This window comes from Salvia miltiorrhiza, chromosome 1 (assembly GCF_028751815.1).
Source record: "Salvia miltiorrhiza cultivar Shanhuang (shh) chromosome 1, IMPLAD_Smil_shh, whole genome shotgun sequence".
Classification (NCBI taxonomy): domain Eukaryota; kingdom Viridiplantae; phylum Streptophyta; class Magnoliopsida; order Lamiales; family Lamiaceae; genus Salvia; species Salvia miltiorrhiza.
In genome coordinates this window covers 58,969,904-59,041,381 of record NC_080387.1, presented here as the reverse complement: position 1 = coordinate 59,041,381, position 71,478 = coordinate 58,969,904, and the positions used below count along the sequence as shown (strand labels likewise).

Below are 71,478 nucleotides of genomic sequence, written 5' to 3'. Positions count from 1 at the left end.
CCAGTACACATTGTGTACTGTTTAAAATAGGATATCCAATGACTTGTTTATCTTATGAGTATTTCTTACTTTTTTGAATTTTTACCGAAAAAATTCGATTTTAGCTCTAAACTAATTTTCTGCGTCAGCCTCCGTAGACACCATGAGCATACTAGCTACATGCTATCTGCCGGAATACTTGAAAGTAGAAGTTAATTCTCATCGTAAATTCCGACATGGATTGAGACATGTTGTGCCGTCAATTAGATCGCAAACCAAAGGGAAAACGAAACTTTAGCTGAACTTATCTATATCCACAACTTATCATCGACATAGTTAAAAAATAAATAAAAACACAGCTGAGATGAGCATATATAACTCCAAAATGTTCCGACCAATGGAGTTCATACCAATGAAAACTCAATCCATATATAAATATATAGCATCCACTTCTCCACCACCAGTATATTATATCCAATCACAATTGTGCAAGAGAGAGAATGGCATCAATGAAGCTGAAGATGACGATTGTGGTGATAATGGGAGTGTTGTTGGGTGCAGAGAGTAGCCCAAACACTAATATAAATGAATGGCGCTGCAACGCCGATTCCTATTCGGAAACCGATGCTTACGCCGACAACGTGGCCTACGTTGTTACAGATTTGGTGAACCAGACCCCCTCCACGTCGGTCTATTATTACTTGACCCAGTCGCCCTCCAACACCGCTATCTGCTACGGCCAAGCCATCTGCAACGTCGCGCTCTCCAACAACGACTGCTTCAACTGCCTCCTCGCCGCCGCCACCAACATCATGACCATCTGCAAAGACAAAATCGGCGGCATGCTGGAGATGGTGGACTGCACCATCAGATATGAGAACTACCCTTTCTGATCCACTTTTTGCATGCCGCGTCTTAGTTTTTCTTTTTCTTTCACGTGTTCAAGAAGTTGGTGGTTCTAATCTGTTGTTAAAATGTTGGGAGTTTAATTAGTCACACCTTCATGGTTTTAAAAGATGTTTTAATAAATGGTTGGGAGATAGTATATAACTGTATACACATAATACACTGAAAAAATTAGGACCTATTAAAGTTGATTTATTAGGGAATTAATTATAAATGATTATATATATATATATATATATATATATATATATATATAGGGAAAGACTAAAATAAGAGCATTTCTTAAGATATAAAATAAGAATCATTTTCAGCTCTTAGATCATCAAGATTTACGGTTGATTCGTAATCCTGTTGGATGGATTTATGGTCCTGAGTTCGAATCTCAAAGGTAGCAAAAATTTATTTTTCACAATTCATTACTTTATACCGCGAATTCATACGTGTTCTACATAAAATTCATACATTAAAAATTGCTCTTATTTCTTATTTTAAGATGTGCTCTCACGGTAGCCCACCCCTATATATTTATATATATTATATTTTGTAAATATATATTGAGTATTAATAAGATTGAAAAATAAAAATATGTATATATATTAAAATACTTATGAACGAACTAAAATGATAAAAAGATCATAGTTTAGTACGGATAGATCTACAAAAGGCAAAAAACATACATGCTATTGCTATATTACATACAAACTTATCTTCTTACAACAAATTCAACAAATTAGTAAAGACTACTGGCAAGTACCAATTTAAAAAACAAAACAAAAAAACGAAAAAAGGCATATTTACTAAAAGAAACGAGCGAAAAAATTAGAGAGATACAAAATTAATAGCCTATTTTTTTTTAAAGAAAAAACGCGCTCATGGTAATGATTCAGCTTCTACGGGTATGCGGCGGAGACGAGAAACAGCAGATCTAGAGGCCGCGGAGATGGTAGCAGCGTACCCCTCGTCACAGTGCAAGATCGTTTTGACAAAATTTTGGGGGAGGAGACGCAGAATACAAATTCTTCCTATATACTTTATGAGTCATATATAGGCAAGATAAATAAAGACTAACTTGTAACTTCACCTCTTACAAATTGAATATATTTGGATTCTTATTAAATTTTCTAGCCTCGGAAGAAAAAGATTTCATTGACGACTAAAGAATTAGGATAGCTTTTAATTTTCATTTTTAATCAAAACTAATTTGTACCGGCCCCTTCTACCCGATTTATATACTATAAGAGAAACTGCAGTTTTGAATGTAGAGTAAAGCAGCAATAGTGATAGAAGAAGAAGCAGTAGGATTTAGAGAGAGTGATTTCATGGATTCAAAAACTGAATTACAAAGTAAAGCTCGAGGCTTTTTATACAAGAAAGAAACTTATAGTTGCAGCCACCTAACTTTGACTATTTGACTAACAACCTAGAGCTGACTCATCAGCTGATTAACCGAATAACTAACTTGCTAACAGACTCATTTGTTTAATAAGCTTAACATACACCAAAAAAAGTTTTGCTTCAGTCATTGTCGCGAGTGTAGAGATTCAGTTTATCCCCGAGAAAACAGAATCGTGGAGCAGCGAGTGGCTTTGTAAAAATATCCGCAATTTGGTCATTGGCAGTGACATAACCAACATCAAGGTAGTGAGCTTGCACTACAAGAAATTAAGTTTTTACCCACACATAATTACCCACACATAATAATGTGTGGTAGTTTAGCCACACATAATTTCAATATGTGTAGGTAAATCACCCAAATAAAATTCATTAGTTAATGACATTTAAAATGTGTAGCAAAAACATTTTCGTGACATTTATTATTTTAAGGTTATTTTTAAGTTTTATTTATGTATAATAAAATTTATTTTTAAATATTGTGTGCCAACGTGGCAAACTAATAAAAGTTATTAACCACACATCATTCTAAATTATTTATGTGTGGCTAATGAATTTTTTTCATTATTAATTCTTGACATGTAATAAACGTGGGAGAATATATTTAGCCATATTTATATTTTGGTTTTAATTAATTATTTATGCAAATCTTAATTGATATTTTACCACACATAATCACCGACACATATTTTGAACAATGTGTAGGTAAATCACACATTGTTTGAACAATGTGTAGGTAAATCAATTAGAAACTTTGAATTAGTTATTGACATTTAAAATGTGTAGCAAACCAAATTTAGTACTAACACTTATTATATGGCGGAAGTTTTTTTAGTTTAATTAATTATTTAATGAAATTTATTTTTATATTTGGTGTGCACACATGGCAATCTAATAAATTAAAGTAAATTCAATTTATTTTTCATTTTTAAACACAAATTCAATTTATAACTTGTATATGTGGCATATTCTGTATTAATCGTCTATTAATTCAGTAGCAAATTTCCGTAATTTAAAAAATCAAATTGCAAAAACAAGGAATTGAACCATGTGTCAATAGAGTTGGATAACTTCAACTTATCCACTACACCAACAATCTTATTTGTATTCTTATACAACATATTAACATTTTACAATATTGGTAATTAAAAAAATAAAGGCAAGATCGAGCAAGCTATTAAGGAGTTTTTGAAAAAACCAGATTTGGAATACCAGATTAATTTTTTAAAACTCGAGCAGGTAATTAAAATTTTTTAGCACAATTATTTTAAATACTATTCTAATTAATTTACCGCCATTTTCCAAAACTCCCACTAAATCTAATTAATTCTCCCACTACACCACTTCACGTCTTCACATCCCCACCAAAATTCCCTCACTAGGGATGGCAACGGGCCGGATCTGGACCGGATCTCATCAATACCAGATCCAGATCCGTTTTTATCTATGAGATCCAGATCCGGATCCAGATTCGTGGATCTGAAAATTTTGGATCCAGATCCAGATCCGCCAGATCCGTGGATCCGCGGGTCCAGATCCATGGATCTGCTGTTTTTAAATTCCCATAATCCAATATGCCAAAATGGCTGCCAAATCAAAAATCAATTTGTCAACATGATAAATACATGGCTGCCAAAACCAATCTGTCAACATGATAAATCAAAATGGCTGCCAAATCCAATTCAAAAACCATAAAATTTCGATAAATCCAATCTGAAATGGCTGAATCTAACGAACTCAATCAAAAACCATAATCTAATCTAACAAAATGGCTGCCAAATCAATGGCCGAAATCAACAAATTTAATGGCTGAAATGACTGAATCTAACAAACTCAATCTCTCAAAAATGGCTGAAATCAACAATTTATCTAACAAAATCAAAATGGTGCGGGCGCAGCGGCGACCGGTGCGTGCGTGCGTCGAGAGAGCTGTAAAAGAGAGAGTGTGAAAGAGAGTTGGGCAGAGAGTAAAAGAGAGAGTGTGAAAGAGGGAGTCGCCGACCTGTAACTCCGCCTTCGCCGGTGAACTGAGAGGGAGGCTGGCAGGGTGAGGCCGACCGCAGACGAATTGGAGTGCTCCGAGAAGGTGGCCGGTGAGCTGGAGCTGGAGTGGTCCGAGAACGGAAAGAGGGGCGGCGAGCGAACTGGAGGAGGAAGGGCGTGTGCGGTGTGCCGCGTCTGCTGCAGCTGCTGTCCTCGCCTTCGCCGGCAGCGGGCGGGCGAACTGGTGGGGCGGCGGGCGGCGGCTGGGCGAGGGAGTGAGAGAGAGTGACTGAGGCGGCAGGAGAGTGAGGGAGATTTGGAGATGAACGAGAGATGATAGGTTAGAGAGAATTAGAAATCTAGGGTTTCAATTTTGATAGTTATTCTATTTTTTCTATTATTTTTTATTTTTAATATATCTAATACTATTAATAAAATAAATAAATAAAATAAATAATATATTTTAAATAAAATCGGATCCACGGGTCGGATCTGGGTCGGATCCGGATCTCAAATTTTAAGATCCAGATCCAGATCCGTTTTAGAAAATGAGATCCAGATCCGGATCCAGATTCGCGGATCCAAAAAATTGAGATCCAAATCTGTAAAATCGGATCTGGATCCACGGATCTGGACCGGGTCCAGGATCCACTGCCATCTCTATCCCTCACTTTCACTAATCACTACTAACCTAATTGTAATTCACGCCAAATTAAGAGGATCTCATCTCCACTTTCACCTTTTGCAGCTAGGGATCGAAACCCTGGAAGCCGCCCGCCACTGAGCACCCTAGCGTCGCCCGCTGCTCTGCACCCTAGCGGCGCTGCCCACCGCTCTTCTCCATCAGTCGCGACACGCCGCTCTGCACACCCTAGCGCCGCCGCTCGCCGCTTGCTCCATATGCCGCCGCTCGCCGCTCTGCTCCATCAGCCGCTGCACGCCTCCGCCAAAATCGTATCATTTTCCTTCCAACCCCTCTGTTCCAGGTACAGTTGAATTAATTTATTGGTAATCAGATTTATTTTTCAATTTACTGCATTTTCTCCCTCTGTTCATTTTTTGGCGGTCGTCGAGCCCCTTTTCTCCGTTTTGCTGTTTTCTCCTCGACTCCCTTTGTAAACGTTATTTTTGGGTTGCATGCAGACCCGCTACAGGGCGATTTTCCAGAAGTAATAGAGGAGTATTTGGAGTATATCAGTAATGGCGAGTGAAGGATGCCCGGGTTGAACCTTCTCGCGAACAAAATGAACATCAACCTCGATGTGTTTAGTACGTGCGTGAAACACAGGTTGGATGATAACGCCACAGCACTGGAGTTATCACACCATAGTTTGTGTGGTGGAGAGATTTGAATCCCAAGCTCGTGGCACAATGCATCAAGCCATGTGATTTCAGAGGCAGCATTAGCTAAGGATTGTTAGTCAAAGGGCTAGTGCATAGCTCTACCAAGCATTTAATGCTTTTACAATTTTTTCCTTCAATCTTTGCGGCAATACTGTATTTTAACATTTGTTGCAACAATACTATTCATATGGAGGCTAACACTATTCCAGTTTTTGGCTATAAATTGAAGGGCTTTGCAGCAGCTTGAGACACACACCAACACATCACCAAAGCAGAAATATTTCTTTCTGTTAGATAGAGAGAAAAATCTTGTGAAAGAAAACTTCAGTATTGAAGTTATACACGAGTGATAAAAGTGAATTGAGACATAGCCTATATGTAGATTCTAGCTTGTATGTGAATGAGTCGTGGAATAATTTCATCATAACTTTTCTGATATGTATATATAGGCATGCATAAAATTGGATTTAGTTAAATGTTGAGACATTTATGAAAAAGTTGATACAATGGACACAAAAAATGATGTTTACTCATATATTTTAGATATTAATTTGTAATATATTGTTTTTTGTTGTTTCATATAAAGTATTTATTATCTCGAAAATGTTTGTAGAATGCAAACTACTAAACACCAATGAGCAAATCCCTCAAAAAAAAAAAAAACTCACCAATGAGGAAAAGAAAATTAATTAACCCTTTAAAAAAAATTAATTGCACGTTGTACAACCACTCCTTTTAATCGTGGATTGTTAGATTCCTCATTATTAATTTTATTATTTTAATACTAATATTTATTTTAAAATAAAATTCTTAATATACATATATATAATGAATCTTAATAAACATTTATTCAAAATAAAATAAAAAAGTTAAATATTTAAATTTTAAAATAATAAACCAAAGTAATCATTTTTTACCAATAAATAAATTAAATATAGAAATATAATTATAAACACAAAATAGGATTAATGAATCTTAGTTAATAACTGTAAAATAAACTAAATCACAATATATACTGGAATTCCAATTGTTTTTATTGCGTCATAGAATACAATAATATGTTATATGATCGATATCCAGTAGCAGTACACATTGGGGGTGTTTACTTTGGTGGATATAAGCCTTGATTAATAAAAAAATAGTAAGGCTAATCCTTATTTACTTTCTTGGATTACAATTTTGGGATATCCCAAGGCCCTTGATTATTTTTATCCTCCAAACTAGTTTTGCTTGATTTATCAAAAGGGTGGGATTGGAATAATCCTACTTTTGAGGATAAAAAATACTCCCTCCGTCCCAATAAAAGTGACCACTTTTTTTTGGGCACGGAGATTAAGAAGGGGATTGTTATGTTTTAATTGAGTGTGACCCACCAAAATTAGTAAGTAATTTTTAGAAAGTGGCCTACAATTGTTGACCAAATTAGTGAGTAATTGTTGACTTAATTAAAGTAAACTTTTGCCATTTTTAGAAAGTAGCCACTTTTAATGGGACACCCAAAAAGGAAATGTGGTCACTTTTATTGGGACGGAGGGAGTACTCAATCACCCATTTTATCAATCATGCAAAGTAAACGCTCTCATTGGGTACTGTTTAAAATAGGATATCCAATGACTTTTTTTAATCTTATACTCCCTCCGTCTCGGCTTTTAGTATCCATTTGAAAGTGGAACGAATTTTAATAAAGTGATTGAGTGTGTTGTGAGTGGAATAAGGGTGCCACCTTTTATGTGAGTGTTAAAATAATTAAAGTGGAGTAAGGGTCCCACCTGTTTTTACTTAAAATATAAATGGATACTAAAATGTGGGACGACCAAAAAAGAAAAGTTGGATACTAAAAGCTGGGACGGAGGGAGTATTTCTTACTTTTTTGAGTTTAATTTTATAATTTTAGCATCCCTTGTCACGGCAAAAATTCAATTTTAGCTCTCTCTAAACTAATTTTCTGCGTCAATCTCCGTAGTCGACACAATGAGCACACTACATGCTATATATATATCTGCCAGAAATGCTTGAAAGTAGAAGTTAACTTAATTACTTTTCTCATCGCAAATTCCGACATGGATTGAGACATGTTGTGCCGTCAATTAGACTACAAACAAAAGAGAAAACGAAAAAATAGTTGAACTTGTGTATCCACAACTTATCATCGACATAGTTAAAAAAATAAATAAAAACACAGAGATAGCATATATAACTCCAAAATGTTCCAACCAGTGGAGTTCATACCAATGAAAACTCAATCCGTAGCTATATATATATATATATATATATATATATATATAGCATGCATCACCAATTATATCCAATTACAATTGTGCAATGGCGTCAATGAAGCTGAAAATGACGATTGTGGTGATAATGGGTGTGTTGTTGGGTGCAGCAGAGAGCACCCCAAACATTAATATAAATGAATGGCGGTGCAACGCCGATTCCTATTCGGAAACCGATGCTTACGCCGGCAACGTGGACTACGTTCTTACAGATTTGATGTACCAGACACCCAACGCGCCGGCCTATTATTACTTCACCCAGTCGCCCTCCAACACCGCCATCTGCTACGGCCAAGCCATCTGCAACATCGCGATCTCCAACAACGACTGCAACGACTGCCTCATCGCCGCCGACTCCAACATCAAGATCATCTGCAACGACAAAATCGGCGCCATGCTGGAGATGGTGGACTGCACCATCAGATATGAGAACTACCCTTTCTGACCCACAAACAATTTTTATCACTCCAGACCAGCTTTTGCATGCCGCGTTTTTTTTTTTTTTTTGTACGTGTTCAAGAAGTTGGTGGTTCTACTAATCTGTTGTTTAAATGTTGGGAGTTTAATTAGTTACGCCTTCATGGTTTTAAAATGTTTTAATAAATGGTTGGGAGATATATAACTGTATACACATAATACACTGAAAAAATTAGGACCCATTAAAGTTGATTTATTAAGGAATTAATTATAAATGATTATATGTTATTTTGTAAATATATATTGACTATTAATAACATTGAAAATATATATAAGAATATGTATATCAAAATACTAAAACATTACACTTATTATTAACGAACTGAAATGATAAAAAGACCATAGTCCAGTGGGGGAAGACGATGTTAAGCACCTATTCCATCGGGGGAAGACGTACGAACCATGGCGGTTGCAGTAGGCCACTACTCATCGGAGTCGATTAAAGGCGGCTGCCTTGTTCCAGAGAAGCGGCGACTCGGTGGCGTCGAACCAGATCCAGAGAAGGAGGTGGTCGGAAACGGTTGTCTGCCCGTCACGTTTCGGAAGAGGGTCGTCAGAGCTATTCGTGGCGGAAACCGCGATAACAAGGAGAGGGGGTTCTCTAGTTTGTAATCGGAGTTTCTGATTTGGCGAGAGAAGAGTAGAGAGAGCAGAGCCGACGGGTCAGGCATGCCTCGACGAAGATTCCAGAGGCTAGGGCTTGGACTCGATTTGCTGTTTTGCCAAAATTGAGGAAGGTGAATCAAGAGAGTGGAATAGATTGAGAGAGGATATCGGACAGGGAGCGGCTCCTCGGCTAGGCACGGCCTCCCGGGAGAAGGAGCCACCACGGCGGCGGCGATAGAATCAGACGGAAGAGATAGTTGATGTGTCGTGTTTGATTTTGAGAGAGAGAGAGATGAGCAAGTTTTTCTTCCACTGGGGCCACCATAATTAAAAATATATTTTTTTTTATTTCAAACGGTGTTAAGCACCGTTAAATGACGAGGGTATATTTGACCCCGTTTTTCCACGTTGAGGTAGTAAATAGTGCTGACCCTGAGTATAAGATGCTAAAGGTGATAGAAGTGTCAATGTCGGAGAGAGGGGAGAGGGGGATACTTAACCCTTAATTAAATGCATGTTGGCAACCACTCCTTCTCATCGTGGATTGTTAGATCTTGTTTCTCATCTCTAGCTATATGTCCAGTCACCTATTCCTCATTTGTTAATTTTATTATTTGAAAATCAAATTATTATTGTATATATAATGAATCTTAATAAACATTTATTCAAAATAAAAAAATAAAATTTTAAAATAATAAACCAAAATAATCATTTCTTTACTAAAAATTAAATTAAATATAAAAATATAATATAAACTCAAATAGGATTAATGAATCTTTGTTAATAGTAATTGTAAAATAAACTAAATCACAATATATATTGGAATTCCAACTGTTTTTATTGTGTCATAGAATACAATAATATGATCGATATCCAGTACACATTGTGTACTGTTTAAAACAGGATATCCAATGAATCTTTTTTTTTTTTTTTTAATCTTATGGAGTATTTCTTACTTTAAATTTTGAGTTCTTATAATTTTAGCATCCCTCGTCACCGGAAAAATTCGATTTTAGCTGTGTCTAAACTAATTTTCTGCGGCAACCTCTGTCGACACCATGCACACTATACATATATCTGCCGGAAGCCTTGAAAGTAGAATTTAATTAATTACTTTTCTCATCGTAAATTCCGACATGGATTGAGACATGTTGTGCCGTCAATTGGATTGCAAACCAAAAATTAGTTGATCTTGTGTATCCACAACTTATCATCGACATAGTTAAAAATAAATAAAAACACAGCTGAGATGAGCATATATAACTCCAAAATATTCCGACCAATGGAGTTCATACCAATGAAAACTCAATCCCTATATAAATAGCATCCACTTCTTCACCAATATATTATATCCAATCACAATTGTGCAAGAGAGAGAATGGCGTCAATGAAGCTGAAGATGACGATTGTGATGATAATGGGTGTGTTGTTGGGTGCAGCAGAGAGCACCCCAAACACTAATATAAATGAATGGCGTTGCAACGTGAATTACTATTCGGAAAACGATGCTTACGCCGACAACGTCAACTACGTTCTGAAAGATTTGGTGGAGCAGACACCCAACGCGGCGGCCTACGATTACTTCACCCAGTCGCTCTCCAACACCGCCATCTGCTACGGCCAAGCCATCTGCAACACCGCGCTCTCCTACGACGACTGCAACGACTGCCTCATCGCCGCCCGCTCCAACATTTACATCATCTGCAGAGACAGAATCGGCGGCATCGTGGAGATGGTGGACTGCACCATCAGATATGAGAACTACCCTATCTGATACACAAACAATTTATCACTCCAGATCAGCTTTTGCATGCCGCCTGTTAGTTTTTTTTTTTTTTTTTTTTCACGTGTTCAAGAAGTTGGTGGTTCTAATCTGTGTTAAAATGTTGGGGGGTTTAATTAGTCACGCCTTCATGGTTTTAAAATGTTTTAATAAATGGTTGGGATCAGATTTATAGTGCATATAATGCACTGAAAAAATTAGGACCCATTAAAATTGATTTATTAGGCAATTAATTATAAATGATTAATATGTATTAACTATTAAGTATTAATGAGATTGAAAATATAAGAATATATATATCAAAATACTAAACATTACACTTATTATGAACGAACTAAAATGATAAAAAGATCATAGTTCAGTATGGATAGATCTGCAAAAGGCAAAAAAAAATACATGCTATTGCTATATTACAGACAAACTTATCTTCTTACAACAGCTTCAACAAATGAGTAAAGACTACTAGCAAGTACCAATTAAAAAAAAAACCGAAAAAAGGGCATATTGACTAAAAGAAACGAGCGAAAAAATCAGAGAGACAAAATTAATTGTCGATTTTTTTTAAAGAAAAAACGAGCTCATGGTAATGATTCAGCTTCTACGGTATGCGGCGGAGACGAGCAGATCTAGAGGCCTCGGAGATGGTAGCAGCGTACCCCTCGTCACAGTGCAAGATCGTTTTGACAAAATTTTGGGGGAGGAGACACAGAATACAAATTCTTCCTACTTTATGAGTCATAGGCAAGATAAAAAAAAATAAAGACTAACTAATTCACCTCTTAATTACAAATTGAATATATTTGAATTCTTATTAAATTTCCAAGCTTCGGAAGAATAAGATTTCATTGGCGACTAAGGAGTTAGGAGAGCTTTTATTTTTCATTTTTAATCAAAACTACTTTGTACCGGCCCTTCTACCCGATTTATAAGGGAAAGAGTAATGCATATATCATATAGATTGACAACTTTCTTTTTAATAGTATAACAATAGATTTTTTTTACTAGGGGCGGATGAAATTCTATATCCCACAATTTATTGTGCCCCACTTTCTTGATTAGCATCAGCATGCCGTTTATTAATTTAAAGAAAAGGAAAATAAACGTACATAAGACATGTATTAGTAAAATGACGTTAACAAGTACTAATACTAAAATGCTTAATCTATACTAATATAAAAAGTGCCTTGGGCCACATGTGAATTGCCTATTCTACCCTTATTACATGTTTTATTTTAAGATTATTTTATATATTATATATTTGTAAGAACATATTAATTCATTAAATATTACACTAGATCTATGTGATATATATCTATAGCTATTGATAAGGCTTAAAAATAAATATATCTATCCAATAAATTAATTATATTTAGTAGAAGTAATGAACTATTAGATTTTCTAAAAAATGTTGTAAGAGATAATAGAATTAAATAGACCAAATTGTTAATTGAAAAATTAAATATAATAAATATTATATTTTTATTTTTATTTTATCAAATTAAATAACATTAATTATGCGTACAACGTGTGCTCTTTCTGCTAGTAAAGCTAAACGTACAAAGGTTGGCAACACGTATTAGTGAAATTACGTTAACAATTAAGCACATCGACTCATGTCTTGCAGGAAGAAATATGACATATATAGGGATGACAATGGCCAATGGGTTGGTTATGTACCGAATCTAGCTAGATATGAATTTATATTTGTATGTTTTTAAGATGTTCAATTTGAATAATATGATTCCAAGTGTCTTTATTGTGTCATATAAATATAATACAAGTACACATAATTATGTGTTTGTTTAAAATAGGATAACCCCGCATTATGAAATCTCAAAAACCTTAATCGACACCCCCCTTATACCAATGATTTTTTATTTCTATTTTTTATTTATCTTATTTCTTATTATTTAATTATTTTTTTTATTTTCTAATTTTAAGCATCCCTCGTTACCGAAAAAATTCGATTTTAGCTCATTCCAACCGATTTTGTGCAGCCGCCATGAGCACACTAGCTTGTACATGCTATCTGCCGAAGCCTTGAAAGTAGAATTAAGTTAATTACTTTTCTTATCGTAAATTCCGACATGGATTGAGACATGTTGTGCCGTCAATTAGATTGCAAACCAAAGAGAAAACGAAAATTTAGTTGAAGTTGCCTATCCATAACTTATCATCATCAACATAGTTAAAAAAAAAATAACATACGGATAGCATAACTCCAAAATGTTCCAACCAATGGAGTTCATACCAATGAAAACTCAATTCATATATAAATATATAGCATCCACTTCTCCACCACCAATATATTACTCATATCCAATCACGTACAATTGTGCAAGAGAGAGAATGGCGTACATGAAGATTGTGATAATAATGGGTGTGTTGTTGGTTGCAGCAGAGAGCACCCCAAACATTAATATAAATGAGTGGCGCTGCAACGTGAATCACTATTCCGAAAACGATGCTTACGCCGACAACGTCAACTACGTCCTTACAGATTTGGTGAAGCAGACACCCTACGCGCTCGCCTACGATTACTACAGCAAGTCGCCCTCCAACACCGCCATCTGCTACGGCCACGCCACCTGCAACACTGCGCTCTCCTCCAACGACTGCAACGACTGCCTCGTCGTCGCCGCCACCACTGTCAAGATCTACTGCGAAGACAGAATCGGCGGCATGATGGAGTTGGTGGACTGCACCATCAGATATGAGAACTACCCTTTCTGATCATCCATCAACTCCACACCACCTTTTGCATGCCCGCCGTTTTAATTTCTTTCAACTTTTTTTTTTTTTTTTTTTCATGTGTTCAAGAAGTTGGTGGTTTTAATCTGTTGTTAAAATGTTGGGAGTTTAATATATTAGTCACACGTTCATGGTTTTAGTTTGTTTTAATAAATAATTGAGAGATGTGTATAAGATATATATATAGTGGAAAAATTAGGATCCATCAAAGTTGATTCATCAGGTAATTAGTAATGATTGTTCGTGAGGTACGTTTTTTTTTTTTGTAAATATTGAGTATTAATGAGATTGAAAATATAAAGATATGTATATACCAAAATATTAAAACATCACATTTATATACGAACAAATTAAAATTAATGACAAAAAAATCATAGTTCTCGCAAACGTAAAGAGTACTTAACATGTAATTTTTTGGTAAATCACTTTACACTTTTATTAGAGAGAATCACTTAATCTACACTATATTAATTATATGGGTCACAAATAACCATGAAAAAAAAGGAAAAAGTCAAGTCTAATGGGAGGGAAGGATTTATAATTGTAAATTACCCTAACCCTTCATCGATTAAAAAAATTATTTCAGCAAGTTCAGTATATCTGCAAACTGCAAAATACATTATGCTATGTGTTAATGGGCAAAAATGTCCCATCCCTTATGTGTTTTTTTGAAAAATGTCCTCTCTTATCATAGAAAGCAGTCTATGCCCTAAATATGTGAAGTGCCTAATTTACTCTTTGATGTTGATGGGTTTGTTTGATTTTTTGTGAAAGTCTTACACATTTGACCGATTTGACAGCCATCGGTCATAAAAGTCAACGATTTGACAGCTATCAGTCAATAGTACATATGATCGGTGGGTGGCTAGATCATGTGTCCGGCCGGCCGGACACATGATTTTATCGGTCGGATCATGTGTCCGCCCGACCGGACACATGATCTAGCCACCCACCGGTCATATGTACTCTTGACTGATAACTGTCAAATCGTTGACTTTTATGATTGATAGCTGTCAAATCGGTCAAATGTGTAAGGCTTTCACAAAAAACCAAACAAACCTATCAAATCAAAGGGTACTTAAAGAATAGGGCATAGAATGCTTTGTATAATAAGAAAGGACATTTTTACAAAAAAAGATAAGGAAGTGGGCACTTTAAATTTTTACTTCCAATTAAAAAAAATCGAAAATGCATATTGACTAAAAGAAACGAGTTAAAAAATCAGAGAGACACAAAATTAATTGTCGGTTTTTTTTTTAAAGGAAAAACGAGCTCATGGAAATGATTCAACTCCTACGGTATGCGGCGGAGATGGTAGCACCGTACCCCTCGTCAAAGCGCAAGATCGTTTTCACAAAATTTTGGGGGAGGAGACACAGATTACAAATATTCTTCCTATTTTATAAGCCATAAGCAAGATAAGAAAAATAAAGACTAACACCTCTTCCAAATTGAATATATTTGAATTCTTATTAAATTTTCAAGCTTAGGAAGAAAAATCATTGACGACTAAAGAATTAGGAGAGCTTTTAGTATTAATTTTTTTATCAAAACAAAATTGTACCGGCCCTTCTACCCGATTTATAAGAGAAAGAGTAATGCATGTATAGATTGACAACTTTCTTTTTAATATAACAATAAATTTTTTTGTATTAGGAACGAATGAAATTCACTGTCCCACAATTATTGTACCCCACTTTATTGATTAGCCGCAGCATGCTATTTATTAATTTAAAGAAATTAAAGAAAAATAAACATTCATAAGACGAGTCGGTCTCTTGTGAGATCGGTCTCATGAGACCAATCGATTCTCACTAGAAGACTATAAATAAAAATTATGTGCAATAAACACATAAGATCCGTTAGCCTAGTGGTAAGCTTCTTCACTTATCATCTCAATGTCACGGGATGAAGTTGTTATATACTCTCTCCGTCTTATTTTAATAGGTTCACTTCTTTTGGGCATAAAATTAAGAAACTTACTTTTAAAGAGGAAAGTGGTGTACGTGGTTCACACAAACTAAGTACGTACATTTTTTTTACTCAAAATGGAAAACGAATCTATTCTAGTGAGACATTTCAAAATAAAAAATGAGCTCATTTTAGTGGGACGGAGGGAGTATTTGTTAATCGGATAGTCTTTATTTATGTAGATCTTTTTTGTAGAAGATTGGATATGGACCGAATCTTACTAGATATGAATGTATATTTGTAAATTTCACTTGAGTTCAGATCTTGTCTAAATTTATCAAGTTGAAAGAAAAGGATTTAAGTCCAGATTTATAAGATCTGTACGGTCCACAGATCTAGACTCGGATCCTTATTTTTGTCTTCTAGATAAATTCTACATGGGTTAAAATTCATAGTAATATTACAATAATCAGTAGTATTATTTATTCTACAATCATTTAAAAATAAATTTTAACACCATAATTCATCAAAAAATATTACAATCATCCAAGTACCAACATGACACATCAGACTTCAACAACTTATACTTATGTCAAAAGTTGAAACAGTCAAAATTAAGAAAGAAATATAGTGCTCACTGTTTCAGTAGTATAAGCGTTAAAGTGAAGCATATTAATTATCATATCAATAAAATCAATAACACGAGGATTACATTATAAAAATAAAAATAAAAATAATATATACTCTCTTTGTCTATAAAAAAATTTATTTTTAATATTTTAGGACGTCCACAAAAATTAGTTCATTTTCATTTTTGGATAGAAATGAAAATTTTTATCACATTCTCCACTCACACGTAATATAATTAATTATCATTATTTACACTACTTTTTAAGTGGGGTTCATTCTCCACTCACAAAACACTTAATTATTTTTATTAAAACTCGTATAATTTCATTCTAGGACTATTTTTTGTGGATATGGGGGTAATAATATTAAGAGTAGTGATATTTGAACACCAGGTGTAATACACCTGGTAAAAAACCGGTTTTTTACCAGCTTAAGAGTGTGGGCCGGTTTTATGGATTTAGTATATTTACTGATTTATCCTTGATTTATTCCATCCCTTTTCTTTCTTTTTTTTTCTGCCATATTATTTCATTTTTTTTTCGGCCAGTATCATTAGTTTTTTTCGGCCAACATCTTTAGTGTTTTTTCGGCCATTTTTTTCTTTTATTTTCGGTTAGTTTGTTTACTTTATTTTTGAAGACTTTGTTTCCTTATTTTTATGTTTTTATTTTGGAAAATTTTATTATTTATATAATTCGATTTTTTTAAAAAAAATTTGCTCGATTTTGTTTTTGATTTATTTGTTTTTAAATTTAATTATTGGTTTGTTACCAATAATTTAGTGTTTCTTGTTATAATATTTCTAGGTTTGTTTCCAGCTATTTTTTTTCTAAATTAATATTATTATTTTTTTCAAAAATTATTTCTCCTAAATTTTGTGTTTATTTATTTTTTATTAATTTGTTTCAACTAATTTTGTGTTTCTCCTTAAAATAATACTAGATTTGTTTTTGGCTATTATTGTTAATTTTTTTCGAAAATTAGAGTTTTTATAAGATAAAAATAATATTATTTATTTTTATTTAATATAAAATTATGTTATAATTTCGGATATTTATATTGCTAAAATTTTGTTATTTTTATTTTTTTCACTAATTTGTTTCCTATTATTAATTAATTAATTAAATTTTAGGATTTGTTAGGATTTAACATAGACTTGAATGAAAAACTATGTATTATTGTAAATAATACAATGAATAATACAATGAGGTGAAATGATTCATATGGTTCATATGAATATATTTCGCTCGCAAGACTATGTAACGAAGTCGATTCAATTCAGTTATTCGTTATAAAATAAAAATTTATTAATTAATTTAAGTTAAATTAGTGAATTTGAGGATAAACGTAATAAAATGAGGTGAAATGGTTCATATGAATATATTTCGCTCCCAAAACTATGTTTAACAAGTTGATTCAATTATTCATTATAAAATAAATATTTATTATTTATTTTAAATTAAATTAGTGATTTTGAGGAAAAATATAATAAAAGGAGGTGAAATGGTTGATATGAATGTATTTCGTTTGCAAGACTATGTATAACAAGTCGATTCAACTATTCGTTATAAAATAAACATTTATTAATTATTTTAAGTTAAATTAGTGATTTTGAGGAAAAATATAATAAAATGAGGTGAAATGGTTGATATGAATGTATTTCACTCGCAAGACTATGTATTACAAGTCGATTCAACTATTCGTTATAAAATAAATATTTATTAATTATTTTAAATTAAATTAGTGATTTTGAGGAAAAATATAATAAAATGAGGTGAAATGGTTGATATGAATGTATTTCACTTGCAAGACTATGTATAGCAGGTCGATTCAATTCAACTATTCGTTATAAACCTATATAACATATACTTGTAGACAATGTATTATAATATAGTATTGAAGTCGATTTGATAATAAAAAATGAACTACTATAGTGTAAATAATGAAGTCGAAATAATTATACTCAATGAAATGAAGTTGAATTAATTAATTGAATTAAATTAGTGAAGTTTTAATAAAAAAACAAATCATAGGATGGGGTTTTTCTCGGAAAGCTATATAACATATACTTTATTAAAAGCGATATAATAGTAAGAAAATGAACTACTATAGTGTGAGTAATGGAAAAAAAAATTAATTCAAGTGAATCATACAATGGGACTTTGCTCGAAAAACTATATAACATATACTTTATTTGAATATATTACAATGAAGTATTGTAATCGATATGATGATAACAAAATGAACCACTATTGTGTGAGTAACGAAGTCGAAATAGTTATACTCGATGAAATGAAGTTTAATTAATTAGTGAAGTTGTAATAAAAATAAATTTTATAAGATATATATAATGAAGGAAATTTTATTAAAGTATAATCAATCCTACGTAGAGATTTTGCTCGGAATCTATATAACATATACTTGAATACAATGAATTATAATATACTCCCTCCGTCCACGAAATGAGTACCCATATTTCCTTTTTCGTCCGTCCACGAAATGAGTACCCATTTCCCTTTTTGGCAAGTGTACCCCACACATCTCTTTAATTAATACACTCAAAAAGTGGGACCCTTAAACTATTCACACTACACTCCATACATTTCTTAAAACCCGTGCCGTCCACAAATGGGTACTCATTTCGTGGACGGAGGGAGTAGTATTAAACGCGATATAATAATAAGAAATAATTATACTCAATGAAATAGAGATGAATTAATTAATTGAAATAAATTAGTGAATTTGAAAAAAAAAATGAATCATACGATGGCATTTTGCTCGGAGAACCATATAGTAACATGTAATATAATACAATACTTTATTATAACATATTACAATAAAGTATATGTAATATTATTTTTCGAGCAAAATCTCATCCCGTGATTCAGTTGAAAATATTCTGTTTCGTTACTCACACTATAGTAGTTCATTTTCTTATTATCATATCGCTTTTAATAAAGTATATGTTATATAGTTTTCCGAGTAAAATCTCTACGTAGGATTGATTATATTGTATTTTTGCTTTCAACTTCACTAATTTATTTCAATTATGTAATTAAACTTGATGAACGTTGAGTTTAATTATTTCGACTTCAATAAAATATTATAATACATTCTCTTAAAGTATATGTTATATAGTTTTCCAACCAAAATTACATTGTATTCACATTTTTTTTTTTGAACTTCACTAATTTATTTTAATTAATTAATTAAAATTTATTTCCTATTGTTATATAGCATTTACTGGATTGACGATGAAGCGCAGTCTGTTGGTAAGACGCTTCCCCTCCAACCAATAGGTCGGGGGTTCGAGTCACCTTAGGAGCTAGAGTGTGAGTGGGTTTTTTCCTTTCTTTGGTTGTAACAATTTTTTTTTTTAAAAATAGCATTTACTGGATTATTATAATACATTTAATCCAAGTATATGTTATTTATTTTTTCAATCGATGCCCCATCATATGATTAATTTTATTTTCCTTTCTAACGCTTGACTAATGCGGTTGCCACTACCGGACAAGGTGGCAAAGTATAACTCACATATTATTGGTGTCTCAGGTTCAAATCCACCAAGCACCTTTTTTCTTGTATTTCGATTTTTTTTTTTAAATCATCTTCGAATTTTTTTATTAAATATTTGAAAAAAATATAAAAATGAAAAAAAATCTAGGAATACTTTGAAAGGAATCTCTAAATTAGTAAAAATAAATAAAATTAACATATAATTCGCAAAATAAAAAATAAAAATCGAAAAATAAAATAAATGTCGAAATAAATCTAGGATTATTTTATAAGAATCTCTAAATTAGTGGAATCAAATCAAAGATTATTTATTGGAGAATAAAAATCTCTAAATTAGTGGAAACAAATCAAGGATTATTTTAGTATAATATCTAAATTAGTGGAAACAAATCGAAGATTATTTTAGGAGAATTTCTAAATTTGTGGAAACAAATCTTGGATTATTTTTAGGAGAATATCCAAATTAGTGGAAACAAATAAAAAAATATATAATTTTCGCAAAAAATAAAAAAATTCAGAAAAAAAAATTCGAAACAATAAAAAAATAATATGTGGAAACAAAAAAAAGAATATATAATTTTCAAAAAATACAAAAAATTCAGAAAAAAAATATTTTCGAAACAATAAAAAAATAATATGTGGAAACAAAAAGAAGAATTTTTTTTAAAGAGAATCATAAAATTAGTGGAAACAAAATAAAACACAATTTTAGAATATAAATAAATAATTTAATCATCAATAAAAATAAATAATATTAGTTTTTTAAAAAAGTTGGAAAATATAAGGAAACAAAAAACCGAAAAATTAGGAAACAAAAAAACCATAAATTTCAAAAATCATAACACAGAAAAAAAAAATAATAAAACAATATATCTAATAAAGGATAAATTAGTAAATCAATAAATCATTAAAAACCGGCCCATTTGGACTAGTAGGAAAACTGGCGGTTTTTTGGAGGTGTATTGCACACCTAGTGTCCAAACATCATTATTGTAATATTAAATGAGTCCACAGGTCGAATCTGGATTGAATTTGTATCTCAAAAACTTAATCCAGATTTTAGAACAATAGCCCATATTCGGTTGAGATTCGTCGGATCAAATTTTTAGCATGTCCAAATGTAACAAAATAAATTTGAATCCGCAGATTTAGATGGACATCAAAATCCAGGCCAAGAAGAAGGAAAATCAAAGGACCATTCCTCTTTTACACACACTGCACACACGAAGACAAGATCGATGCTATGTGTATGCAGTATGTTTATTGTGTTCCCTCCGTCTCACTCTAATAGACTCACTTTTTTTGGGCACGGAGATTAAGAAAACTTACTTTTTAGTAAGAAAATGGTGGTAGTAAAGTGGTGTGGTCCACACCAATTAAGTACAATTTTTTTACCCAAAAAGAAAAATGAGCCTATTGGAGTGGGACGGAGGGAGTACAATGATAATCGTATGATATTTGAAACACGCTCGCACGCACATAACAAGAAAATTGTATTAGAAATTCAATCTTAAACCCGCCGGAAGCCTTGCTTGGAGAAGTAGAAGTTAATTACTTCTCATTGTAAATTCCGATATGGTCTGCCGTCATTAGACTGCATGCAACCTAAAAACAAAAAAAAAAACAATTTAATTAGTTGAACTTCTCTCTCCATATCTTATCATCGATCAACATTAAAATAACCAACCAATGAACTCAATCTCTATGCTATATATATGTGTAGCTCCACCAATCACAAGTGAATCAGAGAGAGAATGGTGAACATGAAGATTGCGGCAGCCCTAAATCTAATATGGGTAATAATATTAATGGGTGTGTTAACGTTGTTGGTTGCAGAAGCCACCCCAGACACGTCTATTAACGACTGGCAGTGCAATGCGAATTCGTATTCGCAAAACGATGCTTATGCCGACAACGTCGAATACGTTCTTGCAGATTTGATGAACGTCACGCCCAACGCAGCCTACGATTACTACACGCAATCGCCCTCCAACACCGCCATCTGCTACGGCCACGCCACCTGCGCCTCCGCCCTCTCCTACAACGACTGCGCCGACTGCCTCTCCGCCGCCAGGGCCTCCGTCAAGGACATCTGCGCCGCCAAAATCGGCGGCGCCGTGGACATGGTGGACTGCACCATCAGATATGAGAATTACTCTTTCTGATCAACTATTTCTCACTGGAGACCCTTTTTAATGTGCTTTCATTTCTGAATTTGTTCGTTTTTTACTTTTTTGTTCTTTTTTTTATCTGTTATCTTCAAGAATTTGATGGTTTTGAGTGTTCGTTCGTGGTGAATTATTTGTGTTTGGATTAATTTGTTGTTGAGATGTTGGGATTTAACTAATTAGTGATGGCATGCATCTTTAAATAAACATAACCCTAATTGAAAATAAAACAAGCTAAGCTAGACAACTGCAGCCGTATAAATAATCAAGTAATAATATATAGGTACCATAAGATTTGTTTGCGTCGGGACTCGGGAGGCAGAGTTTACTAGATCGTCACATCTCCTGTTACATTTATCTATTATTATCATCACAACTCACCATACTTTGCTTATAATAATTCTCAAATGTAATAAGATTTTATATGTATAGAAAATAATTAAGCATTCAATTCTAATATACAAAACTTAGTATTGCATAATACAGCAATAAATTAAGAATCCGGCTGAGGCAACTAAAGAAGAGCTCCGGCTAGTTAAGGGCGAAGAAATTTGCAAGCTTTTGTCATTACACTTCTGAAAACCAATTAATAATTGGTCAGGGCATGGCTATATAAATTCCATTTGAGGCAAGAAAACAATGACTTTTAATTTGATGAGTTTAATTTAGGGCTGGGAATTTCGGGATCGGGTAATCGGGTACCCGATACTCGACCCGAAAAAATCGGGTATAGGGTACCCGATACCCGATTTTTTCGGGATCGGGTATTTAGGGGTCGAAATAATCGGGTATCAGGTATACCCGATCGGGTATCGGGTATACCCGAATTACCCGATATTTTTAATTAATAAATTTTAAACTATTTAATTAAATTAAATACTATGAAATCTAAACTAGTAAACTCCCAGCCCGCCCCATGTACTCTGTTTTGTTTCCCAATTCCCAAACTAAGCCCTAACCTCTCGGCTCTCACTCCAGAGTCCAGCTCCAGCCCCGCCTGGCCGCCCCACTCGCCGTCGCCCCTCGCCAGCCCAGCGTCGGCGCGTCGCCGTCGTTCACATTTAAGCGCCGCCAGTCATCGTACGCCTCAGAAATCTGCTTGAATTTGGCCTCGGCTTCCTGCTTGTTCGCATTCTTGTCGGGATGCCAAATCATCGCCAAGCGGCGGTAGGCTCTCTTCAAATCTTCGACACTAGCGTTGCGGTTGACTTTGAGGATGTTGTAGTAATCCACCCCCATCGTAGGGCTCCAATTTTCCTGCTCCACCCTGTTCTATTCCTCGCACTGTGTGATTAAGGATGTGCGGCCGAGGAAATGGGATGAAAGAAGGGAGCTGTGCGAGCTCCGGCGACGGCGCAGCGGCGATTGGCGGCTGAGGGAAAATCGACGGTGGGGGTTGAATTTTGGTGGAATTTCGTTGTGAGTTTTGATTTCTTCGATGGAAACTGGAAACAGGAAACTGAGTCGACTCGGGTAATTAGGGTACCCGAATACCCGACTCGGGTACCCGAGTCGGGTATTAGGGTACCCGATTTCAATTTCGGGGTCGAGGTCGGGTATAGGGTTTAGGGGATTTTCGGGTTCGGGTACCCGATTTTTTCGGGTAGGGTACCCGAACCCGACCCGATTCCCAGCCCTAGTTTAATTAATTGATGTATACAAAATCACTAAATCAAAGGGAAATTCCCTATTTTGGTTTTATGCACGTATTTTCGTTTTTTAATTGGTTTCTTATGGTCGCTCGACAAGAGCAACAACAAAAATGGTTTCCTACATGTTCATTTATAAAATTGTGTCCCTAGTCCCTACTTTTTCATTAATTTACAACAAAAAAATGTCCTTATAATTTCATTTGAATCGATTTTCCACACTTTCGTACACATGCACGCACTAACTCGGTAGTTGGTTAACGGAATGAAATTCAGTGTACCACACTTTATGTCCCACTTTCAATTTTATTTATTTTCTTATATATTTTTTCTTCAATTTCAACTTTATATGCTTTAGTTTAATTTTTTGATTATTAACTAGGGTTTATTCCATCAATCTGGGGTATATAATTATTTTTTATCATTTAATTTCACTTTTATTAGTTAATAATAGGTTGATAAATTCAAAGTCATGGTATATACTTTTTAAAAAATTTAATTTTTTAAAATAAAAATTAAATATAATTCATAGTATCATAATAAATTTTATTTTTATAAAAAAATATTTTTAAAATAATAGATACTCCCTCCGTCCCAAGAAAGTTGGCCACATTCTTTTCGGCACGGAGATTAAGAAAAGGGTTGTTATGTTTTAATTAAGTGTAATCCACTAAAATAGAGTTAATTAATTGTGCTTCATATTCTTCTTCTCAGTGCATCAGTTCCATTTTCAGGCTGGCGCCGGCGCGGCCGGCGCCGGAGACGGCGACGCCGGCGATCAACATGCAAACCAAAAAATCAATTCAAACCATTTTCTGTTCCATTTTCCTCAATCCAATTTTCACCAAAAAAATTCAAACCAAACACCATTTTCTGTTCAATTTTCCTCAATCCGATTTCCTCAATCCAAACATTCAAACCAAATCGGAGCCCTAGGCCCCCAAATCGCGCTGTGAGGGGGAAGGGTCGTAGCCGCCGCCGCCGCCTGAAAGCCCTAGCCCCCAAATCGCGCCACAGAGAAGAGGGAGAAGAGGAGAGGGAGATGCGACACAGAGAAGAGGGAGAAGAGGAGAGGGAGATGCGACACAGAGAAGAGGGAGAAGAGGAGAGGAAGAAGTGGTCGCGGCGTCGTCGAGAGAGGCGGCGGCCATGGGGGTCGCGGCTGAGGGAGGTGCGAAACCCTTGATTTTTTCATGAATTCGCGGCGGAGCTATTGGCGAGTGAAATCGAGAAGGTGAAGAGTTTGCCGGAGAGTGCAGACGAGAGGGCGGGGCCGGCCGGCGGCAGTCCGCCGGAGAAGAAGAGGGAAGGGGGAGATGTTTTGGGGGGGCGCTGAGTGTGGGTGTGTTTGTGTGTGATTTGTGTTTGTTCGAGAGAGATCTGAGCAAGGGCGGTCGGGAAGGGGAGAGGGAGGAGAAGGGGATGGACGGCGGCCGGCGGCCGGCGTCGCTGTCGGCCGCCGGAGAAGAAGAGAGAAGGGAGAGGTTTTGTGTGTTGTGTGTGTTTTGTGTGTTGTGTGTGTGTGTTTTTATTTAATATGAGTGAGGATAGGTTAGATTAATAGGTGTAGATTAGTTGACTTAATTATAGAGTTTAATTTGGTGTAATTTTTACCCAAAAAGGAAAGTAGCCAACTTTAGTGGGACGCCTAAAAAGGAAATGTGGCCAACTTTAATGGGACGAAGGGAGTATAAGAATGGGACACAGTGGCACACATAAAATTGTGGGACACTGGATCTCATCCCTTAACGGTTAACTTGGTTTCATTGGAGACTGATTTTTTTTATTAACATAACAAGGACCAGTTATTTTTAGTTGCATATGAAAGTCATGCAAGGACATAATAATATCCATATAGTATTTTTTGAATTGTTCTTACCAACAAACTACAGAGATCCGCTTTTTTTAGGATAAAAATTAATAGTATGCTTTTTGCATACTCAAACCATAGAAGACAATCAAATTAATTTGTAAATCTTCCTAATTTGTGTTATTTCTTTTTGTTTTTCTTTCTTTCTTGCAGGCTTTAGAATATAAAAAGGATATCCTTTGCGCTCACAAGAATAAAGCTATGTCATCAAAATAACTAAATACTTCAGAATTCACGGCTTTTGGATAAACTTTCGATTACGACACGAACTTTTAACCTTATTTTTTTTAATTGAACCCATCAATTTCTGCTTCTTTTTGTCAATATTAACATTTCGGCCGACTTCATTGACATAGAAGCCCACAGAACTATTGGGAAAAAAAAAACTAAATAAAATTAATTTGACCATTATGCAAAGCGGGACTATTGAAAAAAGTAAAAATAAAATAAAAGATTATTGGGACTATTGAAAAAAGTAAAAATAAAATAAAAGATTATTTTGACCAATATACGAAGCAAGAAAGCGTTGTACATGAGCTAATAAAAAGAAGGCCCAATTCGAAAAAAAAGTAACATATAATGTTGTACATGGGCTAATAAAAAAAAAAGCCCAATTCGAAAAAAAACGTATAACGTTGTGCGGACAAAATAACAGGCCCAATTCGGGAAAAAAAACATAAAAATCTTAATGCGGTGAACGTGGATCGAACACGTGACCTTCAGATCTTCAGTCTGACGCTCTCCCAACTGAGCTATCCCCGCTATGAAAATGTATTGAAAAGATATGTATTATACCTTATGATGTGCGACCCAAAAAACAATTGCACAAAGATATTGAAAATACAACTATTGAAGTAAATTTACGTATTTTAATTGACATAAAAGTTTGTGGTATGTCCAAATTGACCAGACGTACTCATTTTCTTAAAGTAAATAACACGTCCTTACGACATTTCAGTTATGCATCACAATAAATTAACCTTATTTATTTCATAATACCTTTTGTCCTAAACATCAAAAAACATTTTCAAATTATGAGAAAAATCTTACACAATTTTTAAACGCATCTATCTTTAACTCCAAGCGTCAAGGTTAGTTTATACTCGTATTTAGGAGTTCTTGAATTTGAATTTCTTTAAATTTGAAATAGTTTAGACTCGTATTCAGGAGTTCTTGATTTGAATTTATAATTTTAAAACTTGTAAATAGTTTATACTCGTATTTAAGAGTTCTTTGAATTTGTAAATAGTTTATACTTTATTTAAGAGCTCTTTGAATTTGGGTTTGAACTTGTAAATAGTTTATACTCGTATTTAGGAGTGCTTCAATTTGAATTTGGAAATTTTCAAATTTGTAAATAGTTTATACTCGTATTCAGGAGTTCTTTATTTTGATTTGAACTTGTAAATAATTTATACTCGTATTTAAGAGCGCTTCAATTTCTTCGAATTTATAAATAGTTTATAAATCTTTGCTTGTTAGTTATTAATTTTTTAGATATAATATCACATTCTAACCTATTTCATATAGTAAAAGAAAATATGGTCATAGTGCAAAATTATAATATCACATGATATACACGAATTGTGTGTGCAACTAAATTCTCATTTACTATGGACCCACCCCACAACACCTTTATCATTTTTATATTCTATATTTACCACCATTTACCACTCATGGGCTCACTCCACAATGTTTTTTTTATCACTTTAGTCAACTACCATTACATTCCAATCACAACACCTTATCAATTTTCTTAGTTTCCGTATCGACCATCAAATGGGAGTTTATTCGTGGACGAAGGGAGTATTAGTAGTAGGTATTGTTGTTAGTGAAGTTTGGGTCCCACTATTATTGTGAGTAAAGTTTATGGGACCCTATTACTATAAGTAACAGTGAAAATGATATTGTGAAAGAACCAAAATCACAAAAGTGAAAACGATATTGTGGACGAAAGAATTACTATTTTATATTTTGATTACACGAATTTTGGTTAAAATTCGTGTTAAATAATATTATTTCCATATTTTGGTTACATGCACAATCCACATTTTGCTTGCATGCACAAAATTTGTGTTAAGTAATACTATTTCCAAAATGACTAATATTTTCATATTTTCATCTACATGGCCATGATTAGAGTGTTTGCCTCTTTCCTTTATTTATCTAATGTTCATCTTTGCTTAGTTGATTTAGTTCTTGGATCAAATTTAACTAAGTGATATGCTTGCACATGTAATGACAATTTTTGCAAAAAAGTTTAATTATCGAGCTATCTCGTAAAGAATTGGACATAATAATAAACTAATTTGAAATAATTAACAAATTTTCTAGTATCCCTATTCTTTATCGAACCTGTATTGGCGCACCTAATCGAATAAATGAGACTCAACAAAATTCAAATTGAAACCAAGTTCAACAGTATAAACTCAAAAAAGGGGACTCAACTAAACTCACCATATACACAACATGTAGCTCTAAATCAGTGCATTTGTTCGAAATCAAATTCGTATCCCTCCAATAATGCAACAACAAGAATATATATTTACCTAAAAATGATCTCAAATTACTCTCCATTTGCGCGATCTGAATCGAAACCATAGCATCAAAGGGACTGACCTGAATCAGTGGCGCGCGCTTCTTTGCAGTGTCAAAGAAACCGTGGAAGAGGCGTCTCCCATCTTTCAGATGAGCAGCGCAGATCAATGCATCGAAGCTGAAGCTTTCGTCACTTGATGGTTTTGCATCGAAGGCCATTCTGATCTTGTAATGCGCTAGCCAGGGGAATGAGAAGTTTTTGTCGAGTTGTGTCCCTCTCGTTTGAGTAAAACAGCGTAGAGAAGCTCGTTCCACGAATCTGGGACGCCAGGGAGGCACCAGTGGCTGCAGTCTTGACGCTGAAGAGCAGAGGGTCGGGTTGCAGGACCCAAGTAGTACAACGACGAGTGCCCGTCTCTTCTTTGGGACGTCATGCTAGTCACATTCAATAATTCTATGCCCGGAAGTCTCTGACGTTGTGACAAGGCATCAACGACGGTTTTGAACCCAACGAGTGTTTCGGATGACAACAGAGATGCAGTCAAATCTGGGATCGCCTCTAGGTCACAGCCACCACCGGTGTTCCAGTCCCCCCCGCTGTCCAAGCAACAAGAGACATTAAATGAATAGTTCTCGCTGCATCACTGTGCAACATCTCCTATTACATCTATGGATCATTATCACGTGTCGAGGAATACTTCTTAATTATTTTCTTTACCTGTGCTAAGCACTTTCGCGAATTTACATAAGCGAAATTCAGTAGGTTTTTAAATTTCCGTGACACATGAACTTGATGACTGAAAAAGGCTAAGAAACTGCGAGTTAAGCAGAGAATTTCGATATGATGGATACCTGAAATGTACGGGGGCATAGGTCCGGAAGATAAGATGCGTTCTTGAAAGATTTAATTCACGATCGATCCAGTCCATTACCGTAAAGATAGACCTACGGAGGGCATCTTCGACGCTCATCTCCATCTTTATCTCCATCCCTTCTTGGAAGTAGCATCCCCTACGCGTAATATAAGAATAAACGGTTTCAGCTTTTGATCTTATAGGCACAAGACAAGTATCTCATCAAAGCTGTTGAGATTGTTTTGCAAACAAGAATCATTGAAGTTCAAGGTATATGTAGGAAATGAAACAAATAGCAACCAAATACTGGACTGGAGTCGAAGCTAAGGATTTTGATGTTTTCTCTTTTTCACTTCTGTCATTGTTCATCAGAAATTTGTCAAAATAGAAACAACTAGATAATAACAAGGAGAGCACGAGACGTACACTTTGATGGTCTTCTCGTTATTCCACCAGTGGCCGGTGTTGAAAATCAGTATGTCAGCACCCTTCCACTGCGACGAGCTCCAATCCATTTGATCCAGTTTCAGTGTCATCTTCACGTTTTCGGGTGCGCCAGCAGGTGCCCGGCTCTGCAACACTAGGAACGGAGCTCTGTAGTATTCAACCGTGCAGTTGAAGTCTCTAAATTTAAAGATCAAAAAGCCCATATGCTTTGTGATAGGGTTCCCATTCACTTCATAAATTGAAGTCTTGTTCGGAACCACTGAGGATAGCATGCAAAGAAGCGACTCCCATTGATTCCGACCAATAGAATCTCCAACAAACACAAGTCGTTTCCCTCGCAGCTTCTCCAACATAACTTTGGCGTCAAACCTGCACCAAGTAAAATTCAAGAAACGATTATTGTTGTCTGTGCATCAAATGGCAGAACCCACATGGTGCTATAGTCAAAATGAAGATGTAGAACAGAAACTACCATGTGAAAGGATAATTTAATCATTTGAACAATCAAACTGGGAAAATATTTGACAGGATACATGTGTGACTACATTTTTATTTGCTAAAATACATTATACCCCCACAGAACTCAAAATATCAACATATGAATCCTCAATGGGAATAAAGAGCTTCAAACATACATCCTCTTTTGGTATATCCCTAAAGCAATACATTCTGCCCGAACTTTGACAGTGTGTTGTTGGGCAGAAAGAAAATTTTCAGGCAACAAGGATTTCATAGATGCTCGCCTCACAAAGGTGAATGGTCGAGCAGACACTATAGGGAACACTGCTTGAGTTTTAGCTGTTTTTCAGTCATTGTCCATAATCTATATGTAGATGCCCCAGGCAAAATATACTTATAAAAGAAGATCCATATACTGTGAAAGACAGGAGCACAACCTAGTTCCCCATTCAATATTTTACCAGGAAGCAATGTGTTGTATATGCATCAACCAAGTATGAGAAAAGGGATGAGGAAATCCAACCTCCTTCGTCACATTTTTTGAAATAAATAGACTATAGAGCAGGACATTTTTCTTACAATGGAGATAACACATAATAAAGGTAAGAAGACTGGACCTATACTGTCCCCAAGGGGACACCAAGCGGTGCGACCTCCTGTGTGTGAACAGTGAGGTCCCGGGCTCAAACCCCACTGCTCCCCCTCCCCAACTCCCCCAAGTAAAAAAAAAGACTGGACCTATACTCGTAAGCTCAATAATAATTGTCAATCTAACACATCAAATTAGACACAGGGCACATTTACTCACCAAGTTGTTATCAATTACTAATACTATTACACATAGAATAGTTTGGATATCCTCAACGAGTACCACAAATTCAAATTACACACAACATCATGCTTCAAAAATAATCCTTACACTATCATGATCCACATGTCCAGATAAAGACAGGCGGTCTATTTTACATGAGGCAATCACATAATAAGAACGAGATTTACCCAAAACACATCAACGAGCAGTCACCCTAGATTCACCTCGTTGAAACAAAGAGGGAGAGAAGGACTCCTAGGTCTACCTCAACCACCGGATAGGTCACTGCCAATAACAAAATTGTACACACCTTCGCTAGAAATATCTGGTATTCCGTATTATTTCACAGTTTTTTGCATCAAACATATATCAGAAAATGAGTAAGAACTTCAAATTCCACTCATCCATCATCATTTAACCATCAAGCTGCACATCAAGCTAAATACTTCACTTGCATAAATTTTGGTAGCTCACATAAATAAAGATTACACGGGAATTCATTCACTCAGCAACTCCACAAATTGTTGCCAATTTAAACTCTCTCTCTCTCACACACACACACACACAGACACACCCTTGCAAATTTCATCATCATTAACTAACCATACAGCAGCACACCAAGCACAAAATTTAGCACATAACAATTGAAGGCCATAAATAAAACTACATGGCATCTCGTTCACTCAACAACTCTACAAAAATTTGCCAAATTAAACTCACACACACACATGCCAAATTTCATAACACCAAACACAAATTCTGGCACAAAGGAATTCAAGCCCACATAAACAAAGACTACATGCATCTCAACAACTCCACAAAACTTTCCAATATAAACTCTCTCTCTCTCTCTCTCTCTCTCTCTCTCTCACACACACACACACACACACACACACAAACCTTGGCAAGTTGCAATCTTTGGGCTGCCAGCGCCACTTAGTATAGAAATTATCCGGCCTGCCGTTCTCACTACACCTGAAACCCTCATCCAAGAAGGCGCAATCCCGCGATTGGTAGAGCGGATACCTCTCATCCCACTCCCATCTCCCACTAAACACATCGCACCCATCGCCGCCTGCTTCAAGAAATCCAACCTTGTCCGCTTCCGGCGACGAACCGTTGGACTTGAACCACATCATCAACGACGAGTTCCCATGAAAATTCTCGACAACGCTGTAGTTCAGCAGGAAGAAGCAAAGAATCAAGCAGAGGCAGAAAGAGAAGCAGCCGAGCGTGGAATCCGGAGGTTTCAAGAATTTGAATCTCTTGAAGAAATCGGAAAGGGGCATCTTGGCAAATAGCGGTTGTTTCTTGGGTTTTAGGATTATAGAAGAGACCGGAAAGATGGATTAATGATGATGGGAGGAGGTTAGAATGGGGCAGTTGTGTTGTGTATTCAATGGAAGACTAATTGCAGGAAAGTTGCTAAAGTAAAGCTCCATTCTCGCTCCTCTGCCTTTACTAGATTCTCACTCCTCGACAAATACAATCAAGAGCTCTAGAGAGAGAGAGTGAGTGATGTCACGTTGTAATATGCTTTAGTAAATTTCATGTTTTCCCGTACTTTCCCGCCCGTATGCGCACAGATAAATCACGAGATGCATTTTACATAAATCGCCCAAATTATTTTTCTGCTCCTATCATTTTACCTTCAAATATCATTTTAACTATCCATAATTTTTGCTTTAAATCAAATGTTCTGCCTACATGCGTTGGATTTATATATCTATTTATTTAAATTCATTTTTACATCATCAATTTTACATGGGCTGGACATACCATTTTACGAATATTTTTTATATCAAGTCGTTTAAAAGAGATTCTCTAGTACTACTTCTTAAAAGTTAAAATACTTTGTTTTTCAAAGTTGTATAGAGTTTCTCTAACTAAGCATGCCAAAACAGAATTTACCAAAGCATATTTAAATAGGGTAAAAGCTCTTATCCTGCAATTATATTTAAGTTTTAATTAATAGTTAATTGCAGATTAGTTAGGATTATAATTGTAATTTAGTAATTTTTACTTAGAGTTACTGACTTCTAATCAAGATTTATTAATTGCAATTAAAATAAAACAAGGATGAATGCACCATATGTATCTTCTTTAAATATTGTTTTTTTTATAGATTAAAAATATTAAATAAAAATATTTAATAGATGCATCACGGATTCACGATGAACTCGAATTCAAGACCTTTAATTGTAAATATTATTCATTGTAGCGCTTTATCAAGACACACACATTATAGCTGAAAATGAAAATATAGTTGAATCAATAATTATTGTCGGGACATCTTCATTTATCAATTCTTGGGCATCTAATTGTGGTTGAACGTACAAACTTGTCAAGAATCATAACATAGCATTAAAGAGACTATGGTTTTTGGTTGGTTAAAATAAACCAAGTTTTTATTACTCTAGTAAAAGATTTTTATATATTTTTTTGTTGAGATTCATACCCTTCATTAATGAATACAATCGAATTACAATGCTATATAATTTGTTTATTTATATAGTCTTATTCGGATAGCATTTTGTTTTGTGCGTAATCTATAATTTGTTGAAAAAAAGATTAAAATTTGGAAGAGAATGTAGGTACTATGTGATGCGGGCCGGTGTTATTTAAATTAAAATGTGTGAATGTGGAGAAATTTGCGGTGGTGAGCGGCAACATTCCATATGTTTACACGTCTTTGTAAGTATGATTGGGTCCCCATTGTTCTGAAACCAAATTTTGCTGATGGGCCCATCTGCTTTTTCTCTTTTTGTCAAACAATATGTCCAGAAAAAACAAAGTTTCGACTTTTCCTTTTCAACATAAAAAAAACTTATATAACTTACTTTTATTAAGTACTCCATATACTTGCGCAATTTTTGGGTGACCTCGACCGATTCTCACCAGAAAATTATAAACAAAAATTATTAGTAATTTTATAAATAAAACATTATATTTCAGTAGTATGTTTCTTCGCCTATTATCTCTCATAATATGGGTTTGATTTCCATGAGGAATAATATTTCATTTTATTTTTGACAAATATTATATTTATTTATGTGAATTATTATTTTTTATCACAAAATTACTTAAAATTATTCATATTTTTCAACCAGCATGTAACCCACGATCCGTATCTCGCCCCGCTCTGCCCCGTCTCTTGGATGAGATCGGTCTCATCCAAGACTAAGAGGGTGTTTGGCTAAGCTTATTTTAAAGAGCTTATAAGCTCTTGTAGCTTATAACATGTTTCAAGAGTTTATAAAATGTAATTTTTAAGAGCTTATAAGTTGTCAAAGAGTTTGGATAATTGAGCTTATAAGCTAGAGAGAGATTTTTTTGTTAGAGAGAGAAAATCGAAGAAAAATGAACTTGAATGATATATAATGAAAATAATAAATTATAGTTGAAAAATATTTGTAAAATGATTGTTGCATATGAGATTATATAAAAATAAGTTGGGGTAGAGGAACTTATTTTTTGATGAGCTTATAAGCACTTGGAGCTTATTTTTGGAACTTATAAGTTGTTTGGGAGTTTATTTTGCCAAACACTTTGGAGGAGCTTATAAGCTATTTTGAGGAACTTATAAGCTCAGCCAAACACCCTCTAACTCATATATTTGGTATTGCATCTCAAAGAGAATAAAGAAGTTTATATTTGATCTTCCTTACCCCTAACTATGGGTGATTATTTGTCACATTTCCTATGGAGAAGCATGTGATGAGGTCCTACCTACAATGGGCAACTTAATGAAGCTGGAGATGAGTCTAGATCCTATGTATGCAATGCTTTGTGGAGATTATATGGAGAACTAATTCATTTATTTTTCAATTGTAGGACTAGGACTTCTGGGTTATAATTCACACATATTTATATTGGGGATGTGTCCAGATCCTATGTATGCATGCTTTGTAGATATGATATGGAGAACTAAACTCATTCATTTTTCAATTATGAGACTCTGAGGTTATAGTTCACATACATTTATATTGGTTGCAAGAGAATTCTCTTATCAATTGAATTGCATTTAATCGTTGTTTTTACGTGAAAATTGAGATAACCACTCAAATGTAAAAGTGAAAATTAACTTCTCAAAGAGTTTTCTTCATGGTATTAATGTTGATAATCGACCTTGTATTTCCTTGGTTGATATTCTGGGTTGCAAAATTGGTGCTTTTCCTCTATATTATTTGGGGTTCCCAATTGGTGCCAATCATAAAAAGATAGAGGTTTGGAACTCGAGAGATTTCAAAAGAAATTGGCAGGATGAGAGAAAATGAAGTTATCTTTTGGTAGTCGGATTACACTCTTGAACTCAGTTTTGTCCTCGCTACTGCTCTAGTACCTTTCGTTCTTCAAAGCCCCAGTTTGTATGATCAACAAAATATCCAAACTACAAAGAAAATTTTTATTGGGGGGGAGGTATCAGCAACAAAGTCTTGTGGGTTAAGTGGGATTTGGTCTGTCGTAGTAAAAAGTTGGGGGGGCTGTGGGAGTGAGAGATGTCAAACTCTTTAATTTGGCTATGTTGTGTAAGTGGGTATGGATATGGCTGAGAGAGGGAAAACCTCTTTGGTTGAGAATTATTAAGTTTAGGTATGAGTCTTGTCTTATTGATTACCCAGGCAGACTTGAGAGAAGAAAATTGTCGCTTTGGTGGCGTGACTTACTTGATCTTGTTAATGGGGTTGAGGGTGAGATTTTTTGCAGCAAGCTAAAATTTGTGTTAAGAAACGGTAATTATGCTAGGTTTTGGGAAGATCCTTGGATCAATGAGGGTATTTGTCTCAAAAACAAATTTCCTTCTCTCTACTCTTTATATTCTTAAAAGTCTTGGTTTATTAAAGACATGGGTGTCTTCTGTGGTGAGTCTTGGTCTTGGGTTTTTAGATGGGGAAGGATTTTTAATGCTAATGATCTGCTTGAGTTCTTGGAGCTATGGAACTGTGTTTGCAGGTGTAAAATTTTGGCTCACAAGACAGATTCCATCAGCTAGGTTGATTCATCGGATGGGCTTTTCTCAACTCGTTCTATGTATGTTGCCTTGTCCAGCAACGATCCAGGTGCTACTAATGTTTCTTCCCTTTCAAAGGTGTGGTGGAAAACAATCTCAGTTAAAGTGTCAGTGTTCTGTTGGAAGCTGCTTCAAGATAGAATTTCTACCAAAGAGAACTTGAGTAAAATGAACATCTTATCTACTGATCAATCCTTGGCCTGTGTGTTTTGCTCAATAAGTCCTGAATCTGCATCCCATTTGATGACCGAGTGCCAATTTACAACACAAGTTTGGGCATTGATGAGGATTTGGTTAACCTGCTCCCGAAACTCCACAAGTGACTTCTTAAACCATTTTAACAATTTCATTCTGAAACACCGATGTAAGGAGGAAAAACAAGTTTTTAACTTAATCTAGCAATGCACTATGTGGAGAATCTGAAAAATGAGAAATTATTTCATTTTTAATTGAGTTAATTCAACCATCACTAAAACTATGGAAGGTGTGAAGATTAATTCTTGAAAATGGCTACGTGCACATTTTGCTACTGCATTAACGCTTGGTGCTTACATCCAAGAGATTGTATTTCTCCTAAGTTATAACTTTTGTTATTCAGCTTTGGATTTGTACTGTATGAGGGTTTAGTACCCCTTGTACTCTTCATTTATATAATTTATCTTGACCTTTAAAAAAAAAAGTTGTATATGTAGAAATTTTATTAGGTATGTACCTATAGTACACATATCTCTTACTTAATAATATTTTATTAATTTAATTTATATTATTTAAATATTATTTAGTCGCGCACTCTTTTAAGAATATTTTTTTAAGGGTAAATATCATGAAAACCCCTGAATTATACTCACTTTATCAAAAATATCCTGAAATTTTTGAAATGTTCTCTAAACCCTCAAACTATCAGGTTTTTTATCAAATATATCTTGCATCTATTTTTCGGTTACCAGAAACGTGATGTGGCTCACCGGATGCCACAGTGTAATTTATATTCTATTTTTTTAAATGATATGGAAAAAACGACTTCGTTTCATACCATATTCTATCGTGTTTATCCCTAATTCTAGGTTATTAGCGTGAATTTCAAACACGATAGCAGTGAATTTTAAATTTTAGAATGGATTTTTTAAATTGATATGGTACGAAACAACGTCGTTTTTGCCATTGCATTTAAAAAAAATAGAATATAAATTACATTGTGGCATCTGACGAGACATATCACGTTTCTGGTAATCGAAAAATAGATGCGGGATATATTGGATAAAAACCTGATAGTTTGAAGGTTTAGAGAACATTTCAAAAAATTTAGGGTATTTTTGATAAAGTGAGTATAATTCAAGGATTTTCATGATATTTACCCCTTTTTTTAATGGTTCGAATTAGTCTTTTTTTTGTTCTTCTTTCTGATAAACAATAATCTCGATCATAATATTTTACTTCTTCAATTCAATTCAAAGTATCATCAGACTTATATTAGTTTATTTCTAAATGTGACGCGAAGTTTTTGGTTATTTAATTCCAATATCTCTGTCTAATTATTCTCTGATTTAATAGCTTTATACATCCTTTCAAAAAAAAAATAGCTTTACAAATAAACAGTAACAATTAGGAAAACAAAAATAGGATTGATAAGATTGGAAGGGTCAAAAAATAATTCACCCAATTTTAAGGTGATAAATAATCATTCAATTAGATAAATAGATGCACGTCAAATTATTAATTACGGGTCTAATCATAAAATTAAACACTTGATTAGAAATTTAGAATGTACTCCCTCTGTTTTTTTTAAGTGTCCTATTAAGATAATTTTATTGTTCCTTTTTAAGTGTCCTATTTCAAAATTTGAGAATAAAAAATGGCAAAGTTCCTATTTTACCCCTTTTTAAGTGTCCTATTTCAAAATTTGAGAATAAATTTATTACACTTTGAAAATAATAAATATGGGCACAAAAGTAATACTCCAACTTCCTTGATATATGTACTTTTTTTTCCATGGGACACTTAAAAAAAATGGAGGGAGTATTATTTTATCAATCATGTCTTCTCACTCAAATCAAACACCTCATAAGAGCATCCACAGCGGTGGGTGCGATGGCCGGATCGAACCCGGCCTATCGCACCCACTGCCGTTGCCGCTCCCGGGTGTGATGGGGTGGGGGCGTTGCTTCGCACTCGTGGTTTGTGGGAGCGAAGGCGGGGGCGTGTAAACACGCGCCCCTTTCCGAAATTTAAAAAAAAAAAAAAAATTAACGGTCATTTGACCGTTGCCTTCAACGGTCTTTCGGCCGATTTTTTTTTTCTTTTTTTTTTTTCCTTTTTCACCTATAAAATTAAAGTTGAATGAATTTTATGTTGAATGAATTTTATGTTGTTAAAATTGAAGTTGTTTAATTTAAATTGAAAAAAGAATAAAAGTAAAGAGAAAATAAAATTAAAATCTATTGCACTCGGGTGGGTGCAATACCATTGTTGGAGTGGGTGCAATAGAAGTGGGACCCATTCTATTGCACCCACTATGGGTGCAAGCATTGTGGATAGGGATGGCAATGGGCCGGATCTGGACCGGATCCTGCTTGGTCCAGATCCAGATCCATGTTTTTTTACTTAGATCCAGATCCGGTCCAGATCCATTGGATCCAAAAAAATGGGATCCAGACCCAGATCCATAAGATCCACAGGGTCTCGGGTCCAGACCCAGATCCATATCATTTTATTTTCTAAAATAAATTCTAAGCTAATTAAACATTCAAATAAAAATCATAACAATTGCCTAAAGTTTCAACAATCATTTAAACAAAAAATACACCATAATCCATTTAAAACTAAACAATCCCAAATAATAAGAACACCCTAATTCATTTAAAACCAAACAATCCAAAATAAGAAATAACATAATACTCCTAATATAATGATAATCCTAATAATCCTAATATAATGCGAATCATGCAATATGCCCCATATTGTATCTAACTCTCATATCTTTATGCACAATTAATAGCTAAAACACAATTCAACTTCACCACTTTAGAATCTCATTTTTCCATTTTCTACAATAAAACAAAAATGAACACAACATAGATCACAAATCAAGAAAAAGCTGAATGAAGAAAAGCTGAATGTACACAACATAGATCACAAATCATTGATTTCGGGTGGGGGAAGGGCCGAGACCGGAGGTGGAAGAAGGTGGACGGAGTTGGCGCAACGACGGTGGCCTGTTGCAGCGTCAGTGGGCTGGAGAGGAACACTACGTCGGAGGGGCCGAGGTGGACGCCGGACTGCTGAGAAGCTGCTCACGTCCGAGATCTGCTCTGCAGCAGAGCCTCCACTCAAGTCCGAGACCACCGATTTCGGGTGGGGGAAGGGCCAAGACCGGAGGTGGAAGAAGGTGGACCGGAGGTGGAAGAAGGGCCTCCGCTCAAGAAGGCTGCTCACGTCCGAGCCGAGAGGGATTTCAGGTGGGGAGTGGCCGAGATCTGGTCCATCTGGAGAGTGGAGAGAAGCGGCGCTGGGGGTTGGCTCTGGGCGGCTGGGCCGAGAAGTAGGAAATTAGGAATTCTAATTGTGAAGTTAGACTTTTAGGTTTAGATTAGAGTTGGATAAAAAATAAAAAATAAAAATATTATATATTTAAATATAACCGGGTCCAGATTCGGATCTGGACCGGATCTGGACCGGATCTGGGTTTTCTAACATCTACTCCAGATCCGGATCCGATATTTTAGAGAGTGGTCCAGATCCGGTCCAGATCCGTCGGGTCCAAATTTTGCAAGGTCCAAATCCGGAAAATAGGGTCTGGATCCGCGGATCTGGACCGGGTCTCGGATCCATTGCCATCTCTAATTGTGGATGCTCTAAGTGACCAGCGTCGATCTAGGACACTTTGAAAACATTTGTTGAAACACAGTATTTAAAGTAATTAAAATTGAAGTACACGTGAACAAATATTATAGAGGTACGGACTCAATAAGTGATGAATTGCTGGAGGCTTTTAATCATAATAAAGAACATGTTGAGTTTTGTTATGTGCGATACGCGCTCTTGCAAATTTTGCTTTTACTTATGAAGAAGTGATAGTTTAGAAGTCGAATTTTTGGTTATGGGTTCTTGCTGATTTGAGTTAATATATAGGTTTAGTTTGTCTCAAAAAAAAAAAAAAAAAAAAAAAAAAAAAAAAAAAAAAAACGTATGTGAACAAATAGAAAAGTCCGGCAACTAAAAACGCGCTTCTCTCAAAGATCAGCAAGCTCAGGCCTCTTTCTCTATGCTGCTGCTTGCTCACTCTTCACATTTACCCATCAAAAAAAGTGCCTTTGAGTTCTCAATGAAATTTTAAAAATCATATTGAAGATTTTATAAATTCATCAAATTTAGGTCGATTGAAAATAGCATTGACTCAAATCATGTAATCTAAGTAGAATGCCAAATATTCGGCAATCCAACCATGAACAGAAATCTGGTTCCATGCTTTTCTTTTGCATTCTATCGATCTAATTTTCGAGTAATTTCGTTAAAACTCGCTTTCAATGTGACTACCCTCAATTCGAATATATCGAAATATCGACACGAACAACTGACGTTTGTATTACTTCATATAAGAATTCGATTCAAACCAATTAAGAAAGTCATTAGATATATGCCAATAACCATGAAACAAATCAAAACCATTCTTTTAAAACATTGATTTGTATAAATTAATTCATTTTGTTCCAGTTAACCGAAGAATATAATACTACTGTAATTTTCCAACAAATAAAGTGAACATGTATAATCAATAAAGATTCAATCAAGAACATAGAAATTGGAAGATAAAGAAATATACCTATAAATACCATGTAAACTAAATAAAAATCTAACACCGCCGACCAACAAAATATACTAATCAAGTACTTATCATCTAAAAAAGAAGGAATTTACTCGGAAACGCCGAAAGTAATCAATCACAATTCACACATTAGCCAGCACACTCAAACAAAATGCTAAAATCCTAAAAACGGAACCTAAAAAAATTAGATTAAAAATTAAAATGAAGGCTACGTTAAGATATATTTTCCGAGTACTAATTAATTAACAAGAAATTAGAGAGAAACACAAACGGCAATTAAACCTAAATCAAAACGAACGAGCTTAATTCTCGCGAACCTACGACTGACTAATCATCGGTTTTCTCCTCATCTTTGTCGGCGCGGGGCGGCACGTCAGCGTCGTCGGGGTCGGTATCGTCCATGGCGGAGCGTGTCTTCACGAGCCACGGCTTCAGTGCCATCTCGATCGCGAGCCACCCGAAAGCCAAGGCTCCGAATACAATCGCAGCAGATTTCGTTGAGCTTTGCTTCGCCATTTTAATTTTGAGAGAGAGCTGGGATTAGCTACGCGTGGGTTTTTTTTCTTTTCTTTTTCTATTGTAGTTAGGGTTTATATAGCAAAATTCTTTTCTTGAGAGAGAGAGTGTGCAAATTAGGGCTGAATTTGTGCAAGCTACTCATTTTTATTTATGTTTTTCATATTATGTATTTTATGTATATGTATAAAACCTAAATATACTTAAGAAAGTGTCACTTTCTACAAGGATATTTTTTTTGGAGGAAGGGGGAATTCTACAAGGAGAATTCACACAGTTCATTTGAAATTAAAGTTTGTAAAAAAAAATTCACATGGAAAAGAAAAAGGGTTTAAAAGATTTTGAAGAGCTCGTGAACTTTTTGAAATAGTTCGGCGATTAAAGAAAATATCAGCAAATGATAAAAGCCTTTCACCTGATTTCATTGAAATATTTGACATTAAAAACAAAAAAAAGCTTAATGGGAATTTAAATGTCAGCTTCTATCAGATCTGTAATTTAATCGATTGATTATAACGCAACCCTTTAACGAACAATTTAACATCTTACAATCTCTCACATATAAATTTGGTCAAACTATCCCATACTCCAGTTTGCTTTAGTCATGACTCGTGAGAGAGAGAGACAGAGAGACTTGCTTCAACTAACACAAATTAACAAAGGAAAAGAATTTCCAGGAAATGTCAGATAATATGTTCTACCTTTTAAGTTCAGTATGGATGGAAGGGTAAACATACGATCTTCCTCAGTACAGATGTCTACATAACCGAGTCATACAAAAAATTCACATGATTGGAACCTTGTCTAACGGCCTCGACCACGTCCACGCCCACGCCCACGGCCCCGACCACGCCCCACAGCTCTCCCTGAGTTGTTATAAGACATTAAATACAACTGCAGATAAATTTATGAAAAACAGTAGACAAAGCTAAGTTGAATTATCACTGTACCAGCAGTTGGCTTCTTTGGCTTGACCCTAGGTGTCTCCTCCACCAGCAACGTCTCAAGATTTAAACTGTCCGGAAGGATGTAATACCGAATATTGTTCCCCCGTACACTTAGGTGATCCATTGTCACAGGGTTCTTTCCCTTCAGAGTTAGTTTGACTGACTTCAGATGTGTGTTCATGCTGATATCGACACCTATATAGAACAGAGACAAAGTTAGAAAATGCAGTTCAAATTGCTGCAGCCAACATATCTTAAAGTAAGCAAATAGCCGAAAACTGCAGTCACAAATTGTGTGAAAAAGAATCATATTTCAGAATCAGTACACTGCTTCTGCATGCTCTGTTTCATAACACAAAAAATCTGTCCTGGTTTTGCAACTTAACATGATCGCCTGACATTGTTTCCTATTTCCCATTAAATATAGAAGAGACAATGAGTCTCACCATTGCTCTTCTGCTACCTATGCAATAACATTGTCACCCTCATTGTAGCCATGTCACCCATCCTCAAGTTTCCATCTAGTTCTTGCACATGGACTCACATAATCAGTGAAGTATTAAACAAAATGAAAAATCCAACAACTTTGCATGCCCAACAAATAATCATTAATAAAACAACCTAGTAATACCTTACACTAATAGATGACATGTACAATGCGACTGAGATGGCTAATGATTGTTATCGCTAGATGGCTAATGCAACTCTAGGATAAGGCACAGGATATGGAGGTGGTTGGGATAGATTCTCTCGTAGCTTACACCCACCGATGCAAAGGTTGAGGATCAAATAAATGGTATTGATTGTTCCTCGCTAACAGATCATCAAAGCAGCAATTCCATATTTGGATAGAATACCATTTCTCGGGTTAGTTCTGTTCCAAAAATGTTGTTTAAAAGAGCAAGTAATAAAATAGTATTTCCTGTTACAAATAAATTTGGAATCATAAGAATATAATTATTCACAATTGTACTTGAACAAACCATTCTACTCAAACTTACAGGGCCAATATATATTTCTGAAACGGAAAATACTTTTATACCTACACATGCAACAGGTTTCAGGAGAGGTGGCATATAAAAAACAAAATCACTTCAATGGAACGAGTGCTTGCTCATGTAACCCCAAAATATAAAATGGTTTTGTCAAAAGTGTAAATGGAATAAGATTGAAAATGGAGCTTGTGGAGAGTCAACAAAATTGGCTTTAACATAACATAAGTGCTCATAAAAGCAATCCAATTGCAGATTAATTGGGCACCTATCCAAAATCAAGGCCAAGCAGCATACAAATGCACTAATAGGCCAGCAAAACCTAGAGGAAGAAGAAAATCCTAACCACCCAAAAGTTGGCAATTTATGGTGTGTTTCACAATTGAGATATTCATCAGTTTGACATAACGATATTAACACTATCGAGCACCTGAAAACACAACATTCCCTATCCCAACAACAGACAAACACTACGAAAATTCCCATTTGCACTTACAACGAAGTAATTGCCCACTCTACATTCAGTCTAAAAACACAATTACTAGCTTCAAATAGACAGAGATGCCAGAAGTCCAAGATCACACATCATTCCAATAACAGCCAAACTACGACTCCAAGCTTAAATTTACGCTGCCTATTAAAGCCAATTCATAAGGCCACCTCATATGCAAACAATATCAGGCAGCTGACGCATCATAGATTGCCATTTTTCCTCTTTTGAGAAACTCAGTTAACAATCCAAAATGTCGTGAAATATGCTGACAGAGAGAGGGAGAGAGAGCCGACAGTAAATTTCCCTTAAATCACACATCCAGGGACGGAAACAAATAGAAAGTAAAGAATGTAAAGAACCTGTAATTGTTCCGTGAACAACGGTGCCATTCTTGAGCTCAATCGACACAGTCTCGTTGTTCAGCTTCATCAAAAATCTGCGCAAATAAACGACAACAAAGAAAAACAAATGAAATTAACTATAGAAAATAGGAAATATCACATCGCTAACGGAATGCAGAGTATAAAAACAAACCTTACGAGCTTCATAGTTGCAGCGGAGATATGACGAAGCTAGGGTTTTGTGCAGTGCAGCAACGAAGAACCAACGAAGAACTCTGTTGAAGGAGTGAGGGCTTTACGTTTTTAGAGCATTCGTCAAACAATTAATGGTAAATCTTGACGTGTGCTACGACGTCGTACCATTGCTCCAATAGGATGCACAGTAGTAAAAGAGTACTAGTGTATTACCCGTCGAAATTCGACGGGTACATATTTTTTGTAATTTATATATTTTATGTTATTCTTATGATAATTATATAAAATAATTTTTTATGTAAATTATTTATATAATTAATTAAATTAAATTAAATTAGTAATGCATTTTAAATTATATTAATCTCAACAACTTTTAGCAATTAAATTATTAATTTTGTTGAGATCATAAAAATACCCATTAGTTTTCATATGAAATTTTATAAAAAGTTAACGCGTAAGAAAAAAAAAGAGTAAAAATACATATAAATTTGACATAGGTATGATGGCGGATTGATTTGTTGCATTTGTTATTACAAGATTTATTAATTTTGTTCAATTTTTTTTTTTTTTGCCTTTTGACCATAATTTTATATGGAGTTTGAAAAATAATAATTGAATTGTGAGTATCATATAATTCCGAACTTCTAAAAGCATAACTAATTATGAAAATAATCTCACCTGATATTTAAAATACCATAACTGATTTATCGAACATCGTATCATTTGGAGTTTTAAGACCAACCAAGTTGTGGGCATCATCTCGTCGCAAACTTGACAGATCATCTCTAACTTCTGAGCATTATCTTGTCTGAAACTAGAAAGAGAATCATCTCGTCTAAAACTTGAAAAAACATCATCTTGTCTGGAGTTTTGAGCATCATCTCATCTAGAGTTTGAGAGAGCATCATCAAATATGAAATTATATTCAACCATGACTCCAATTGTCAACTATCTAACAAACATAACTCTAACAATTTAGATATTTTATTTATATATGTAATTTTATTAGTTCAAACTCTAGAGATAAAGGAAAGAGAAGAGATCTTAAAGCAGTAAAAGAGTAAGCGTGTGCTTTATTTCATCATCGTAGGTATTTATAGGCATTACAGTCGGGGTAAAGTAGTAAATTCGTTTGGTCATCTATTCCGCATGCTCGCCATTAAACTAATTAAGGCTATTATTAGATTATAACTTGTCAGGTCGTTGTCCCCTAATTACAGAGCTGGATTCTGTCCTCATCATCCCGCTCTGTCTAGTAGCTCTGGATTTCCTTCCTTGGGGCAGACTTTTACTCTTTGGCTCCGCTCTGCTAAATAGCTCCGCCTTCTAGCGAATTGTCTCTGGCGTGTGGCTCCGCGCTCTGGCTCCAATAGCTTAGCTCTGACTCTGGATCTGGCGATTTGGCTCTGGCTCTGGCTCTGACTCTAACGACTTAGCTCTGACTCTGGATCTGGCGACTTGGCTCTGGCTCTGACTTTAATGACTTAGCTCTGACATCTCTGCTCTGGCAACTTGGCTCTGGTCCTCTTGAAGCTCTGCTCTGGTTAGCTCTGGCTCTGGCAGCTTTGCTCTGTAAGCTCTGCTCTGGCAACTCTGCTTTGGAAGGTTTGCTCTGGCATCTATGCTCTGGTTAGCTCTGGCTCTGGCATCTCTGGCTCTGGCATCTCTGCTCTGGTAACTCTGCTCTGGCAGCTCAACTCAGCGGTGACTCGGTAGCGGACGAACCGCAAGCTCAGCGGCGACTATTTCGCCGGAGTTTAGAAGAAGGAACGACAACGGGTTATAGGAAAAAGAAATCTTAGGGCTCTTGTATTAATTGCTTTGAATGGAGAATTCTCATTGGTTTAAGAAGTGGAAACAGAATCGAACTAATTAAGGAATGGAAGAGGGAGTCAGAGATGAGGCAGAGCAACGCCGCCCTTAGGACGGCGGTGACGCCTGAATTTAGAGGGAGAGAGAGGCGGGCAGTTTAAGGGGGGAATTAGGGCTCAATTTGAGTGTGCAATCGACTTTAGAGAGAGAAAAGGATTGAGAGAAGAGAGAGACAGTGAAGGGGGAGACGACGCCGACCTGATTCAGGGACGGCGACGATGGGGTGAGGAAAATGGAGGCATGAGGAAGAGGGAGGCCTGACTTTTGTTTTAAAAGTGAGAATGAGAATATATAAATTGGATTCTCAAATGCCACGTTGCAGATTGAGATTGAAAAGAAAGAATTTGAGGCCTGTCACGTAGGCTAAGACCTAATCGTATTATAGAATAGATATTATTATTATTATTATTATTATTATTGTTGTTGTTGTTGTTGTTGTTGTTGTTGTTGTTGTTGTAGTAATGGACGAACAAAAGCAAATAAAGTTTGCAGAAATGAAAAATATATTTTTCTTCCCTATATAAATAAAATGTATGGATTTATTTTATAAAAAATAAAAATGAAATTTTAAATATTTTGATAGACATATAATAAGATTTTGTTTTAAAGTAATCAGTTTATAGAATTTGTGCCTTATTATGCAAACATGTAAATCAATGACCGGACCCGTTTATAATTTACATATACGTGCATGTCTCAATTCAAACTTAATTCAAAATTAATTTTATTGAAAATTAAGAATATAAATATTATATATATATATATATAATATAATATATTGCAACATATACATATAATATGTACGCTATTGAGAAATATAAAATTAATAACAAATATACATCTAATCACTAACATTGAATTAAAATAATTTATCGTATATAAATTATAATTTTTTTCTTATCAGACATGTAAATCTAATTTTTACCTAGAAAAAATAAATAATAAAATTTATTAATTTAGATTATATGTAATGTTGATATTATATATATATATATATATATATATTATTAATTATATTTATTATGATTAATGAATCTTTATATAGAATGTAATAGTTAATTAATTAATAAATGATGAAGATTATATATGGTAAATTTTGAAATTGTGAGATTTTAGATATGCCACATAGGTTAAGGCTTAATCCTATTATATAATAGATGGAGTAATAAATAAAAGGAAAAATTGCACCTAAATACACAAACTTTGCCAAAAATTCATATTTGACGCGAAGTTAGGATTTTTTCATTTTAATACACCAACTTTCTTTGTTGTCCAAATTTAACACGACTTAATTCTTAAAAATTCAAAAAACAACTCATTTTTGTAAATAATTATACAAAGACCCACTTATGTTATAATTTGGGACATTTAAACCAAACTAAGATATTTCCTTATGATGTTTTCTTTTAATCTCTGATCATCATAAGGAAATATCTTGTTTTTGTTTAAATGTCCCAAATAATAACATAAGTGGGTCTTTGTATAATTATTTACAAAAAGGGGTTGTTTTTTGAATTTTTAAGAATTAAGTCGTGTCAAATTTGGACAACAACAAAAGTTGGTGTATTAAAATGTAAAATCTTAACTTCGCGTCAAATATGGATTTTTGGCAAAGTTTGTGTATTTTCACGCAATTATCCCTAAATAAAATAAAATTGGTTGATTGATTGAGACATTATTATAATAAGTTCTATAAGAACCGATCACTTACCTACCGTTGGCATACATAATGTGCTCACCATTGATGTGGCAATCTTAATTAGAGTAAGATAATTTTAATTAGAGTCAGATATGTTAATTCTCTTTCCAAATTAAAATTGTCACATCAGTGGTTGGCACATTATGCTTGCCCACGGTGAGTAGGTGATCGGTTCTGTAAGTTCTATTAATAAACTAGTAAATTGCCCGTCGAAATTGGACGGAATTTATTATTTTTATCTTTTTTAGCATAATGAGATTTATTATTATAATTTTATGAAATTATTAATATAACTTTTTTTTATGAATTTTATTTCATTAAAATTGAGTGTTAAATTAAATGATTTAAAAATGAAATATTATAATATTTATTTTAAATTGACCTAAACTAAATGTCTTATGAAACGTATATCTAAACATAGTATTGATCTACAAAATTTTAAAATAGAATCTGCCACATTTATTTAAAACTTACCTTAAATTAAATGTATATGGCTACAACCAGTCACTGAAAAATAAATTATCAACAATAACTTCAACTTACGAAGTCTGAATAAATTATTAAATTTGTAATTACCTCATAATCTATCGAAAATTCATCATGTATCACGTTAGTTATCGTTTCATGCGTATGACCACTCTCATCGCATATTAAATCTTTAGATATCTTTGAAAGAGATTGTCCATGACTCTTGTTTGAAATTTAGTGAAATCTGATGGACTCATAATCATTTTGGCAATAGGAAACTTCTTGCCCGTTTTATTTTTCAAAGTGAATACTATCGGTCTAGTGTTCTTGCAAAGTTCATTAGATTGGTCAATATTTTTTAGAAGTGTGATTATGCATCTCTATTTCAATTTAATTTGATGACTTCGTGTTGAGATATTCAACTGAAAATACTTTTTCATCGAGGTCCACTTGTCAATTGTCTGAACTTAGGTAAATCATTTCTTTAATAGACATTAGAGACATGACGTAATCATTAATCGTATCAACCATCTCATTGGTGGGGGTCAAAATAATTCTATCTCTTAAATTTTCTGGATCAGATGCATTATTCAATATGTCGGGGTATGTGTTTTTCACTATAGTTGTAATAGAATTTGTTGCATCTCGTATAAGAATGTCTTCTAATAATGTCACATCAGATTCTGGATCCCCAAAATTTTCACCGATAGTACCATTACCCACTTTAAGTATCCATTCAGCAAATTCTTTGACTGCCATTGTATCTGAACCAGAAGCATTTGCATGATATTTTATGAAAAAACAATTATATGTAATATGTATTTTCGAAGCCAAAATGTATATTCAAATGATTAAACAATTATTTTTATTTAATTACAATATTAAATATAATATTATTAATTCTACAAATATTTAAGTGTTAATAGGCAAAAATGCCCATTTTCTTAAGTTTTTTTTGTAAAAATGCCCTAAGTTATCATACAAAGCATTCTATGCCCTAATTATGTGATGTACCTATTTTACCATTTGATGTTGATGGGTGTGCTTGGTTTTTTGTGAAAGTATTACACATTTGACCGATTTGACAGCTATCAATCAAGAGTACATATGATCGGTGGGTGGCTAGATCATGTGCCCGCCCGACCGGACACATGATTTTACCGGACCGGACACATGATTTTACCGGACCGGACACATGATTTTAAAAATAATGAACACGAATTTTAAAAAAATAATTGATAAATATATGTTTTTTTTAAAAGATAAATATATATCAAGTAATAACAATTAATTATTAATTATTAATTAATTGAGTTAAGTGTGGAATCATAAAGAAATAAATAGTTATAATTTAAAAAAAAATGCGGTCATATTTTCAAAAGGAAAGTTTTACTACATTTTTTATGGATGTTCAATCGAATAATTGTACTTACACTCTTGGGTGGACGGATTTTTTATGTATTACAAGTTAGGTTATAAATATGGAGTAATTTTTTTATCTGTCGCCTGTCTTTCTCTTCTCTGTCATTCTCGCTCTCGCCGACTTCCGTCCTCCAGTCGCCACCACCGTCCACGGCCTCCGATCTCTGCGGCTCTTTGCCTCCCCCACCGCCGCAGCCTGCGCTGTTTAACCGTTGCATGCCCGCCTCCTCCAGACCCCGCCTGCCAGCCGGCCGCCCCAGACCCCTGGCTCCAGTAGAGGTAATTGATTCCTGGCTAAAATAAAGAAACTTTAGAGCCGCGCCAAGATTGGCATTCTTCCGCCGCCGTCATCCAATTTTCCAATTTGTATACTATTAAACTCGCATTATATTTTCGTAATAGTTCGGCTAGATGAATGTTGGTGGTGCTTGGACTGGAATTTGCTCAATGCAATTGCTACGAAAACTATGATTTTTGTCATTACTTGTCATAGATATCATAAGTTGAATGTTTAATTTCCCCCTTCATGGAGGCTTAGTTTATTTTTCCTTCTTCCTGCCTGTCGCCTGTATTTTGATTTTTCTCATATTTTTTACTTAGCAGTAGGAACTAGCACTTAAATGTAAAAACGGGCTTCTTGTTGCTCCCCGACACAGTAACTGATTTCTGTGCTCTTATAACTTGAATAGTAGATTTTGGTTTAAGTTAATTTCAGTATTAATATGTGCAGCCCTGTCATATATGCTTCCAATGTCAAGCGGAAATTTCTATTTTGATGACTCGAGAACTGAACCTTAGGTCGTTGATCCACCCAAAAGTTGGACGTTGGTGAAAATGTCAAGACCTTTCAAGAAGTGCCTTTGAATGTAATTTAGCCATCTCAACTAAAGTTTGTAAGCAGCTGGAATATCCAGCTTGTTTGACTGCTATGTGCACTTCAATTAGTCAGGTACGTCTGCTTTATATCTTAAACTACAATGATGGGTGATCTTCTACTGGTTGTATGTGCCTATTGTTTGTTTTTCCCAGTTTCTTGTCGCAGTACATTTGGTTGGTAGTTCCTGTTTTTAATGCAATAAAGCATGGAGTACATGTTTGTCATCCTATTTTACCAAAGATAAATGGCATGTAAAAAAATACTTTGCCTTTTCTTGTTACAATGAATAGTTGAGATATAGAGAACTGATTTCAATGTGGGTTTCTCAAAAGTTCAAAACATAATTAGAATGATTTGTACATTGAATATTTGATATTTCTTGCACTCTTCTTGACGTTCTGATTGCTAAAAGTAGATTATAGAAAAAGGCCAACAAATTACAAGCTCTGTGCTTTTATATTATAGTTCTCCCTCCAACATTCAGACAATAAGATGTTACTTGAATTTTTTAGCATCTCATGTTTGCATTAATGTTCAGGTTTGACAGTAAAATTGTGCTTTTGACTAGTTCTAACCTAATAACATTTTGCTTCACAAATATAGATCGGATTGTTATTGGTTGTTATTTTCTTTGCCTTTTGTGTGGATTTCCTGAACTGGGATGAATTGGGGGACTATTTTCTCAATAAATAATGCCTTTCTAGATAGGATATTAATTATTGTTTTGTGATGCATGCCAGATTAGTTACATAAATGTATTCTGGAATTAATCCATACTGATTCAGATATCTGTCCCTTGTTAATCTGAAATAAGCTCTGTATGTGATACTATTGTATTGCAGTGGTCTACTGTAAGAACATTTTTTTTTGCTCTCTTCTTTTCTGGTTTCCTTGGTTCTCTTTTTACTAGAATCTGTTTTCTTTTAATTTGTTGCCACAATGTTCCAATGATCACATTTGGGACCATTACTTTTTGACAATAAACTCATACTTCATTGTGTAAAACAGAGCACTATTCAGGAAAAAGTAATTATTTTCAAGGAAAAAGCTTTTCAATTTTTAGATAAGTCTGAGATGCATGTATAAGATGTGGATTGGGCAATCCGTTTACCGAATTTGATCTTTAAAACAGCTGAGTACAAGATTTTAATTTACCGTTTTTATACGAAAAAATAAAATGATATGTAAATCTGTTCAGAACAACAAAGCTGAAATAAAATGAACACTATGCATCATTTTGATATCATTTGTCAACTTGGCATTTATCAATGTTTTCGTGCTTGTTGAGTAACTTGAGTTCCATGGAGTCTGTATGTCCCTTTTCCAGTCTACATATTTTGGTTTCTTGAAAAGAATATTTTTTGTGTTTGTTTTCACTCATCTATTTTGTTATCTGAATTAGATTGCCCTTGAGTAATTTTCCTTGTTGATTATATCTTAGTTTCTTATTGATGATTTTGGCGATTTCTCATTGCAGACATGCTTGAGCAAAGGCAGGGGTTATTATTTCCCTCCATGCCACATTTTGGATATTTCTGGTGTTTGGGTTTTATTTGATTGCCCTCTGGACCTTTCATCTCTAACAGTCTTTTCTCCTCTCCCTGTGAATTCTCATGATATAAACAATGATAAGTTCTCCTTTTCAAGCCAAAAGTTTGTGGGTGTGGAGTCCAATGAAGAGAAGAGGGGGAACAGTTTAATTTATGCTGAGCCGCGCTATAGAACTGTCAAGAACTTGCTTTCATGGAATATTTCATTCATTGATGTGGTTTTAATATCTAGTCCAATGGGAATGTTGGGTTTACCGTTTCTCACTAGGAATACAGGTTTTTCGGCCAAGGTAAATGAGGTTATGTATTAAGTTTTGTTCATTTCAATCATTTTTGCTTGCCAACTGAAACGATATGGAGATGACAACCTTTGGTAATATTTGCTGATTCAGGTATATGCAACTGAGGCTGCCACTAGAATTGGCCAACTATTGATGGAAGATCTTGTCAATATGCATAAGGAATTTAGACAGTGTTATGGACCTGAGTCTGATGCTCCTAGGTGGATGAAGTGGGACAAACTTGAAATGCTACCTTTGGAATTGAAGAAGACAATTTTTGGTGCAGATGGGACTGACTTTGGTTGTTGGATGCCCTTATACAGGTATAGTGCAAGCTATATTCCGTTTAATAGCTGTTGTAGCTAGAGCGAGAGAAACTCATCCAATAAAATTGAATCATTATATCATTTACTAGTTCAAGAGCTATCCATTTGTTGTAAAACCAAACTAGTATACAAGTGGAGGTGATTCTTGATGATATAGAATGTGACGTAGAAGATACAAACTATTGGTGCTATAAATTTAGATACCTTTGCATCTGGGCAGATCACCATGACAAGTGTTAGTTGCATTATTCATCCAACCATTAGTTAATCTTTAATTTGTACAGATTGTACTGCGTCAATCTAATTACTGCTTATATCCATCCACATCTTTACACATCTGGATGATTTTTTTAAAAATAGTAACTGAAAAAATAAAAACAAAAGGACAGGAAAATAATTATTTGCCATTTAATGATATTCAAAATAGTGAATACACTCCCAAGCCATTTGAACCACTTTATTTTTTGTTGATTGTAAATATTGAAATTCTGAAACAGCTCTGAGAACATGTTAGTTGTATTCTTTTTTTCCCCTTCATTTAATCATAATTTATATACCTCAAGCTATACATATTTTGATCTTTAATGAGAGATGTTTCTCAGTGCAGCTGATGTGAAGTCTTGCATGCTGAAGGTCGAGTCTCTTAAGTATGCTGAGGAAATTTGCTACAATGGCACACTGATTGTAAAAGCATTAGCTTCTGGATTAGAAATAGGCTCGTGTAATTGGAGAATCACTGGTCCTCGAGGAAGCATTGTTTATATTTCAAGTTCTGTTTTCAGATCTGCCACAGCAATGAATTTTGATTACGAGGCCCTTCAGACCAGTGATGTGGTTGTATATTCAGATTTCTCTTCTCAGAATGCTCTAGAGCAAGTTGTCAATGATGAGGGTTGCTCTGGCCTCACTAACTACGTCTCAGATTCAAGGTGACTCTTTCAATTGATGTAGAATCTGCATTGGGATGTCTATTGGTGCTTTCTTTGACAAATTGTCCTACTTACTTTCATGTGACTCATGCAGGAGTTTCCTGTAAATATATGTTATATTTCTTACTGCAATAGTTAAACTGATTGAATCTTGCAATTAATGCAGTAGTGCTGATGTTAATTCAGAGTTCAGATCTGCTCTCCTTAGCACTGATGACTATTCAGAGGAAATAGATAAATTAGATTTCATATGCTCCTGTTCCATGGACTCTATCAGAGCTGGGGGTTCGATTCTAATTCCTACTGGGCGTCTTGGGATCATTTTGCAGCTGTTGGAGCGCTTTGAACTTAACCTAACTTCAGAAAATATGAAGGTACATTGATTAACTACGGGTAAATATCAATATACAGGACACTTTTTGAAGTTGTGACATGGTGTATAATTACTTTTGTTTTGGAGCTTAAAACGTGAGTGATAACTTGAGATCCTAGTTTCAGAAAATTGTCATTTTCTTGGCTTCTTTTTTATTGTAAATTACTACTGCAATTCAATATTTGGTCGTGCAGCCTCTTTTATAACTGTCATACAAGTACCTATAGAAAGTAAGGCGGTACAGAACCTGAAGCATACCCTCATATTTAGTACCAAATTGTGCATTGGAAATTTGTACCTATTACAGGTGAAAAGACCTGTATGCATGTTATCTAACATGAAATTTTATGCTAAATGCAAGTTGCTTATTGAATTTGAAATGCAGAGCTAATGGATTACAGATCTGATTGATATTTATGTTGGTTACCTACCTTTCATTGTTTCTCCAACGATATAGTTCAAAACCACAGTTCTGCAATGTAGGTTCCCATTTTCGTCATTTCTTCTGTTGCAGAAGAGCTTATGGCATATACAAGTATCATTCCAGAATGGCTATGCGAACAATGGCAAGATCGTGTATGTCAAATTTAAGATATCACCCAGATTTGTAACTTACAGGCTTTTACTTGAAAGCAAGCTGATATAAGCTTCTTTTTTTAATACTGCAGCTCTACTCTGGACAACCCTTGTTCACTCATATGGAGATGTTGAAAGATGGAAGGCTTTACTTGTTTCCCGCCATTCATTCAGTTGATCTATTGTAAGAAACTTGCATCCTTTGCATGGAGTAACTAGTGGCTTGATATCATAATTGCACTCTTAGCCTATTCTTTGCATGGAAAGGAAATTATTTTGGTTACTGCATTTTTGTATGCTAGAGGCCCTATAGTTAATGCAGTTAAGAGTCTCTAACTTTTGGCTTCATCCAATATTTGTACACTTGAATATCTGCTTCCTACACCCTCCTCATCTAAGTTCATCTGAACATTTTGGTGTATCAATTTTTCAGGTTACAGTATTTTGATAATAGTAATAATAAATTAATAATTAACCATCTATTTAATTGGATTGTTAAATATAATATACCTATACAAAGTTATCCAAGTGGTCAACAGAAAAGTTCATATGAACATTTTGGTGTGGCAATTTTTCATATTACAGCTTTTTTATGTGTCTTATTCTAATTAATCCTCTAAGCTTATTGGATCGTACAATTCCTCTAAAAAGTTTGTTTGGGAAATCATGATTCATGTAAGAATATATAGGTTTCAAGTTCAGCGGATAGTTTTACTGCATTATGAGGTTCTTTCATGGTTAGAACGATTGCTGATATTTTGTGCGATAGAAAAATTTGGCAGGAACCTTGCATTGTATTTTGTCCTCACTGGAGTCTTCGACTTGGACCGGTCACCCACTTGCTGCGCCGATGGCGTGGGGATCAAAATTCACTACTTGTCATGGAGGTGCTGCCAGGATAATATTTCTCTTTCTGGCTCCTATATTTTTGCATTTATTCGGAAAACTAGTACTCCATATGATTTGTTTGAGCTCTTCAGACAATGATATGATAAAAAAAGAATTATCCTGCGTCACTAATTGTCCTTGTGTTTCTATACCGTACAGGAAGGAGTTGATGCCAATTTGGCTCTCTTACCTTTCAAGCCCATTGCGATGAAAGTCCTCCAATGTTCCTTTCTTTCTGGAATGCGGTAAGTGGTGTTTCACTTACCTTTTGAAGTGATAAAATGTGCAGCAAGTCCTACTTAGAAGCTGCAATCCGTATATTTATTCCTGCATTTCCCAAACTAAAGATAACTAAATTTTGCTGACAGGCCTTCATTTGTCTTCTTTAGTTACCTCTAGTGTTGGCAAGTACATTCCTTGTATGAGTGCATCTCCCTGAGTATGTGCCTGATTAAATTGTTTAAAATTCATCGTATATGTAGAGTTGGGCTAGTCGGCTTGGTACTCTTTTCAATTATCAAAGAAAATGAGCAGATATAAAGTCTGATCCTACAAAAGTCAAACAACCTGACAAAATGCAAATCTAATCGTTACTCTGTCATCTGCCTAAACTTATCAATGAGATGCATGAACACAGAGTTCTACTCGTGTTGTTTGAACAACTAGACTAGGCGTGCATGTTGTTTGAGCTGTGTTTCTATGTGTGAAGTCTGCTAATGTTCTCCTATTTTTTCAGGTTGCAGAAATCTCTCCTTTTGCTGAAGATATTACAACCTAGACATGTTCTGGTATATACTGTTCAAACACAAGCTTTATGCTGCCCTTTTATTTAAGAAAATAAATCCAATTTTTACCTTGGGCAGTTTCCTGAGATATTCAGGCGGCATATTGTCACTCTCGAGGCCTCATTTTCATCGAGCTTCTACCAAGAAAACGAAGAGCTGCACATCCCCTACACAGACAGCAACTCACGATTGTACATCGACGTAGATTTGGCCAGGCAGCTCAAGTATACAAAATTGGAAGAACAAAATGTGGATATCTCAAGGCTGAAGGGAAAGCTCATGGTAGAGCAAGCACGGTATGAGCTGTGCGTTGAGGAACACAAACACCCCCAGACGAGGCCGGTGCTGCATTTTGGGAAAATTGATTTAAATTATCTTGTGTTGGAACTGCAGAAGATGGGTGTGGATGCAACAGTAGAAGTGAAAGGTGATAGTGGATCTTACAATGCTTCCGTGATACGTGTGTCGAGGCCCAGCACGGCAGTTATAGAGGTCACAGAAACACAGACATTGATCAACGCTGCAGATGAAGAGGTAGCTTCGTTGATTTCTCAAGCTGCGCGTAGCATCTTGCACTGCGTTTGACCAAAGTAGCTCAGACACATCGTTGGTTTCCCTTGTTAGTAGTGTCTGTTTGTAACATTAAGTGATAGATTGAAATGTTCTGTTATGGTGTTTTAGTTGATGATATATTTCCAAGTAGGTTACTTTATTAAAGAAAAATTAAAAATAATTCAAACCTCGGTTACTGTTCTAATTCAGGTGACCTTGTATATTTTGTGTAGGAGTGTGGTATAATTGATTTGAGCAGATCGGTTTGAGTATAGTGAAGTTGGAGCTTAATTTGTTTGTTACCGAATTGAGTACAAGCTCTAGAGAATGACTACATTCAATGATTCGATGATAACGAGTTTATTTGAGCCAAATAAACATTTCTAAATATATATTTAAATTTAAAATTTTGGCATTTCTTGAAAAAATAAATTATTTTACTTTAAAAATATTTGTAAAAATCATTAGCTTATCATTTTATAAATACGTTTAATTAAACAATTAGCATTCTTATAACCATTTCAAAGTATAAGAATACAGGTGTACATTGTAACATTGTTTTACAAATGTAACCTCGTAATCTTCCTTATTTGGTACAAAACACAAAACCAATCAAAACATATCATATTCCATCCAATTATTCATCTTATACATCACAGGTACATACATACATATACATAATATATGTATATTTATATGTGATGATGACACATTTATTTAAAAAATAGGAATATCGAAACTCTCTTAAGCAGTGGACGTGAAGTTGAAGTTAGCACACGTAGTTTGGCGGCCCAAAAGCGTGTTACTAAATCCCAACCTCGACGCCGCCAAATCGAACTGCAACAGATTGTCTTCGATCTGATGCCCACCGATCACCACGGCGGTTCTCGGATTCGCTCCGCCGTTGACGACCGCCAGGCACAAAACGTCGTCGTTTACCGAAACCATTGAGTTGGATCCCGTCCACGTCCACACCGCGTTCTGCCCCTGCAGCACGAGGTCGATGTTCGGCACCCCGGGCCCCACCCTCGTGCTCCCCACGCTGCCCCTGTCGTAGCAGAGCTCGAACGGCGCCACCGCTGCGGCGCGCCGGATTCCGGCTGTGGCTCGGGAGAACGCATCCACGACTGCTCTGTAGATGGAGGTCTCCAGAATAGTGTACTGATTGACGGTGCTGATTTTGGTGCCGCCGTTGCCTTCGCCGTCGATGTCGAGGAGAGTGGTGTTGATCGCGACGGGGCTGTTGTTCACGTTGATGGAGTTGATCTTGATGAAGTACTCCGTCGAAGCTTCGCCCTGCGAGAACGCCCCCGCCGTGCTCACGGGGTTCACAAAGAGCGGCGTGAAGGCCAGGGAGGCGGCGGGGTTGAGGGGCGCCGGGACGCGGATGAAGTTGTACGGGCCGTCGCCGAAGAAAATGACGCCGTTGGCGCTAGTCGAGGACGACAGGCACACCGCGAATTTGCGACGGAAGCTGAAAGCGGCGGCAAATAGCGACGGCATCCCGATGCGGGCCCGGCCCAGGCCCGCCAAGCCGGTGGCCCCGCTAGCTAAACCGCGGAGGAGGAACGTTGGCGCGCACGCAAACAGGAATCGGGGGGCCACAGCGGCCCGGCCCGGGTTCGATCCGTCGGTTGACCGGGCCGAGACGACATCCTCGGCCAGCTCCCCGCCCGTGGCCAACTGGATAAAGGGGTTGTCGGGGGTCACCCCGCAGGTGTTGTTGTTGCACCCGGGGCGGGGGCCGCTGAAACAATCCCCGCATCCGTTTGCATTGGCCAAGGAGCATTGAGCAGACCGGCAACGTGCCGGCCTATAGGTGGACGACACGTAGCCGTTATCGCAATCGACCCACAAGTACTGGCCGCCGAGGTGGACGACGAGGTTGACGGGGACTAGCGGCGTCCGTTGCTGGATTGTGGTGACATATTGTTGAGTGGAAGCATCTTTTCTAACGGGAACAACAAGTGCACGTGGTCGAAACGAGGTTTGGGCGTGACAAATTGAGATCGCTAAGAGTAAAGATGTGAGAAATAATGGAAGAGAGTATGCCATGGTATTAATAAGGATTATCAAAGAGATCGTTTGTAGGAGAGTGGTTTCTACCCTTCTATTTATAGCTTACTTGAGCTTATTGGTGTTGTGAGGATAAGGATTGATTATGTTGTGTCAATACATGACAACTCAACAAATCTAAAAAGATTAAAGATTTGACATTTGACTATTGACAATATAAATATGTGTGCGTTATTTAGATGTGAATCCGCCGACACAACAAAGAGTTAAAAATACAAAGTGCAATGGAATTTCATGATTCTGATTTAACTATAGAGCTCGTAAATAAATTAATCATTACTTAATATACTTCCTTTATTTTCAAAAACTTGTCTTTACCTGTCAAAACTCAAAAGTGGAAATATAAAAGATTTGTGTTAATGATAATGATAAAAATGAAAACTAATTTGGCAATATTGTATCATAATATTATGAACTATAATACTAGTTCATGGAAAAAATCATCTCTAAATAATACTTCATCCGTCCCACGAATCTTGACACATTTTCAAATAAGATAATTATTATTTTCTCTTTCCTACTTTATCACTTTTATACTTTATTACCTACACATTTAAAACACTAATCTATAACTCCTTAATTCTCGTGCCGAAACCAAATATGTCAAGATTCGTAGGACGGAGAGAGTATACGTTATATAAGCATGAGGGATACTTACTTAATACTCCATCTATCCACAAAAAAATTGTCACATTACAGACGATACGAACTTTTATAAAATATGAGTGGAATAAAGGTCACACTTTAAAAAAATGTGAGTGAAATAGTGAATTTTGGTACTATAAATAAAAATGTCAAATTTTCGTGGACGAACCGAAAAGGAAATTATGACAAATTCTTCATTGGCAAAGGGAGTAACAACAATATTAATAATGAATTGAGCCTCCAACAAGTATATTGGTAACTTGTTATATCTTATTTGTCAATTATATTCGAACTTGAGACTTTTGACCTTAAGTATTTCTACTACTAGACCAATACACATAATTTGTTGTCCTTATATTTGTTGTTACTCTCCATTACTCAATCACATGCAATCATGTGCATTTAGGGGTAATTAAATAGTATCGGTTATTCAGTTATCCGCTAATCGATAATTATGATTAACGAGTCGATTAACGATAATGCGTTTTGTAATAATTGGGTATCATGTATACCCAAAAATTAACTAATGGTATACATATATACTCAATTAATAATATATTTATTATAATTCATAGATTTAATTGCATATTAAATTGATTAGAAATTTACTTAAAGATTTTAACTTTTTAAGTCAACATTAGGGGTGTGCAGTGTTGGACCGAAAATTTTAAAATGAAGGACCGACCAGGGCCGAAAAATGTGTGCGGGCCGACCCGAACCCGGACCGAACCCGAGCAACGGGTCCGGTTCGGTCCGAGTCCGACCCGCCGAGGCCAATTTTTTTTTTTCCTGTTTTCGCACTTAATTAATTTTCATACATAAAACATAATAAATACGATACAAACACATATCAATATCATAGTTTCACCATTCGCAATCCATAATCACAACAAAAAATATAAATCAAAATCATTCCTCCTTTAGGTTTTAGAAATTTTTGAAATTTAATATTATTAATATTATTATAAATATTAAATATATAAAATAAATAATTAATTTTTAATGATATGGGTCGGTCCGGGTCTCGACCCGGACCGACCCGAAAAAAAATCGGTCCTAAGAATTAGACCCGACCCGGACCATACATATACAATGGGTCGGTCCGGTCCGGACCGAACCCGTCGGTTCGGGCGGGTTCGGCGGGTCCGGTTCGGATTTGCTCACCCCTAGTCAACATAACTTTAAATTTATCTTTTTTGTTTTACTATGAATACTCAAACTATTGTTTTACCTTTTAGGATTATTTGGAGGACCTTAATAGTAGTTTTCAATACGTATTATTAATTCCGTTATTAAATCTTTTTTGTTTTCAATGCATATCGAGGAACTGATTTATGCGCCCTTTGCCAGCTGAAAGAAGAATCCATCGAGCATCTCTTCTTCATTTGCCAAAAAACTGATGAAATCTGGAAAGAAATCTTGCGTTGGATATAGGTAAGCAAGCTGCCTTACATTATAAAACCAAAGCACATTTCAACACTTTCGTGAATTTGGGGAGCAATAAGGATGTGGACTTCTTTCTTGGTGTCTGGATGTGTGTGATTTGGAGCATTTGGAAGATTCAAAACAATTGTATCTTCAATCAAGGAAGTTGCAACAAGGAAAGAATGATGGCAGAGATTAAGGCGAGATTGTGGGGATGGCGTTCGGTTACGGGTCAACCAACGCAGGAGCAAGAGTTTCCAAGTTGGTTTATTGCAGCAAGAGGTATTGACACATAAAGCTTGGGTTACAGCTGCTGTTCCTTTTCAAGCCCTTCTTTCACTCTTTCCCATTTTGTTCAGCTGTGGTTTGGAGATTGGGCTGTCCGAGTTTAGGAGATTTTTGTGATGTTGCTCTGGTTGGGGTTTTTTTCTTCTTTTGCCCAAGCCCAAGTCTTTTCCTTTATGTATTGTACACTTGGTACCTCTGGTACCTTGTGGTTCGTTTTGCTTTTTTCTCAATGAAATCTCTTTTCTCTGATAAAAAAAAATACGATATGAAGTTACGAACAATTGTATATTGATAAAAGGAATAATTCGGTTATCAGCAGTGACAATTTATAAATTAAACTAGTTTCTTTTTCGAGTCGTAGAAGTTTATCATGATTGTAGATGTAGAGTTGTTTGACGTGACATTTCTATGTCAATCTTCATTAATTGGTAAAATTGACGTTTCCCAAGGAAAAAGTTATTGAGCGATCGGCTTGGGGGGCCGGGGTGCATAAGTGCATACAGCATACGTAATCGATAATATTTAATACTATTAAATTTAACAATGACTGTTCAAATCTTCGTAAATTATGCTAATCTAGATCACATGTTCGGGTATTTTCAAGTTTCAACGTAAATAAATACGCACATAAAATTTATAGCAGTAGATTTATTTAATTTTTTGGGTCTAAAATTGTATCTAATTTGTTTTTGGATCTAACATAATTTTATTTTTTACGGTTAAAGAACATGGAAAGATAAATAATCTGATTTTGGACAGAGGACAGCTCTGTCTGGAATATTATTGCTGGTCAAATGAAAACTAAACACGGTTTTAGGTCAAATAAAATTTAGTTATGTAAGATATGGAGGAATAATTGACCTACTTATAATAGAAAAAGGAATTCATAAAATGAGAGAGGGATTTAATGATGCTCTACAGCTGGAGTTGGAAACTTGGAACAGGAAAGGGGTTTGAAGAAGTAGTCGGACATTAGTATAATTTCTGAAAATTATTATTGTTATATTTTTTTGTAATTCTGATATTCTTAATTTTTTAAATAATAAAAATATCAAATTATTAAATAAAATAGCGTCATTTAAGTAACAGATATTGAACAAGTTTTGTTGAAATTAATTTTTTGGAATGTTGGTTAAATATGTAAGGGGTTCGAATTCTTCGTCACGCGATCTTTCAAATTTCTTTATTTATTTATGTAATTTATCAAAAAAAAAAAAATTGGAAAATTTAACCTACTTGAATAACCACATTATTGATGTTACTTAAAACATATTGAATGGAGAAATTTTATCTTACCTCTCTTATATGAAAGTACCTACCCGATGCAGATTATGACACTTGTAAATGTCTAATAAAATTATCTAATATGATACTTACGAGTATTTTATTAGAGTATGCGACTATGGACTAGCCCAAGTGCCCAACCAATTGAGACACACGGAAAAATCGGGTTCGAGTTGGATGGAACCAACCTGATATAATTCAAGTAGGTATAGAAGCCTAAATAGCTTACTAAGGGCCTGTTTGATATGGGTTTAAAAGCAGGATAAGTTAAATTAATATGGATTTATGTAGTGTTTGATATTATGTGTTACTAATATGGTCAACTCCAGGTTTATCCCAAGACCCTAGCTTATTTTGTGGGATTAACCCACACTAATTATTCCACCCCTCCATAGGCTACTAATGTAGGTATTTGATATGTTAATCCAACCTATTTCAATGGATACCAAACACTTTTTTGGGATTAATTACCAATGATATCAAACACCCATCTGAGATTATAAATCATGACTAATCCACACTAAATTATCAGGATAATTTATATCCTGATTAATCCAATACTGAAAATTAAACGGGCCATAAGACAAAAGAATTAATTTCTCTCAGAAAAGAAGACGAAAGAATTAAGGGTGATTCATTTCAAAAAAAAGAATTAAGGGTGATTCTATTTATAGCTTCTTCTATTTTATTAATGGGGACTATGAATAAAATGACCAAAAATTAATTTGTCGTCGATTGCATGAGTTATCCGCTCGGCCCGCAGTTCTATGTTAAAAATATTCGGGCCTGTGCAGCCAACTGAGCCTATTGGGCCATTCAGAATTTTTTGGATGGCGGTGGGACGCGGGAGATCTGGATGGCGAGTAACGGCCATTATCGGTTTTTGCTGGTCCATATCATCTCTATTTAACCGAAATTTTGATTTAAACTATAAATTAAAAAAAATACTACAACTTATATTTATAATATTTATAAATATGAGCTAAAGAAAGAAAAAGTATAGAACAAAGACTGTTATGTACTCTTCCGTCCAAAAGGTATTCCATTTGTACACAAAGACTTGTGTGTTTTCGCATATGAGATTGAGTTGCTATCACATAATTTTATAATTTTATCGCCAATTATTGGGTGCGACCGTCGCACAGGTGTGCGACGGGTCGACCCGGCTCCAAATCCGCCCTCTTGACCCGGAACCCTGACCCGTGTGAGTTTGACCTATACTCCTAATTATTACATTTGTTTATAATAATTGTTACTTTTAATAAACATAATATATACATTTGTTCATATAAATGTATATTGATATGTATAATATTTTATATTGAATGAAGGTAAATATTTATATTAATATAAGTATATATTTGTGCGACCAAATATATATCTTATGCTTATTTAAAAGTAAATACTCCTATTAGGGTTTAGTGTTCAGGCTTAGGGTTTAGTTTACAGGTTTAGGGTTTAGTGTTCAGGCTTAGGGTTTAGTTTATAGAATTTAGGGTTTAGAAAATATAATACTTTATATTAAATGAAGGTAAATACCTATATATAAGTATACATTTGTGCGAACAAATGTATATTTCATGCTTATTAAAAGTAATAATTATTATAAACAAATGTAATAATTTAGGATTCAGGATTTCAGGTCGGGCGTGGGTCGGGGCGGACCCGTCGCACTGGAGTGCGACCGCCGCATGCAAGACCGACCCTTTTCAAAGACATGCTTCCTTTTCCCTTTAAACTTGCAATAATATTCGGAATTTGAAAAAGAAAATTCCAATAAATTAACACGAGTAAATAACAGCCTGTCAACCTTCCATTCAATTAACACTTCTCAGACCAAACTCATCTTCCCAATACATCAGAAGTAAAAAATCACAGCATTTCATATTTATTTATGTTCCACTTATTCCCAGCAACTACAGATCCAATTATTTTTCGTTTTCTTTTGTTAAATTAAACTAGTAATTGCTTTTGAAGTCGAAACTGGCGCATGTAGTGCTTTTCAGAAGCAGCGACGAACTAAATCCCAACCTCTCTCTCTCCAAATCAAACTGCAACAAATTATCCTCAATCTGATGCCCACCTATCACAACCGACGTCCTCGGTTCCCCACCGCCGTCCACGAAACCCAAACACCACGCATTCTTCATCCTCACCATCGAATTCGACCCATGAATTCTCCAAAAATTCTTGCTTCTCGGGAAAACGAGATCGATGGCTGGAACAACCGGCCCGACGCTCGTGGTCGGAACCTTATCCGCTTCAAAGCACACACTAAAGGGCCCCACCGGTGCGGATGTGGTGAGGTTTAGGCTAGCAGATTCCTTAACGAACGCATCCACCAACGCCTTATAGATTGAGCTCTGCAGCACGGAATACGGCCTCGAGCTGCTGATCTTGGCCCCACCGCGCCCGAGATCGTCGAGGGCTAGAAGGGTTTGATTCAAATTTACGACTTTGCCCCCGACCCGGAATGAATATAGCCCCACGTAATACTCCGGCGATTTGTACCAGTACATAGTATCTGTCTCGGCTCCTTTGGCAGCCAAGATTAACGGAGTGTAAGAAAGCAGCTTTGAAACGTCGATTCTGGGAGAGAAATTGTAAGGCCCCGCTGAATTGAAGAGAGCAATGCCAGTTGAATTTGATGAATTTGGGAGACAAAGGGCGAAAATCCATGGGGAATTGGAGCCTCGGGCGATGAGGGCAGAAAGGGAATAGTTGAAGCGGCCTAGAGATGCTAAACCGGCTGAGCCTTTGGCAAGACCTCGATAGATCTTGGAGTACTTATTGGGGAAGGTGCAGGAAAGCACTATCTGCAGGGGTGAGGTGTTGGTGTTGGTGTTGATGGATGGGAGTGTGAATTTGTCGGTGATGATACTGCCCATTCCGCCCTTGAGCGTGACCGGGTTCTGCGGGAAATCGAAGCAAGTGTCGTTGGCACAACCGGGGCGCGGTTTGTCGAAACAATTGCCGTAGACGTTGGTGTGGAGATCGATGCAGAGCGAGGAGTTGTAGATGACGGGAGCGTACGACGACGACTTGTAGTGGCGGCTGCAGTCGTACCACGGCAGGAAGGAGCCTAAGTCGAGGTGGAGCTGCGACGCCTGTAGAGGGGTTTTCATGTAAATCAACATGCTGTATAAGTTGCTGCTTTCATCTTTTCTTATGGGGCTGAAGAGGGTTGCTGATTCAGCCCAACAAGATTGGAAGGAAATTAAATTTGCAACAACTAGTAAGGTGGTTGCAATAAGCGGGGTTGACATCTTTTTTTATGGGTGCCTTTTTGGTTGCTAGGATAACATGCATTTATAGTATTGGTTTTAAGACTTAGGAATTTCACACTTTGACATCTGATTTTTTTTATTTTTTATTTATGTTGCTTGTGACTTTTTTTTTTAATTTTTAAGATTTTGCATTATATATATATATATATATATATATATATATATATGCAGTTTAGTGTTTCTTTAAAATATATATTATGCTCGTTTGTAGACTTTCAAGTAGACGAGCACATGTAACATGTTATGTGTCAGTGGGGTGAATTTAATACATTTGATTAATCAATGTTAAGACCAAAATAAAAACTTGACTCAAAAAAAAAAGGCTCATCATACCGAGATGAGATCCGGTGTCCCACAATTTTATGTGTACCACTATGTCCCATGCTTATATCTATTATTTTAAAAATATTTTTTATAAAAATAAAATTTATTATAATACTATGAATTATATTATAATTTTATTTCAAAAAATTAAATTTTTTAAAAAGTATATACCATGACTTTGAATTTATCAACCTATTATTAGCTAATAAAAGTGAAATGAAATGATAAAAAATAATTATATACCCTAAACTGATGGAATAAACCCTAGTTAATAATCACAAAATTAAACTAAAGCATATAAAGTTGAAATTGAAGAAAATATACATAAGAAATTAAACAAATTTGAAAGTGGGACACAAAATGGGACATAAAGTATGGTACACTGAATCTCATTTGCATCCTACCATGCAAGAATCGACTACATTCGTGACTTGGATCTCGAATCGGCTTTGCTTATATTTCTAATCCTAGAAGATGCCAAGTCGAAATCTATATTGCAATATTTTTTGATTGAATCTTTAGTAATTGTCACGACTCACGAGTACTCCATAATTTAACATCCTTCCAAGTTTTGCATGTAGAAACTCAGTTATTTTTCATACAAAATCTGATCATTTTCGTCATTTTTCAGAAACAGAATTGGATAGGTTTTTAAATTTTGACAACAATTATTTGTGGGTACAATATTTCACGAGCATCCAACTTGAAGATAAAGTGTATAGAAAACAAAAGGAGAAGCTTCCTATACTGCATGCCTAGTGGAGAAAACGCGGAGCCAGACTTTTTGTATGTATTCTGGATTGGCTATATCTTTAACTAATGCAGCTGCCAATTTGCTATTAATTACATTTGTCTGCGCATCTTTTCTCAGGAAAAAAAGGGTTTGTTTTGGCATCGATATGCACTCAATTTATTAACAAAGATTCAGAGGAACTAGTATCATTTTTGAACCTCAAATTATACTTATTTTATTAAAAATATATTGAATTATCAATAATTTTAATAATTTTGGGTGACATTTGGTGAACCAAGTCGAAATTATGGAATTATATTTGATAAAATATTGATAGTTCATTATTTTAATTAGGGTAAATATCATGAAAACTCTTGAAGTATATCCGTTTTATTAAAAATACCTTGAAATCTTTGAAATGTTCTTTAAATCCTCAAACTATCAGGTTTTTATCAAATATATCATACATTTATTTTTTGGTCATCAAAAACATGATGTGGCTCGCCAGGATGCCACAATATAATTTATATTCTATTTTTTAAAAAATGCAATGACAAAATGACGTCGTTTCGTACCATATCATTTTCAAAAAAATCCACTCTGAAATTTAAAATTCGCTTATATCTTGTTTGAAATTCACGCTAATAACATAGAATTAGGAATAAACACAATAGAAGAATAACTTCTATCGTATTAGCGTGAATTTCAAACACGATAGAAGTGAATTTTAAATTTCATAGTGGATTTTTTTAAATGATATGGTACGAAATGAAGTCGTTTTTGCCATGTCATTTAAAAAAAATAGAATATAAATTACATTGTGCCATCCGGCGAGCCGCATTACGTTTTTGGTGACCGAAAAATAAATACGGGATATATTTAATAAAAACCTGATAGTTTGAGGGTTTACAGAACATGTCTAGAGTTTCAGGGTATTTTTTATAACGCGGGTATAGTTCAGGGGTTTTCATGATATTTACCCTTCTGATTAATGTCGATAGTTTAAAATACATTTTTGTTTACACAAAATCTCATGTACACCCGGGTGTACCATACAACCAGGTTGACCCGTACTCAAATCCTGACCGACATGTTAATTCAAACTCACATCCTGACCCAAATCGTGTAAATGACACTATTCAATTATACAAATGACACTGCTTAGAATTGACACTATTTAATTATATAAATGAAACTGTAACATTTTAAAATGTTATAGTGTCATTTAAAATATTATAGTGTCATTTACAATCTTATAGTGTCAATTACAAGCAGTGTCATTTACACGATTTGAGTCAGGATATGGGTACGGATCAACCCGGATGTACTCAAGACCACCTCTTTTGTTTAAACAAAAATAATATAATCCAAATTAATCTAGTAATAATAGTCATATGCTACTTTCGAGCTTAAAATAGCGATATGTAAAATTATTATTTTCTCTTTAGGGTGCGTTCTGTTTGGTTGTAAATTTATGGGAAAAGGAAGGATAAACAACATTTCACCTTTTAAATTTTTTATTTCTTTTTCCACATTTTCTACTTGACCCTTACTCATTCCTCATTTACACTACAAATGAGGAATAATATTATCCCTCAAAAAATGGTGTGATAATATTATCCCTCATTTGTAGTGTAAATGAGAAATGAGTAAGGGTCAAGTAGAAAATGTGGGAAAAGAAATGAAGGATTTAAAAGGTGAAATTTTGTTTATCCTTTTTTTTCATAATAAATATACAACCAAAGAGAACGCACCATTCGAGAACGATACTTATTATATCCTTTTAAATATTAGGTCGACGAAATATAAGGTTTTTTTTTTCCGACGAAATATAATGTTTAGTCCGAAAACATTACTTTTTCCCTTCAAGAAATTGTTTTTTTTTCCTCTTTATAATAGTACTTTGGATATTGTTTCTCTAATAAAAAGCTTTGTCAATTGTCACTGTACGTAAATTATTACTTAAAAATATTGTTCTTTTTTAAAAAACCCCTTCTCACTAATTTGAAAGTAAAGACTCAAATTACTATATGGCCGGGCCTCCTCGTAACTTCATTCTCATGGGCTTCGAAACTATTAATATTCCGGAATTAATTAACTTATAAACTATTAATATTCTCATATGAGATATGTAGGATAGGAAATCCAAAGTCCCAAACCAAATAACCGCATGCTCTTATTAAATTTCAGAAGAGGAACGGACGCGCGACTACCGGATTTCATTAGCAATTCAACCGAATTCATTTTAATAAATGCGTGCAAATTTAAATTCAAGAGGCTCAAAAATCAATGACTTAACTCTCATGGATCTCTATATATATTGGCGATCATGTCATTTGATTCTTCACTTACAAATTAGATCTTCTACTAATATATACAACTCAATTCATCACTCCCTATACAGAATGGGTGGAAAAGGAGGTGGCGGTGGTGGAAAAGGAGGAGGCAGCGGTGGCGGAGGAGCAAAAGGCGGTGGAGGTGCAGGTGCAGGTGCTAAAGGTGGTGGGTTGGCTGCTAAAGGAGGCGGCGGCGGCGGTTCTTCGGGGACAATGAAGGCGCCGGGAGGAGGCGGAGAATCCATTTCAAGGGCTGGATTTGAGAGCAACCCTCAAGCCTACTTTTCTGGGCTGCATGCTGCTGATAAAGCATCTAAATAATTATATATATTGTCCAAGGTTTATCTATAAATTATGAATTAATATTTGGGAGTTTCTTGCACATGTTATCTATATGTATCATGTGCCCAACTCTTTTATGAATGGATTAAACGTCGATTAATTTCTTGCTTTCATATGTGGTTTTGTTTTCTGAAGTTTCTTACTAGCTACTCGTTTCATATATATATGAATATGAATGGCACTTGTTGAGCAATTTTCACCGTCTATCTAAAAACTTTAGTAAAAATTTTGTACGTGCGGACACAAAGTTACTTCAGTCGTTTAGCCCATCAATACGTTGGACAAAATTTTGTATTGGTGGTTGATGATCAATAAACAAGAACTAATAACCTCTTACTTCTCAAACCAAACACATTTTCAGAATACATGTAAAGCCCCACAGCATTTAATATTTATTTAAATTTGCCTTATCTTCACCAACTTCCAAATTCCAATCCATTTTTTTTTTCTTTCCTCAAAACTAATTGCTTTTGAAGTCGAAATTGGTGCATGTAGTATTTTTCAGACGCAGCGACGACGTAAATCCCAACCTCTCTCTCTCTAAATCAAACTGCAACAAATTATCCTCAATCTGACATCCACGTATCACAACCTCTCACCCCAAACACCACCCATTCTTAATCCTCACCATCGAATTCGACCTATATAAATATTCTCCAAAAATTTCCACCAGATCGATCGCCGGAACAACCGGCCCGACGCTCGTGGTTGGAACCTTAACCGCTTCAAAGCAGACACTATAGGTGCGGATGTGGTGAGGTTAAGGGTAGCGGATTCCTTGACCTGTAATTTTCGGGGGAAGTGCAGGATCTGTAAGGGAGTGGAGGCGAGATGAGTTGTTGACACTACAAGAAACAGTGTCGGACACCGACGGAATCAGCGACGGAAATATATCCGTCGTTAAATTTCATGTAATTTTTCATGCTGTATAAGTATCTCATTTCATCCTTTCTTATGGGGGCGAAGAGGGTTGCTGATTCAGCAACAAAATCAAATTTCTAAGCGGGAAAATAGTAAATAGGTTGTAATAAGAGCGGATGAGATCCTCCCACTATTTATTTTATAATTATTTTTTATAAAAAAAATAAATATATTTTTATATTATGAACTTTCATTAATATTTATCACTAAAAATTGAAAATTTTTAAAAATAATATACCCTAACTTTGAATTAATGAACCCAAATAATCAATTATTAATTCAAATAAATATAAAAAAATAATTATAAACCCAATTGGATGAGTGAATCCTTGTTAATTATCTTTTTATTATATTAAAGCATAATAAATTAAAATTAAAATATATATAATTAAAAATTATAACAAATTAAGAGTGGTACACGGTGGTACACACTTTTTAAGTTTTATATATAATCACATACATTAACGTTGGAATTTTCCTCTAAAAAAAAAAACGTTGGAATTTCGATGTAGATAAATTGAACGTTTAATTCAACGAATTTTGATTATGAATTATTTTTATGGCGAGTTTTAGCCACAACAAATTAAATTACTACTATATTTTAAAATGAAAAAGGAGGAAAACCTAGTACAAAATGAGAGTTTAGTCTAGGAAAATTGAAGGCATAATCTTTGACATCCAAACTTCACGAGAACACACTCAAATTTCGACGATTCAATCTGAGCGATGATTATACTAGGGAATATGATGAACATATTGGTGAAACTATTGAAGAACTAAACAGAGATAGGGCTGTGCATCGGTCGGTTCGGCCGGCCGACCGACCAAAAAAGTACAAACCGATGGGCCGACGGTTTGGAGGATTTATGGGCCGAACCGACCGACGTTTGAAGACCAGCCGGCCGATCACCGAACCGTGGAAATAATCGGTTTTCGACCGACCGAATAGAGCCGAGCCGAATAGCTAGATGAACTGGCGGCGGCGGCGCACTCGGAGAAGCAACGGTTGGAGGTGAGGCGGCGGCGCAGAGCACGTCTCGCCGGGAGGCTGGAGGCGCGGCTCGCTCTGGAATGGAGCGCGTTTTGCCGGGAGGCTCGAGGCGCGGAGGTAAGGGAGGGCAGCTCGTCGGTCTGGAATGGAGTGCGTCTCGCCGGAGGTGGCGCGGAGGTAAGGGAGGCCGGAGGTGTCGCCGACCTGGGGGTGGAGGGAGGCAAGTTTTGGTTTGGGTTGGGGGGAGGGGAGGGGAGGCGCCGCATATTTGGAGAGAGAACTGAGATGAAGATGATTATGATTTATGAATTTAGGGTTAGGGAATTGGGGTGGGGAGGTGGGCTGGTGTGCTGGGCTGGGCTGGTGGGCTGGGCGTGTAAAAAAAATTATTATTATATATATATATCGGTCGGTTCGGTTTTCGACCGATCAAATTCGGGAAAACCGAACCGACCGAAAAAACCGAGATTTCTGTAAAAAATGGGCCGAACCGACCGACCATAGCAAAAAAACCGACCGAAAACCGATCGGTTCGGCTTATTTTTTTTCGGTTTTTTCGGT

General features: G+C 35.3%; 10 protein-coding genes and 1 non-coding gene across 15 annotated transcripts; 6 read left to right on the top strand and 5 right to left on the bottom strand.

Moving 5' to 3' along the window:
* The first annotated feature begins 488 nt into the window (after positions 1 to 488).
* On the top strand, positions 489 to 872 carry LOC131010813 (antifungal protein ginkbilobin-like protein). The gene has a single exon (XM_057938477.1). It carries the CDS (start codon positions 489 to 491, stop codon positions 870 to 872), a length of 384 nt encoding a protein of 127 aa, XP_057794460.1.
* A 7,054-nt stretch (positions 873 to 7,926) lies between these two features.
* Positions 7,927 to 8,322, top strand: LOC131010803 (antifungal protein ginkbilobin-like protein). Its single transcript, XM_057938468.1, has one exon. It carries the CDS (start codon positions 7,927 to 7,929, stop codon positions 8,320 to 8,322), a length of 396 nt encoding a protein of 131 aa, XP_057794451.1.
* A 4,770-nt stretch (positions 8,323 to 13,092) lies between these two features.
* Positions 13,093 to 13,476, top strand: LOC131010794 (antifungal protein ginkbilobin-like protein). Its single transcript, XM_057938457.1, has one exon. It carries the CDS (start codon positions 13,093 to 13,095, stop codon positions 13,474 to 13,476), a length of 384 nt encoding a protein of 127 aa, XP_057794440.1.
* A 7,886-nt stretch (positions 13,477 to 21,362) lies between these two features.
* On the top strand, positions 21,363 to 21,719 carry LOC131010785 (antifungal protein ginkbilobin-like protein). Its single transcript, XM_057938446.1, has one exon. The coding sequence runs from the start codon at positions 21,363 to 21,365 to the stop codon at positions 21,717 to 21,719; it is 357 nt and encodes a 118-aa protein (XP_057794429.1).
* Positions 21,720 to 25,930: 4,211 nt separating this feature from the next.
* On the bottom strand, positions 25,931 to 26,003 carry TRNAF-GAA (transfer RNA phenylalanine (anticodon GAA)). The gene has a single exon. It is a non-coding gene; the product is annotated as a tRNA-Phe (tRNA).
* Positions 26,004 to 27,644: 1,641 nt separating this feature from the next.
* LOC130999129 (protein trichome birefringence-like 11) lies at positions 27,645 to 31,966 on the bottom strand. The gene is made up of 4 exons (XM_057924629.1): positions 31,251 to 31,966; positions 29,060 to 29,449; positions 28,632 to 28,790; positions 27,645 to 28,376 (listed from the first exon to the last, which is right to left on the bottom strand). Exons 1-4 carry the CDS (start codon positions 31,637 to 31,639, stop codon positions 28,016 to 28,018), a joined length of 1,299 nt encoding a protein of 432 aa, XP_057780612.1. The 5' UTR covers positions 31,640 to 31,966; the 3' UTR covers positions 27,645 to 28,015.
* An 8,266-nt stretch (positions 31,967 to 40,232) lies between these two features.
* Positions 40,233 to 43,839, bottom strand: LOC130999118 (small nuclear ribonucleoprotein SmD1a). The gene is made up of 4 exons (XM_057924620.1): positions 43,666 to 43,839; positions 43,491 to 43,567; positions 41,650 to 41,841; positions 40,233 to 41,565 (listed from the first exon to the last, which is right to left on the bottom strand). The coding sequence occupies exons 1-4, from the start codon at positions 43,677 to 43,679 to the stop codon at positions 41,504 to 41,506; spliced, it is 345 nt and encodes a 114-aa protein (XP_057780603.1). The 5' UTR covers positions 43,680 to 43,839; the 3' UTR covers positions 40,233 to 41,503.
* A 5,341-nt stretch (positions 43,840 to 49,180) lies between these two features.
* Positions 49,181 to 56,567, top strand: LOC130999093 (uncharacterized). Of its 5 annotated transcripts, XM_057924610.1 has the most exons (13): positions 49,181 to 49,407; positions 49,859 to 50,077; positions 51,483 to 51,845; positions 51,948 to 52,159; positions 52,765 to 53,091; positions 53,258 to 53,465; positions 53,948 to 54,040; positions 54,133 to 54,224; positions 54,810 to 54,927; positions 55,088 to 55,173; positions 55,665 to 55,716; positions 55,792 to 56,009; positions 56,107 to 56,273. In XM_057924610.1, exons 2-13 carry the CDS (start codon positions 50,057 to 50,059, stop codon positions 56,129 to 56,131), a joined length of 1,815 nt encoding a protein of 604 aa, XP_057780593.1. In that variant the 5' UTR covers positions 49,181 to 49,407; positions 49,859 to 50,056; the 3' UTR covers positions 56,132 to 56,273. The 5 variants fall into 5 exon arrangements, with proteins under 5 accessions (XP_057780593.1, XP_057780588.1, XP_057780582.1 ...); XM_057924605.1 differs by having other exon boundaries at positions 49,927 to 50,077; positions 53,261 to 53,465; positions 55,792 to 56,567; XM_057924599.1 differs by having other exon boundaries at positions 53,261 to 53,465; positions 55,792 to 56,567.
* A 303-nt stretch (positions 56,568 to 56,870) lies between these two features.
* Positions 56,871 to 58,508, bottom strand: LOC130999085 (probable aspartic proteinase GIP2). The gene has a single exon (XM_057924570.1). It carries the CDS (start codon positions 58,318 to 58,320, stop codon positions 57,010 to 57,012), a length of 1,311 nt encoding a protein of 436 aa, XP_057780553.1. The 5' UTR covers positions 58,321 to 58,508; the 3' UTR covers positions 56,871 to 57,009.
* A 5,232-nt stretch (positions 58,509 to 63,740) lies between these two features.
* LOC130999077 (probable aspartic proteinase GIP1) lies at positions 63,741 to 65,547 on the bottom strand. The gene has a single exon (XM_057924558.1). It carries the CDS (start codon positions 65,247 to 65,249, stop codon positions 63,942 to 63,944), a length of 1,308 nt encoding a protein of 435 aa, XP_057780541.1. The 5' UTR covers positions 65,250 to 65,547; the 3' UTR covers positions 63,741 to 63,941.
* A 3,185-nt stretch (positions 65,548 to 68,732) lies between these two features.
* LOC131010776 (glycine-rich RNA-binding protein GRP1A-like) lies at positions 68,733 to 69,090 on the top strand. Its single transcript, XM_057938441.1, has one exon. It carries the CDS (start codon positions 68,733 to 68,735, stop codon positions 68,982 to 68,984), a length of 252 nt encoding a protein of 83 aa, XP_057794424.1. The 3' UTR covers positions 68,985 to 69,090.
* Positions 69,091 to 71,478: the final 2,388 nt, after the last annotated feature.

Bases quoted from the DNA above. Each gene is read 5' to 3' on its own strand.
- LOC131010813 (XM_057938477.1), top strand. From the start codon at position 489: ATGAAGCTGAAGATGACGATTGTGGTGATAATGGGAGTGTTGTTGGGT.
- LOC131010803 (XM_057938468.1), top strand. From the start codon at position 7,927: ATGGCGTCAATGAAGCTGAAAATGACGATTGTGGTGATAATGGGTGTG.
- LOC131010794 (XM_057938457.1), top strand. From the start codon at position 13,093: ATGGCGTACATGAAGATTGTGATAATAATGGGTGTGTTGTTGGTTGCA.
- LOC131010785 (XM_057938446.1), top strand. From the start codon at position 21,363: ATGGGTGTGTTAACGTTGTTGGTTGCAGAAGCCACCCCAGACACGTCT.
- LOC130999129 (XM_057924629.1), bottom strand. From the start codon at position 31,639: ATGCCCCTTTCCGATTTCTTCAAGAGATTCAAATTCTTGAAACCTCCG. The intron at 29,450-31,250 runs GTTTGTGTGTGT...TACTTGGTGCAG, and splicing joins AAAGATTGCAACTTGCCAAG to GTTTGACGCCAAAGTTATGT. The intron at 28,377-28,631 runs GTATCCATCATA...TTGCTTGGACAG, and splicing joins TATGCCCCCGTACATTTCAG to CGGGGGGGACTGGAACACCG.
- LOC130999118 (XM_057924620.1), bottom strand. The intron at 41,842-43,490 runs GTTCTTTACATT...TGTTCTATATAG, and splicing joins TGTTCACGGAACAATTACAG to GTGTCGATATCAGCATGAAC. The intron at 41,566-41,649 runs GTACAGTGATAA...ATAACAACTCAG, and splicing joins GCCAAAGAAGCCAACTGCTG to GGAGAGCTGTGGGGCGTGGT.
- LOC130999093 (XM_057924589.1), top strand. From the start codon at position 50,057: ATGTGCACTTCAATTAGTCAG. The intron at 53,092-53,257 runs GTGACTCTTTCA...CAATTAATGCAG, and splicing joins AACTACGTCTCAGATTCAAG to TAGTGCTGATGTTAATTCAG. The intron at 55,174-55,664 runs GTAAGTGGTGTT...CTATTTTTTCAG, and splicing joins TCCTTTCTTTCTGGAATGCG to GTTGCAGAAATCTCTCCTTT.
- LOC130999085 (XM_057924570.1), bottom strand. From the start codon at position 58,320: ATGGCATACTCTCTTCCATTATTTCTCACATCTTTACTCTTAGCGATC.
- LOC130999077 (XM_057924558.1), bottom strand. From the start codon at position 65,249: ATGTCAACCCCGCTTATTGCAACCACCTTACTAGTTGTTGCAAATTTA.
- LOC131010776 (XM_057938441.1), top strand. From the start codon at position 68,733: ATGGGTGGAAAAGGAGGTGGCGGTGGTGGAAAAGGAGGAGGCAGCGGT.